The following is a 72,089-nucleotide window of genomic DNA, read 5'->3' as shown; positions in this document are numbered from 1 at the left end:
TTCCCCACCCCAGGGTCTGTCATCCTAGAAAGAGCCCTTGGGCTTGGGAATACCAGAGGAGCTCTCTGTCAGGGGGAGGCCCTCTGCCTGCTGACCTGCTATTAAATAGCTCACTGAAATAGGCTCCTGTTTGAAGTTTTACATTGACTTGTGTTTGTAGCTGAAACAGCCTTGGAAAGTCAGGTGCCTGATGCTTCTGTTCCTGCTGACCCTTCCTGGCTCACTGTACGGTCATGGGATTGAGGTCTGTGTTGGGCAGGAGATACTGACCAATCATGGAGCACCCAATTCTGCTCTCCCTATCCTGTCCCACCCCTATCCTGTCACAAAGGTGTGTGGGAGGCAGGCATGGAGACAGGGAACTTGAAATGCAAGGCCAAATGCCACAATCACAGAGAAGAATGACTTGTAGATAGAGTTGGGGGAGAGATGCCTGGCAAGTGGGGGCTGCAGCCCAGGCTTGTAGAAGGGGCAGCAAGACTGAAGTTCTGCGTGAGGCCTCAGCTTCCTTCCTGAGCAGTGAGATTAACAACCTTAAATAACAAGGCTAGGTGCTTGGGTTTCTTTCTACCTGGGCAGTCCCTTGGGGACTTTATTCAGGCTGAGGCATGGTCTGAGCTCTTAATGCATCAAAGAAGGCAGACAAGTGGCCTTAACCTTCACTGACAACCTTATTAAAAATGCTGCTTCCTCCTTACTTCTCAGCTTGGTATGGGGGCTTTTCTTGAAGATTTATTTATTTAGTTACTGGAAAGGCAGTTCTACAGAGAGGAGGAGATACAGAGAGAAAGATCTTCCTTCTGTTGGACTCGTGACTGCCAGGGCCTGAGCTAAGCTGATCTGAATCCAGGAGCCAGGAACTTCTTCCAGTTCTCCCTGTGGGTGCAGAATCTCAAAGCTTTTGGTCATCTTCCACTGCTTTCTGAGGCCACAAACTGGGTGCTGGATGGGGCGTGGAGCTGCCAGGACATGAACTGGATCCCATATGGGATCCCGGTGGATGCAAGGGAGGATTTAGCCACTAGAGTATTGCACCAGGCCCTGGTATGGGTGTTTGTTATTGTTGTTTTTATGTGCAAAAACACCTTCTTTATTACAGATCTGGTTAGGAGAAGTTGAGTGGCGTGTCTGAGACAGAGCTGGCATTATGACTCCTGGCCAATATAGATCTCATGCTTTTGAAGATTTTATATGGGCTTTGATAACAGTAAATGCCCTTGGAAGCGGCATAGTGCACTCCTGTGAGCTGCAGTTCTGTGTCTTTGATATAATGTGGCTGCATATTTGTAGCTCTGTTTGGTCGCCCTGTTTCGTCTCAGAGGTTGATTTGTGGTGGTGGATGAAGCAAGCCACAGCGCATCACTCAGTCTGATCATTGGTGGATGTGATGCACTACTGAGTTAATTTAAGCACAGATACACTGAGAACCTGCCATGTTCCAGGCACTGGGTCAAGTACTGATAGGATGCTGAGCAAGTCAGATTGCACTTCTTATTACCTGGACCTTAAACTGAATTAGGAGTTGGGCAGTGTTGCGAAAGTGCCCTGATATGGGAAATATCAAGTACTGGGTGTGTGGGAAGTATAGAAGAGCAGGGGATTAGAATGTATGAGCATCTAGTCCTGTTTAAGAATCATGGATCATTCCTGGAGAATGGAGGGGATATCTAAAACTTCACAAGGAGTTATTTACTCAAAAGAGTTTTAGGCATGATAGTTTTGTAATTTTGGGCAACATATCATACCTGAATGATAGAACTCCAGAGCTGCCAGGCCCATGAGAACTGCTCAGCCTAGACTTTCATGAAAGTTATTGGTTGGGCAGTGCCAGGAATATTCAAGAAGGAAAAGCAGAAGGTGTATGAGACCATTTCACCTGATCGGAACACCGAGGCATACTAAGAACAGGTGATTCTAGCTGAGGTCCCTGGACTGTACCATCATCATCGTAGATTCCTTCTCTTGCTGCTTCTCCATCTCTACCTGCACGGACATTTCCTGGGCAGACGAGACAGTGCCCTTCCTGGGAGCCTGCTGGTCAGGATGAGTGGTTGGGATGTAGATGTGAAGAAGAAACAGTCACATACAGGAGTTTTCCTGTGATGCAGGACTGCTGACTTCAGAACATGTGTAACTATAGTGTTAGGGTGTGAGTGTGCACATGGCTACATATAGTGCAATTCCCTGCGCCTGCACTCACCCTGCTAGGCGGAGTCCTAGAGAACGAGGCCTGGGATTCTGGCTTAGTGCACACCTCCTGGAGTGATGCTTCTGGCTCTTGTAGTTTCTGCACGATGCAAGTATGGAAGAAAAGATTCTGCATAGATGTTTGACCCTGAGGGATTGGGAGTTTGGATAGGACAGGAGAGAGGAAAAGGATGCCATTGTGCCAAAAAGTGGGAAGGGTAGGAGTGAAGACACAGGTGTGTTCCCAACACAGTGTGTTTCGCAGGCAGCCCGCTGTCCTGGGGAGGAGCTGTCTGACTGCCCTGCGCCCTGACTTGTGGCCTTTGTTCCGACAGGGACAGTTCCCTTTCCTTGTCACATTGCTGACCAAATGCCTGAGCATACTCCAACCACTCCTTCACAGTTAAAACAGCTGTGACTGGAGTGGTCCCCTGGAGGGGCCTGCAGTGCTGCACCAGGTCTGGGGGAGGTCGGGCACACCTTGGCGTGTCTTGGGCTCATACCAGCTCAGTCTTCTTGCTGCCAGGAAGTGTTGAGGGTGGAAGGCTTGCCCACCTTCTCTTTGCCAGCCTGTTTGTTTTCCAGTGCTCATTTGTAAAGAAATAAGGGAAATTAGAAGCAGCTCTCACACAGATTGGATTTCTGCTTCAAACTTTCGCTTTTCTGGGGGTAGTCTAAATGAGGCGCAGAAAGGGGCTCAGTGTGAGCTTCTGGTGGCTTTAGGTTCCTGTATACCAGGTGATGGTCTGTCCAACTCACTTCTAGACTTGAGGGTATATTTCCTCATATTTTTTTTACACTTTAAAACACCTGACACGTTTTATTGTGATTATGTTTAATTTTTCCTCTCATGATTCTTGATCTGCTTGTGTGACTCCATTGTGTCACCTCAGGTACTAGCTAGGTCAGGAGGTAGTGGTTGTGAGGATAAATGAAGCCCACCTCACTCTTGGCGCTGCTGGTTCTGCTGAGAGTCGCCAGATGTTGCCACTCATGTTCACATATTGTGAAGGAGTCACACTCTGCCAAGGGATGAGCCACAGGTCTGGGTTCCCTCTAGCATACAGACAAGTAGAAAGTGATGCCTGGGAGGAGGGGCTTGATTCAGGGACAGGGTCACAAGATCAGAAACTGGGGTCTTGTCAGTTACTAGCTGTGTGACTCAGTCACTTTTTTAGTCTTAATATATAAAATGAGGGGCAGTAAATTGTTGCCATACCTTACTGGGTTATTGAGTTGGAAAAGATAACACATGGGTTTTGCAATGTAAAGGTAACCTTGTAAGTGTCCATACACTTCATGTAGGGATATGAATACACACAGAGATGCAGAAATGTTTGTGTAAAGAACAAACCAACATTGGGCAACTACAATAGCTTATGAAATACCCGACTTCACAGCTTGATGGGGTGCCACTCTTGCATGCAACTGATCCCTTGGAACAGGGTACAGCAGAGTCTGTTCCATCATGCTGACTGCAGCATTCCTCCCCAGGTTGGTTTGGGGCAAAGTTTACTCAACTTCTGCAGACTTTGTGAGCAAAGGCTGGTCTACCTTGTTCTGTGGCTTCTCAGCTGACATTTTACTTAGCAGATCCCTCTGGAAAAGAATTCATCCTTTGTCTTTCTCCTACACAGAAATCGAAGCACCTTTATTTTTCTGTGTCCTGGACCAGTGACCCCCTTTCCTTGCTGTGGAGGGAAACATTCTGGCTCTGTGGTGTGGTCTGAGTTCAGATGAAGAGAGTTCTGCCCGAAAGATTTTTCCTGGGCTGCAAGCATAGCTGTGCTCTGTGCTGGTCCCTGTGATGAGATGAGGAGGCCATGTCTGATTTTGTAAAGCTTTGAAAGAGCTTGTCTTTTAGCACACATATTCAGACATTAAGACTGGGTCAGAATTAGCAAGAGCAAACATTTAGAGAAAGCTTTTCTTGTATGATGAAGTATATTTTGTGACTGTTTCACACACAAGTTCCATGGTTAATCTCCAGTATCCCATAAAATCTATCCTCTGATTTCATCCCAGGGACTCCCTTTCCTCCTTAAGCAAAGCATATCAGCTGCAATGAAATCCAGTTTTTTATTAAGATGAGAATTAAAAGCAAGTCAGTCCAGAAACCTGCTGCCCATTGGCTCTGGCTAAAAATTCCAGGACTATATTAGATAGCAGTGCTGAGAGGGGCCATTCTTCTCTGGTTCTGGGTCTTTTTTTTTAGATTTATTTATTTGTTTATTTTATTGGAAAGGCAGATATACAGAGAGGATACACATGGAGGAAGATCTTCCGTCTGATGATTCACTCCCCAAGCGTCCGCAGCGGCTGGAGCTGAGCCAATCTGAAGTCAGGAGCTCTTCCGGGTCTCCCACATGAGTGCAGAGTCCCAAGGCTTTGGGCCGTCCTCAACTGCTTTCCCAGGCCACAAGCAGGGAGCAGGATGGGAAGTGGGATTGCTGGGATTAGAACCGGTGCCCATATGGTATCCTGGCGCATGCAAGGCGAGGACTTTAACCACTATGCTATTGCACCGGGCCTGGTTCTGGGTCTTACTGAAAATCCTTCCTAGGATATGGGTTGGTCATATGTTGCCCTGGTTGTGTTGGATTTTACTTTTATGCCCAATGTGCTTAATGTTTTTTGAATGAATATTGGATTTTGTCAACTGTTTCCTCTCTATCTATTGAGATGATCATGTGTTTTTTCTTCAATTTATTAACGTAATGTATCACATTTGATTTGCGTATATTGAACCATATCTGCATAACAGGGGCAAATCCCATTGTTATGTGGTACAGCATATAAAAGTCACTAAACCAGTTTAGAATTTGGGGAGTCCTCATTTGCCAACTGGTGGCTGCCCCACTCAGAGCAGGGCTGAGGAGACAGCCCTGCAGTGAGCTTTTAAAGGAAAAAACTAACTAACTAAAATAGACCTATCATGGTGACCTTTATGCTGGCAGAAAAGCAGGCAAGCAAGAGTACGGAAGCTACAGTAAGAAGGTTAAAGCCAAGATGAGCAGTTATCTTGTTACAGTTTAACCTTTTGGGGATTGGTTCTGCTTTGGTGGGGCTCTGTTCCCAGGCCTCTGGTGCCTTGGTCAGGGAGGAGGGGTGGTCTAACCCCGATGGTGACCTTTGGTCAGTCACTCTATAGTTTTTCACCCTGTTGTATCACTTGACCTAGTGTATGAAGTTTCTGATGTGTGCATCTATATTCATTAGGGATATTGGTCTACATTTCTTTCCCATTTTAGAGTCAATTTTTTTTTTTCTAGATCTGAGAAGAATGTCCTTGATGTTTTGTTTGTGGTCACAATGGATATGTACGTTGATTTAGTTAATAGAGACAATTATATTACTTCTAATTCATGAACATGAAAGATTTTTCCATTGTTTTCTGTCCTTTTTTTCCCTTAATGTTTTGTAATTTCATTGTAGAGAGCTTTCATATCTTTGGTTGCATTTACTCCAAGGCATTTACATTTTTTGTTACTATTGAGGATAGAAGTATATTGCTGGTGCTTCCTCAGCCTTAGCGTTGCTAATGACTTACTGGCAATGCTGTATGAGAAGTATGCTGTTTTATACGACGTACCTACCAATTTATTACCTTACCTGAACATGTCTGTTATTAGGAATGATAACATTCAGACACTGCATAATATTCTGTTATATATGGAAGTATTTTCTTATGCAAAAGGAGAAAGGGAGGAATATGATTTGAGTAAAGGAAATCATTTTTCTGCTTTACATTATCATGCAAACTCAAAGCAACTGTAGTGTATCCTAGAAGTAAATATTTACGTATCATAAGGAAAGCCCACACCTGCTTTCTTTGTATAATGGAGGTGTATTGTTGGATAACATGGAAAAAAAAAACTTTAGGATTAAAATAAAATAGGAAGTGAATATCTACTTTTCTTTCCCCAGTGCCTTTCTGCTGGACTTCCAGCACCCAGAGTGATTAAAGAAGGAAGCCAGGATTAGTGCACTTGTTCTGGGGTGTTCTTAGAATGCCATGGGACTCAATAGAGTGCCTTACTATGGAGCAACTCCTTCCTGTATGTTGGATACAAGTGCTTCAAGGGATGGGATGATTAGAAAGTTCTGAAAGAAAATAGATTCTCCTGTGATTGTCACGCATAGGAAATATGATGTGAGTCATTTCATGGTTAATAACCCTGCCTGTTACCTGAAACTCAGTTTGGAAGCTAAAGAAAATGAGACTTTATCTGGATTTGGGACAGCCATTTGATTTCCTGTCAGTAGGTTGTGAACTGTTATGTATTTACAAGCGTGCCTTTTTGAAGAGATTTGCTTAACTTGATAGAGAGAGAATGAATGAGTGAATGAATGTATCTTCCATCTGCTGGTTCACTAACCAAATGCCTGCAATGGCCAGAGCTGAGCTGATTTGAAGCCAGATGCTAGGAACTTCTTCTGGGTCTCACGCATGGGTGCAGGCGCTCAAGGTCTTGGGCCATTTGCTGCTGCTTTCCTAGGTGCTTAGGAGCAGCTGGGTTCAAAATGGAGCTGCCCGGACACAAATTGCAGCCCATGTGGGATGCCTGTGTTACAGGTAAAGGATTCCAGGGGTTACAAAGAACATGACTGAGTAAATACTATTAATATTAATACTGTTGCCATTATTAATACCAATGATTATATTGATCATTTTATATGACATTACATTACATCTTTGAGTCTTTCAATAGGTTCATGGAAAATGGGAGAATAAACCATTTTTGTTCAAAAGTTGATTGAAATCCATGCATAATTTTTAAAACTAGTATGCATTTCCATGAAGCTTTTGAAGATGTGTTTGAAAGCCAGAGTGAGAGAGACCAAAAAAAGAGGAAAAGATCATCACTTTGCTGATTTACTCCTCAAATAAGGAATGCCAGCATCTCAGGCAGTGGCTTAACTCAGTACATCAAGGCCAACTCCAGTAGCTGTGTTGTAATAGCTATAAATAATAGACCTCCCAGGTAGGCAATGAGGACCCCCAGAGCAAACTCCCAGGGCTCTCGGAGCCTCTTGGAATGGGGACAAAGTTAGAATTTCTAAGAATGGAATGAGGAGTAGACAGGACACGGATTGGCGAGGGGCAGCACTGCTTTAACCCGGTGAATGCTGCCATGGTGAATGCTGCCCAGACCCATTTCAGCATCTGGGAGGTGCTGCTGAGAGCCACAGCCCACTCCTACACTCCTCCCTGACTTTCACTAATACCTGCTTGAATCACATTTAGCTAATAAAAAAAAAGAGAAGTCAGCTTCCAAAATAGTTTTAATTTTGAGCTTGTATGTTTCCTGAGGGGGAGGAGGCATCTCTCTCTACTGCTTGCTGGCCACTTCTGGGTTCTCTGCCACATCCCCAAGACAAGCAGACTCATCCATACCGAGTTGGAAGCAGAGTGTTCACAGGCAGAAGCGACTTCATGTACTCCATTGTTCAGGAGACAATGGTATTTCCGAAATGACAGGAAGGACTGTTAGGCCAGGGGTCAGAGCGCTGGTGTGATTTTGTAAACTCATGTGCATTTTCTGTAGCGAGTTTCCATCTGAGAAGTTGTTTGTGATATGTTTTAGACTCATACCAGAGTGATGCTGGAGTGATCCAATAAGAGGAGTATGTTGAAGAAGTTGGAATGAGTGTTCTCATTTTACTGTTTTTTTTTTTTTATTTGAAACATAATATTTGATTTTAAATGTGATACCCTCCTAAAATAAACTCAAGTAAAATGTCTGAAGCATCCTTTGAAAATTACATTTTGAGGCACCCCAGAGTCAACCATAATGAATAATAAAGAGTATCTCATGCATGCATGCATGTATTCCTTATTTGTTTACCCAAATTGGTTTGTAGAAGTCTGTATAAAATAGGAATACTTCAAACCATTCATGGAAAGTGACACTGTTTGTTTCAGTTAAAAATGCTGAGATTCCTGTGTTGTTTCTTTCACAGCCTGCTTTGTCCATGAATGTTTAGAGGCTCCTGGTAAGAAGCCACAGAGAAGCCCTGTCCTGTAGTCCATACTTCATTCCATATTCAAGCTGCTTAGTCACTTGGTTCTAGGCCTTGTTAACCTTATTTACTCCTTGCTCCAGAAAATGCTACCAGAGGTTGCATAAAATTTTGCAGCTGATTTGTGAACAGTTTCGATATGTGTGGTAAGACATACCCAAGCCATGTCTCTCCGAGTATAGCCTACCTTAGACTGACCTGGGAGGTTTGTTGAAACACGGGGTTCTGGCTGTGACTTTTGCTCCCCATCACTGGCTTAGCGATGTTTCTTTCCATGTAAGGGCCTTGGCAGATCTTTTCGTGAGAGAGTGGTGTGGTGTGGTGTGGTGTGGTTTTGTGGTGACTCCTACTAACCATGAGCGTCTGGTTTCCCTTTTTGCTTACAAAAATTCATATTTAAATTTGTGTTCTAGCTTTAATAAAATATAAAGTTTCTGTTTCAACTTTGCCAAGCCTTGCTTTCCTATTCCAACTTTTGCGTGTTTATCTATTACAAGTTAATATATAGCTATTCCTAAAACCCAACTTTTTTGTGCAATACTATATATCTGTAGATACATACACACACACACTACAGTTCATGTTCTTTTCTTAGGAATTTTGCCTTAAATTTAACTAAAGAAAAAAAAAGTGCATATTTTGAATTTTTGAAATACCCCATCTGTGGGTTTATTTGTCCAGAACCCTTTGATTGGTAATTCTAACTAAAAGATGGAAAAAAAAATTGGAGAAATATAAGGAAGTCCTCAGTAAAAAAAAGTCATGATTATTTTACTTAACCAACACAGAGGCAGTAGGATTTACAAGCAGAAATACTTTTGTATGTGTATATGTGGGCAAATATTTACAGGCTGAGCATCTAAACTTTGAACATAAAAATTAGAAATGTCTAAATCTTTTGACAACTGACATGATACTCACAGTGAGAAATTGTGTGCCTGACCTGTTATTTAAAACACAAGTGTACTGAAGCTGTTTTGAAAGATATCTTTACATTTGTACAAGGTTATATGAAATGTAAATACATTTCTGGTTTAGACTTAGGTCCCATTCTAAAGATTTGTTGTTATGTCTCTGCAAATGTTACAAACTGAGAAAATCTGAAGTCATAACACTTGTCATCCAGGTACCTTTCATTAAGAGTGCTTGACTTGTATAAATTTTAAAGTTGAGTATTCCAGTGTATATATTTAAAGCAGATACTCTTTGATTATTGAACGAAAAGAAAAGGAATGTGTGGTGCTGCACTGGCTGTCAAATGCTGGTGGGTTTCAAAGCTTTTTCTTTTAAAGATTTATTTATTTTTTATTTGAATGGCAAATTTACGCAGAGAATTAAAATACGATGGAGACCTATCTTCTGTCCTCAGATTCACTCCCTAAGCAGCCGCAGTGGCCGAAGCTGAGCCAATCCCAAGCCAGGAGCCTAGAGCCTGTTCCAGGTCTCCCACAGGGTTGCAGGTTCCCAGGCGTTGGGCCATTCTCCATTGCTATCCCAGGCCACGAGTAGAGAGCTGAATGGGAAGTGGAGCAGCTGGGATATAAATCAGCTATTATGGGATCCTGGCTCATGCAAGGTGAAGATTTAGGCACTAGGCTGTTGCACTGGGCCATTAAGCTTAAAATCTACCTAACCTAGTACTGTATATAACGCCTAACCACATTTCAAAAGTATAGGCCAGGACTTTAGAACTAATTTCTAAACAATTTTTAAGAATAACACTGTGTCAGTTATCAATTACATAGTCATCAATTACATTGATTGATAATGTTGACCACAATAACTGAATGATGGTATAATCAGACTAGATTTTGTCCAACAGGTAATCAGATAGGACTACTCAAATGTTAGGTATTCAAAATCCAAGTTTCAGTTATTTCTTTTCCATGTGATTTTACCATCTTCTAAATGGGAAATATGAAACTCAATGTCAACCCAGCTGTTATTCAGATGGTTACGTATCCGTAATTTTGGGAGACATTTAGTCTGGTGTTCCAAGTGCCTGAACCTGACATCTTCAGGTTCTGACTTTGTTTCCTGCCGACTCAGGCCTCAGGCAACAGCAATGATGGCCTGTGTTGTTGAGGGCTGGCCTCCCATGGGGAAACCTTGATTGTGTTCCTGGTTCCCAGCTTCAGTATTGGCTCAGTCCTGGCCAGTCCAGATATTTGGCAAGACAATCAGAAAATGTGTTCTCTCCCTGAGGGAGAGGAATTAAAAATGTCAGGGAACCTTCAGTTACTGAGAGGGACACTGGTTGATTGGAAACAAGTGAGATGAGCTTAGCTGGCTAAGAATTTATCAAAACGTTCCATTGTGCTCCATGCAATCTTTTGTGAAGTGAAAGTTGTTGCAAGTAAACACATAGTTTCTTCTCAGCCCTAAATTTAACTCTCCTATCTTTCCTGTAAGTGCTGCATGGCCTCCCTCCTAGTGCATCTAACTGTGGATCAGTTGAGTTTGCTGAGGAAGCATTGCCTCCTCATTGCACCGAGAGCTCCTCTCTCTTTGCTGTTTTCCTTTGTCACACTCAGGTAAACACACTGTGACTCTCTCGTGGTTAATGAGAATATTTTCTCCCCAGTGCCATGGGATAGAAGAAAACAGCATTTTTTCTGCAAGAACATCTTTAATGGAGAAAAAAGTTAATATTGATACAGGGAAGAATACACTTACTTGATTATTCCCTGCCATGATGTAAATAAACTTTTTTTTTAAATTTTGTTTTTGATAATGTTTACATAATTGAGAAGGATTGAAGCCCATGTGGACTGTTGGTTAGGGTGAAAAGGGTCAAGGAATAGGTGAATAAATGAGACCACTGGTTCCAGTTTTCTTTTTCTTCTTTGTGTATCTTGGGGAAGAGCTGGGAGAAAGAGAGAAACTGCACCCAGCATCTTAACCACCTTAGTACTCAGGGATGGGGGGCAGCCACAGTGTCATCCCAGGGCCCCGGTGCGGCGCATGCTCCAGGGGTGCTGCTCAAGTGGTTTCAGTAGTTCTGAGGTGTTGTTGATTTCGTTGTGGCTATGTTGAGGAAATCCTTCCAAGATCCATTGACTGACACAGTCCAGCTTAGATTCTTTACTTGCCCAGATAACTTGCTTCAACACTTGGCTGGGAGAGTTGTCAAATTTATTCTGCCCTCCATCCTCTACCATGGTACTAGCCATCCTCTGCAGGCCCCAGTGAATTGCCATATCCTGCATGTGCATCTGGGCATGCTGTCCTTTGCCCAGGCTTCAGCCCCTGAGGAGACCCAGTTCTGACACATGCGGTCCACGATCAATTCACAGATCCTGCGGTTCTCCCTATGGTTAGAGTTCTGAGTCTAGAAGTTCATTTGGGACGGTCCCCTAAAAAACATCATCTCTGGTGGTCCCACACTTGACTCTCGTGTATGTCAGTCAGTACGGGGTCTGGCTCAGTCTGTCATCCGTATCAGGGTACACCTACACTGGTGGCTGCAGTCGCTGGGTCAGTTCTGTCTCAAGCCCCATCTCTTGCACAAACCAAAAGATACTGTAGTCCATCCTAACCCTACCCACCACACACTTGTAGGAACTGCAGCCCAGTTAAAGAAACCCCTGTTAGCTTCCAGCAGACCTGCCCCCAGCCTTGGTTCCTGGGTATGATGGTGAATACAGCAGATTGGTCTATTCTGTCCACATCCCATTTGGCTTTTGTGTACATCAATGAGTGCTGCAGTCTTGCTCAGCCCAACCAACCCCACCATCAAGCCCACGTTTAATCTGGTGGGTGCTACCATCTGTTCAGCCAGTTCCACCTCCAGTCCTAGTTCTCATCCTCACTGGTGGGAGCTGCTGCCCATCAGAAGGGTGCCCTCAGTTTCCCTACTAGGCTTACTCCCAGCCCCAGATCCTGCACTTTCCAAATGGCTCTGTAGTCTAGCTTGAGAGGACTTGTGCTCATTCCCAGCACTTGCCAGCTGCTGGTGCGGCAAAGCCCAGTCCCAACTCTTGGCTGGTGGGTGCTGCAGCCTAGCCTGCCCCGATTTACCCCCCGTCTTTATGCAAATGAGTACTTGTGATAGTCTAACCCAGCATGGCCCACATGGCATCCTGGCTCCTGCTTGTGCCAGTGTGCTAAGGTTTGGCCCAGCCTCCCCTCCCATGCCCCCTGCCGCAAGAAGCAATCCATAATCTTGCCGACAGATGCAACAGCCTTAACCTGTTTGACTAATACCCATTCCTGATTTTCACACTCACCAATGAGAACTACGGTCCCCTAGGGAATCTGCTGCCACTAGGCCCACTCCCAGGCCCAGATCTCACATGCACCAGGTGGATAGGTCCTTATCCAACATAGTCTGCCCCCTCTGTCTCCATTTCTGTGTGTGCTGGTAGATGTTGCTACCCAGCTCACCACATACCGTATTCCTGGATGTAACTAAGTGCGCAGCCTGGAGCAGCCCAACCTGCTCCCAGCCCTAATACCCATGAGTGTCAAGGGTTGTCAGGGTCATTTCTTTTTTTTTTTTTTTTTAAGATTTATTATTATTGGAAAGCCAGATATACAGAGAGGAGGAAAGACAGAGAGGAAGATCTTCCATCTGATGATTCACCCCCCAAGTGAGCTGCAACGGCCGATGCGCGCGGATCCGAAGCTGGGAACCTGGGACCTCTTCCGGGTTTCCCACATGGTTGCAGGGTCCCAAATCCTTGGGTTGTCCTCAACTGCTTTCCCAGGCCACAAGCAGGGAGGTGGATGGGAAGTGGAGCTGCCGGGATTAGAACCGGCGCCCATATGGGATCCCGGGGCTTTCAAGGCGAGGACTTTAGCTGCTAGGCTACGCTGCCGGGCTCATCAGGGTCATTTCTAACTCAGCCTGTCACCCCCTTACCTCTTGAGCAAACCAGTTGTATGGTAGTCACACAGGGTGAGTCTACAAATCCACCACAGACTTTACTCCCAGATCTGATTCTTTTGCTTGCTGGTTAGTGTAATGGCCAGCCTAATGTGAGCCATACCCTGTTCTGACACTCGCTGGTGGGTACTGTGAGCTAGTTTTGCCAGGTAGGCCCCCAGCTGTAGCTTTAGTATGTACCAGAGGGTGGTGATTGGCTGTGGTCAATGATAACCCACCTGGGGTGTCCCACAAGGTCAGGCACATCAGTCTGACCCAGAAAGGCTCTTTAGCTTCCCTGCAAGCCATGCAGCCTCAGCCTCCTTGCTTACCTCCAGGTATAGTTGTCTTGTTGGCAAAAGCCTCCCAGAAATCATTCATCAGTTGTGAAGTATTCCCTCAGGGATCCCCACTCTCCAACATTCTATACCAGCTTTGCTGATCAATCCATAGCCCCTCCACCTGCAAGTGCATGGGTTCCCCAGCCTCGTCTTGCATGGTGTGGTAGCATGATGGCCTGAAGACCTGCCTGCCCACCCGGGACACAAGATTCAGTCCTCCAACAGACAAGACGGCCATGGATGCTACGCCTCACTCAGCTGAGACTCAGGCATGTGAATGAGTCCCCAATCCCAGTCCATTAGAACACCATAACAGGATGCCAGCATGGGCCCTAGTATTCTTTCCCTCCCTTCCTGCTCTGGAGTCAAACACACATAGGAGTACCCAGGCCTGCTGTGTTCCATTGGGCCCCAGAGTGAGCCTCCAAAACCCCGGAGGCCTCCAAGGCACTTGCTGGACTCGAGGTGCCTAGGCAACCCAATGCTGTATTTCCACCAGTGTCCTAGTGAAATAAAGTAGGAACTTAACATTTCCTGAGTGCAGTTAGAAGCTCCAGGCTAAAATACGAAAACTGTACCTTTCCCTGCCCTGACAGTGAGGTATTCATTTATATTACTCAACTCTTAAGTTCATTTTCATGAATTTGGTGGACACTTGTCTTTTCGTATCCGCAAACAATAGACAAATCTGGAAAGAGAGAAAGGGGTTGTGGGACTGCAGCCTTCCCAGCATTTCTGCACGTCCTTCCTACAAGTTCAAACATTCACCTGGAGCTGATCTTCCATGAGCAGAACTTTCATGTACTTGCTTAGTTACCTAAGACCCAAAATGGGTGGTCCTTACTCTCTCAGATTCAGGTAGAAGAGGCCTTGGATACCACATCTCACAAGAAAATATTAATATTCTCCTTTGTTTTTGTGATAAAAATATGTAAGATTCAGTTTACTGTCTTACACATCCTAAATATACAGTTCACTAAGGACACATTAAACAAATGTCTACAACTTTTTCATCTATCTGTATTACTTAAAGAACAAAGCCCTATTGGATCAGTTAGCCATTTCTGCTTGCTGTTTCTGGGAGTCGGACTACCTTAAATATTTCGTGTGAATGAAAACTTACAGGATTTTTGCTTAGATAATTTGCTCAGCATAGTATTTCCAAATCTTTTTAACAGTGTTTTTTATGGCTTTGTAAGATACCACTGTGTGTATAGATCATATTTTCTTTAAAAAAAAAAAAAGCATCTGGGCCTGGCACAGTAGTCTAGTAGCTGAAGTCTTCGCCTTGCATGCACCAGGATCCCATATGGGCACCGATTCCAATCCCAATGACCCCACTTCCCATCCAGCTTCCTGCTTGTGGCCTGGGAAAGCAGTTGAGGATGCCCCAAGGCCTAGAAACCCTGTACCCTCGTGGAGGACATGGAGAAACTCCAGGCTCCTGGCTTCAGACTGGCTCAGCTCCATCCATTGTAGCTGCTTGGGGAATGAATCCGTGGATGGAAGATCTACCTTCTCTGCCTCTCCTCCTCTCTTTATATCTGACAGTCCAACAAAAAATTAAAAAATTATCTGTAGAGTTACATTTTTCCTCCAACTCTTGGCCATAGTGAGTTATGTTGTGGTAAATGTTTTGGCTATATAATCAGAAGTGGAATTATAGAATATGGACATCACCAGAACACTTATGCTTGCTTAATTTTCCATTGACATGTTTGCTACATTGTAATTCTGGTGTCTTTGAGCTCACTAAACACCAGACAGACTGAAGAAAGTCAGATCCTTGTGTTTCTTGGGAACAGTAGATTCCAGTTTGGAGAAGGAGCATATCCATTTCACATATCGAGTTCACAGTTAACATTTTATCTAAAACAGATCTCTAGCTCTGGGGATTCAATAACACAAACTGAGTTACAACCCGTGTTCCTTCTCGTCCTCATTCTGGGACACTTCAAACATTGAGCAAGCAGAGGTGAGCAGTGAGTAGAGCTTGAGGTCCAGTTTTGTCCATAGTTCCCGGGCAGACCAAGAATGAATCCCCTCAGAAGTACTTCTGCCCAACCTACATGAACAGGCGCAGTGCTGCAGGAAACAGAGGAGAACCCTCTCCTCCCACTGTCAAAAATCAGAAGCTATTGGGCATGACTGCTTATAGGATACCTCCATATCTCCGTGCAAGAAAGTGCAATTTAATGTTTCATGTGAATTTTTCTTCAGTGTTCAGTAGTGTTCAATATTCTCTACCTCTCTGCAGACTGAGTGTTTCTTGGCTTGGTGCCCAGGCTTTACTCCCTCCATCATGCATCCCATAACGCTCCATTCCAGATTCTTCACCCTGATCTGCTTTCAGATCATGAGGACAAATGACTTTAGCTCTCCTGAGTTTTTCACAGGGCTGATTCAGGTGACATTGACTTCTCAGCTGTGATCACTGTCTCTCTCCCTACCACAGTGTGTTTAGAGTTATGCCTAGGAAACTGTAGAGTTTATTTCATGATAGGGTTAACCATGTTGGAAAATTCATAGCTTACCATCAGTCAAATCTAACTCTAAATTCTCTTTAAATAGAAGGGCAGATGTACCCAGACCCTAAGACTAGATTTGCATTGTATGACCCATGAAACGCAGCAAAGAATACACAAGAAGTCTTGGAAATTTAGTTGGTTCCATCTGTCATCTAATAAACTATAGGACAGCTGGAATGTGGTCCTATAATCATTATGAACATCAGTTATCTTGCAATTGATATTCATCTGTGCGAAGCACAAACTAAAGTTCTACGTAAATCCAGAACTGCTACATTAAATATACTGCATAGCTAGGTGATAGTTATGCGACATAATAAGCAAGACAATTAACAGCCCTTTGATACTGAAGTATCCAAAAGAAAAATGATAACTGGGGCTATGTTGGAGTTTTACATATTTTTGCTTATTTAGTTCTTAAAGTTAGCCTGCTACTTAAGAACTAATGACCTAATTCCAGATAAGAACTGTGTTTCGGCAAAATGGGACACAAATTAGATTTTATGTCTGCCTCTTTGCAGCAGTCATGTTAAATTTTAGGGGTACAGTCACACACGAACTTTATATATAATCACTACCAACCTTATACACACAGCTATTCTACATGCCTTATCACAGAGAACCCTTCCCTACTTTGGATCCACATTCTGTTGCAACCTCTGATTTTTCTGCCTAATTCACCTTGTGTTCTACATATTTGTTAAGGTTGCATGTTCTTACTCAGCACATCTGCTGGTTAGAAGCCTGAGCCTGTGTATCCAAATGTCTGCCTACTCCATAGCTGGATAAAAGAGTATTGTCAATCCTGCATTAAGTAGATTCATCATTTTATAAATAGCTTTGTTTTAAAAAGATGTTTTTCTGTAATTTGTTTTGGCTTTGTTTGATATCCCAAGCCACATTTTTTTTTTTATTTTGGTAAAGGTTTGTTTATTTGGGATGCAGTTTTGTAGAGAAAGAGGGAGTTGATTGTGAGATCGATTTTGATGGGCTGCTTCACTCCCCAAGTGGCACCAGCCAGGAATGGACCAGGTTAAAACAGGAGCCTCATCCAGGTCTCTGTGGGTGAGATGCTTTGTAGGTTTATAGCAGAATAAATGATGGCATGTACATGAAAGTCACATTTTCCCCATTCCTCTCACCTGGTTCTGGGCTACTTCTCATACAGAATTACAAAGTCCTGGGATTCTGTAGTCTGTCACACTATATGTTTGTACCTTCATGAATCTTGGGATTTTTTTTTTTAATTAAACAACTCAATGTTCAAAAACATTGTCTCAGAATGTAACTTGTACACATGAAATCTCTCAATATTGGGTGTTTTTATTTTATTATTAAATTTTTGATAATCTTTTCATAGTTACTTAGGGTAAAAAGATACAAGGGCTATTGGAAAGTGGGTAAGACTATTATTTCCATATTGTTTCCTCCATATATCTGAGGTAAAGGGAATATTGAGGGAGAAGCCCCACCCAGTTTCCCACCCACCCCAGGTCCCAGATGTGGGGCATGCTCTGAGATACTTGCTCAAGTGGTTTTGATAGTTCACCAGTTATGAATCGCTGCCAATCTTGCCACTCCCAGCTTGGTGAGGTAGTTGAAGAATCCACTGATTGATATAGTCCATCATAGAGTCTCCATTTGCCCAGTATTTCGGTGCCAACATATAGCTGAGGTGGTTGATTGACTTTTGCTGTCTTCCGTCTTTTCTTGGTTAGGGTTATGAGTCCCCCATTTCGATTGGGGAGATCCCCAAAGAAACTTTGAGGTGTTCCCAGACCAGATTCTTGTATGTACTAGCAAGTATAGGGCCTGCCACAGTCCATTGCCACGATCAGCTGGTGGTTGCAATTGCTGGGTTGGTTCTGTTTTCAGACCCGACTTCCACTGGAACCAATGGGTGTTGCAGTCCAGCCTGGTTCTGCCCAGCACATACAAAGCCCTCACATCAACCAGTGGGAGCTGCAGTCCAGTCAGTGTGACCCACAGTAACCCCCACCATGCCTGCCCTTATCCTGGTTTGCTAGTATGTGTAGCAGATTAGTCCAGTCTACCCCATATCCCATTTGGCCCTCGTACATGTCAATGGGTATTAAAGCTTAGTTCCATCTAATCAGCTCAACTATCCAGCCCTCACGGATGTTGTTGAATGCCTCTGTCTAGCTACCCCAGCCCGTCCTAGTTTTTTGTGCCCTCCCGTGGGAGTGGTAACCCAAGAGGGAGGAGCCCACTATTTCCCTCCCAGGTCTCTCCCACTCCCAGATTATGCACTCTCCAGATGGTTCTGTGGTTAGACTTGACAGAACTAGCCCCCAGTGCCAGCTTCTGCCAGCTGATGCTGTGGCTAAGCCCCAAAAACCCTCACCCACTCTAATTTTGTTTGCACCAGTAGGAATAATCTGCCCATCCTGGCTTTTCCCTGACCTAGGCCACATGAGACACACAGGTGTAGTAGCCCTGCTTAGTCTGGTCTACCCCCATTCCAGCTCATGCTCTCCAGTGGGTTTAGCTGTCCAGCCAGGGAACCACTCCTTATTCCCCTACAGGTTCTGCCCCCTCCCTTCCTGGATCTCACGCGTACTGGATGGGCACTGTAGTCACATCCAGTACAGGTAATCTCACCCTGGCATTCCGCATTGTGCACTGGTTTTTGTTGCAACCTAACCTGGCCCAAGCCACACTCTGTTCCAGTGCTCAGATTTGCCAATGGATGACATGGACTGATTCAGCCTGGTCTTCTCCCAACCCATGCCAAATGTATGCCAGTGGGAAACTTTCCATGGCCTATTCTGGGCTGTTTCCTATCATGCTTCTTGTGCTTACATTGGGTGTATTTATAAAGTAAGTGTTGCTGATGCACCCTGTGAAGATGTAATAATATTGCATCTATATGAATGTGCCGGAGAGTGGAACCTTTTTCACCACCTAAGAAAAACATTTAGGAGAAGCCGTGAGTAGTCCCTTGGCCAGCAGACGTGGCCCCAAGTCTCCTCGACGCCACAGAGGCAGCTCGCTGCAGCAAGGCTCTGGTCCTTAGAGTGCAGTAGCCGTCCCACCGCTCTGGGCAGCAGACAGGGCCCCAGGTCTCCTCGATGCCACAGAGGCAGCTCGCTGCAGCAAGGCTCTGGTCCTTAGGGTGCAGTAGCAGGCACAGTTCTGAGCAAGCCTCACACCCAACTGAGACTGCCTGCTCACGACTCAGGAGGTTGAAAAGACTGGTTCCAAACCAAGTTATTTTCATTCAGCCTTCGGCTAATGCATCTAGGAAGGCAGTGGATGATGTCTCAAGTAATTTTTTAAAATATTTATTTATTTTTGTTTGAAATGCAGATTTATACAACAGCCAGAACTGAGCTGATCTGAAGCAGGAAGCTTCTGGATCTCCCACATGAGTATAGGATTTCAAGGCCTTCAGCTGTCCTCCACTGCTTTCCCAGATTATCAGCAGAGTGGAAGTGGAGCAGCCAGGGCACAAACCAGCACCAGTTTGAATGCTGATGTTTCAGGCCTGGAATCAGCCTGTTAGGCCTCTGTCCTGGTGCTGATGGCTCAAATGTTTAATCCCCTGTGATTCCTGGTTTTGACCTGGCCCAGTTCTGGCTATTTTAGCTACTTTAAGAATGTACCAGATAATGTAAGATCTCTTTATGGCAGAAAGACACAGGAATAACTGATAACCAACTTTATTCTGCTATTTTTATTTCTATTTTTATTCTTCAGTATTGTGAATATGAAAGTAATGAGGGTTATGAAAGTCATGTTCATTTTCATACCTAAGTGTATATGCACAACTTAACTACGCAACTACCATGTCTGCTGACAATTTGTTACTTTACAAAGCACATTCTAATGGAAATTTACATTCAAAATTCCATGGTTTAACTTTTACACAGTTTTGCCACACAGTGGTAGATTCATAGTGAAACAGTTTGTGCATATTACTAGGTTTTTATTTTTGATAATCGGAAAGAAGACAGCACCTGCCCTTAAACTGAAACTGAATTTCACAGTTGCTGCTGTTACGTAGTTCTGAAGGAGATGATAATTGCAAACCAGATGCAAATCTTTAGTCCACTTAGAGAAAACTGGCAAAGGTTACAGAAGAGGTGAGTGTTCTATGCCAAGTGCCTGCAATGCAGGCAGCAGTAGGCAGAAAGAGTGGACTAGCACTCCCTGTGCCGGCATACGACACAGCACTACAAAAGGATCTGGTTAAGTAACAGGCATGTTACACTCTGCATTAAATCATTAAAGTTTAGATATTTCATTGTCATTTTTAAAATTAAAAGAATCCTCATGATGAACATCAATAAAGTAATAGACTAAGTAAAAATGTCCATATGCAAAGTAATCTATTGCAAAACTAGCAATGATCAGTTGAAACTTGAAATTAAAACAATGTGGGATACATAAAATGGAAAGACGAAAGGTTGGGAGAAGAAGCAAAAGACTGAAGTGTGTATCAAAAAGATCTATATACTTGTGTGTGAAGCAAATGATGACATGCTATCTAAAGGAATCCCAACTCTAAGTACATATGTGTTTTTTATCTTTACAAAAGGTATGCATTATTTTATTATAAAAATTAATGCAAAATGAAAACAGCATTTGTTGATTGCACAGTGATAGGCATTTTGATCCATACGATCTCATTCATCTTCACTATAATCCTGATAGGAGAGATAGGAGAGTATTATTTTTTCTTTTTTTTCCTGATTTCTTTTTTTTATTATTTATTATTTTTAATTCATTAATTACATTGTATTATGTGACACAGTTTCATAGGTACTTGGGTTCTCCCCACCCCTCCCCAAACCCTCCCACCATGGTGGATTCCTCCACCTTGTTGCATAACCACAGCTCAAGTTCAGTTGAGATTATATGTGTTTTTTTTTTAATGAGTGAAAAGCACAAAACTATGCAGACATCAGGTTTCCAGGCTGGACCAATAGAGTCAATACAGTCCCAATAAAATCTCAGCAAAGTATGCTGCACACGCATATTGGGTTAAGCTCAAATGGGGAGGGCCCGGCGGCGTGGCCTAGCGGCTAAAGTCCTCGCCTTGAAAGCCCCGGGATCCCATATGGGCGCCGGTTCTAGTCCCGGCAGCTCCACTTCCCATCCAGCTCCCTGCTTGTGGCCTGGGAAAGCAGGAGAGGACGGCCCAATGCATTGGGACCCTGCACCCGTGTGGGGACCTGGAAGAGGTTCCTGGTCCCGGCATCGGATCGGCGCGTACCGGCCTGTTGCGGCTCACTTGGGGAGTGAAACATCGGATGGAAGATCTTCCTCTGTCTCTCCTCCTCTGTGTATATCCGGCTTTCCAATAATAATAAAATGTTTAAAAAAAAAGATCAAATGGGGAATTTATTTCATGTGTTATTATAAAGCTGTAATAATTAAGCTAATTAAGAATAGATATGGAGGTAAATGGAATGGCATGAATAGGTATAGGTAATTATTTAGCTGTTTTTTTTTTTTTTTTCTGCAACAGGTAATTCCTCACAGAATGTACAGTTTTCCCAACAAATGGTGATGGTACAAATTGATAAATATATTTTAAAAAAAGGCTCTCTTTATCTGACATACAGTCTTTCTTAAAATACTGATTGGACATCTATGTAAATTTTAATAAGTATCAATTCTAGTAGAATGCATAGGAGAAAAGTTCTAAAAATTTGATTGCTTTTACGTAATGTATGACTGATAAAATGTATAATGTGGACTTTGATAAAAATGCCCTATGTTCAAAACACATTGTTCAAACAATAGAAGATACATCCTTTACTCAAAGATATTATATACAAAACATGTATCTACAGAAATTAAATACAGAATTTCTCAATAATTTGTAAGACTCAACATAAGGTGATAAGTTCCCTAACGTAAAACTGAATAACTTAAATGCAGAATAATTTTTACATGAGTATAAAGCACATTAGAAATAAGCTTACAAATATGGCAAACATTGGGAATTATGAGATGAATGAATTGTACACTAATGAAATGTAGATTAAAGCAGCAATGATATAGATGCACAATGCATTTATGATTATTGTAAGTCTCATTGTTTTCTCAGAATGTTTAGTGGCATTTTACAAAGCATCTGAATAGATTATTATAAAGCCTACAATAATTTCATTCTGCAAGAGTCTTTATGTATTTATCTAACTGGCATGAAATCACATATGCACATAAATCCTGTATTAAAGTATACACAATGTATTTATGCATTTCTGGCTAAAACCTGTGTGAACCCAAGGTGTCCTTTAGTAGGTGACTGGATAGCTACTGTCACACTGGCAGGGAACCTTGAGGCAGGACAGATGAGGACACGGAGGCCCTTGAAGTGCAGAAATTGGACACAGGGAAACAAGAAAAAAAGGCATGGTGTAGAGTCAGGGATTCCAGAGGAAAAGAGATGTTGGCTACAGGTAAACAGCACAGAAGCAGCTAAGGGAATCCATGGCTTTAGGCAAAGGGCATCGTGGTGACCAAATGCTGTGCTGAGCTTAAAACTCGCAGAACAAAGCCAACCTAGATTGTGGGCAAAGTCACTGTAGAGAGAAGAGATGGTAACCTGGGATTAGCATGGGATGCAGGCAGAGGGGAAGGAGTTACTGAAGGTGAAATGTGCTGTAAATTGAATGAATGGAGACTCATCTGCTGGCACAGGAATAGCTTTGAAGAGTGGCTATGGATGGATCACGGAAGCTTTTTTTAACATAAGTATGAGGATAAACATGGGTCATATGAGATGGTAAAATCAGAGGTGATGCTTGGATTGCCAGCACAAGTAACATTTGAGAGAGACAAGATCTGTCCCAGCCTGGCCAGGGGGCTGGACACACTGAAAGCAGATAGGGTGTGAGGGTAACAGGATTTTCTGAAGGGAAAGAATGCAGCCAGTGCTTAGCAAAAACATAGTCTCAGTGGATATTTTAGAAGACTGAAATGCAGTCGATTTTGCCTTACTCTTAGGAACTAAAATGAATTATAAAATAGAATCGGCAATAAAATATGCAGGTAAAATAATGGCAGGTGGGCCCAGTGCAATAGACTAGTGCCTAAAGTCCTCACATTGCATGATCCCATGTGCTGTCCCTGTTGCTCTAGATCCCAGGCAGATCCGCTCTTGTGGCCTGGGAGGGCAGTAGAGGATGGCCAAAGCCTTGGGGATCTGCGCTCACGTGGGAAACCTAGAGCAGGTTCTTGGATCCTGGCTTTGGATCGGCTCTGTTCTGGCTGTTGTGACCACTTGAGTGAATCTGCGGACAGATGTTTTTCCTTGTGTCTCCTTCTGTCTGTAGATCCGCCTTAGCAATTAAATAGATTAAAAAAAAATAATAATAGATACCAATGAAATAACTCAGAACTATACAAAAGAAGAAAACAAGGAAAAAAAATTTTTGCAATTATAACAATTAATAGAATCCAGTAAGATTCATTAAAGAAAAAAAAGTTATGTAATAGATTCAGAAATCTAACCAATTTTTTACAAAGCTTGTAAATTTTGATGAAATATGAACAGAAATCTCCAAGATATTTTAGGAATGAAATGGAAACGGTTAAAAGATAGAACAAAAGCACACAATTATGCAAATCAACTTGTCAAAACACAAATATATGGTAACTTATGAAACCTAATGTAAAGTATTAGTAAATTGAACTAATATTTTAAAAATCAAAAAAGTCAATGGACAAATAAATTCCACGTAAAAAAGTTCAGGTCCAAACATGCATCCCAAATTTTAAAGAAAATAAAAAAAAAAACCCTAAAAAATTTCCCAGACTCAAGAGTGTCAATAAACAAATAATATGTTTGAATTTCTTTCTTAAAAAAGATTTATTTATTTTCATTGGGAAGGCAGATCAAGTTTATAGAAAGAAGGACATACAGAAAGATCTGCCATCCGCTGGCTCACTCCGCAAATGGCTCCAGTGGCCAGAGCTGAAACAGGAGCCATAGCCTAGGGCCCAAGGATTTGGGCCATCTTTTGCTGCTTTTCCCAGGCCATCAACAGGGAGCTGAATAGGAAGTGGAGCAGCTGGGACAGGAGCCAGTGCCCATATGGGATCTCAGTGAATTCATCGTAAGGATTTATCCCATTGAGCCATCATGCTGGGCACTTGAATTTCTTTTCTTCGTCCAACATTATATTTTTTAAAAAGATTTATTCATTTTATTTCAGCCAGATATACAGAGAGGAGGAGAGACAAAGAGGAAGATCTTCTGTCTGATGATTCACTCCCCAAGTGAGCCGCAACGGGCCGATGTGCTCTGATCCGAAGCCGGGAACCTGGAACTTCTTCCGGGTCTCCCACGCGGGTGCAGTGTCCCAATGCATTGGGCTGTCCTCAACTGCTTTCCCAGGCCACAAGCAGGGGAGCCGGATGGGAAGTGGAGCTGCCGGGATCAGAACTGGTGCCCATATGGGATGCCGGGGCTCCCAAGGTGAGGACTTCAGCCGCTAGGCCACGCCGCTGGGCCCAGTCCAACATTATATTGATGATACCAGACCACGATATGAAATAAACAGAGATGCAAGGAACAACTCTTTTATTAATGAGAAATGAAATATTTTAAGCAAAATATTGGTAATCCAAGTATAAAAACACTGTAGATACAATGAGTATAGCATGATGTCGTTAATATTCCAGGAAAAATTATGTACATCATTCATGTGGATTTCAATACTAGAAAATTAAATTGTTTAGGTGTTTTAAAGCATTTAATAAAAATGAGATCATAAGTGATAAACAGTAGAATACAAACGAACAATTACTTTATTATACTTTAGCCTGTTTGCAACAAATGGTATAATTAGCGCAGAGTATTCAAAGTTTGTTTTCCTGGGAACAGGCCTGCTGAATGGTACCTCCTGTTACCATGTATCTTCAACATTGTTCTGGAGTTGTATCCACAGAAATTGAACAACAGACAGTAAATATTGGTAGAAGAATAAACTTTGATGCAGCAAAATTCAATAAATGGGAAGGAATTTAGCACACTCAGTGATAATTTAACAATCCCAAATCAAAAGCTGTTGAGAGAATTAAGCAAGATGTGCAAATACAAGAGCAAATAATACCATCAAGAGGTTGCTCTATCAGCAAAAACAAAAAGTTTTAAAGAATAAAATGCAGACTAGTAAATGCATACCTGTAATAAATATTAAGCTATGTGGTGTCTTCAAATCTAAGAAGTCAAGTGACATAAACAGAAAAGTAACTGAGGAATATGGAGATAAGTCTCAAAATCCATTAGCATTTGGTAAATTTAAGGAAGATAATTGCAAGTTCCACCTGATAGGATCCTAGCTGAAACAGACATCCTGGGAAGAAGACATCAAGCAGGCAACAGCACCCCCTGCTGTCAGAAGAGTCAAACCCCAAGAAAATGAGGCAGCCTCAGACCTGAGCCTACATTTTTGACCCTTATTTTCTCAACGTGTCGCAACCCCACGTTACCATCCCCATGCTAGTGTTGATTCTTGTTTGCATGTTCTCTGGTGTCATATGCTTATGGGCTGTGCAAAGTGTCATAAGCCAACAAGGACCATCCATTCAGAGGAAGCATGTGGGATCTTTGCTGTTACCAGGCCTGTTTCTCTTCTAAGGGAGCCTTGTGGTTCAGCAGGAGTTTTCTTCAACACAGGAGCCCTCAGATGCATGCAGACATTTGTGGAAGCTGGAAGGTGTTGAGTGTGTGGGGCCAGTCATCATCGACACCCTACAGGATGAGAGCTGGGTCAGGAGTGGTAATTCTGGATTTCTTACCTCATTTTTCTATTTAGTGATTTTGATTCAGCCCTGGGACCTCAGATCTCACCAAATCTGTGGCAGAGACTAAACAGGGCTCAGGGAGAATCATCCATATGGCTTTGATGAGCAAAGAAGCTCTGACCTGTTGGGCGCCAGTGACTCAATAGCTCTGGGTTCCCCTCAGTTGTGAAGCATGGACTCATGCCCATTTCCCAGACCTCATCATCGTTCTTCTGTTTCTAATAACGCAGTATCATAGACTGAGTGAACAACAATAATAATAATAAAAAAAGACATCATGGCCAAGGACTTGGATGAGGGATAGCACTAGTGATGGCCTTACTGTTTGCTAAAGTTTATGGTAACACAGGGAGAACTCACAATGATTTTGGAAGTTTCCTCTAAGTTTGTGACATAGTTTGAAAAGGATTGGTGTTGATTGTTTTCGAAACTTTAGTAGGATTTAGTCATTTAGACATCTGCTGTTGACCTTTTGTTCGGAAGCTTTTGATTCCTTCTTGAAGTGGGAAAATCACACTAGTGATACTTGCCTGTTCTTAAATCATTTCTCTGTTTCTTCGAAATACATTCATATAATTATTAGAGATCATGATTTTGAACACTGACTCAGTGATGGAAGATCTAGTAATTGAACTGCAACAAATAAAGGAACAAACGGTAGGGATTTGTAGAAGTAAATCATCCATGTGTTCATATGAAGGGAGAGGCTCCAGAGAATAGGACTGACGAAGACTCGCAGGATTACTCGGTGAGGTTAGTCTTTTTAGGGACTTGTTTGAAAGACCAGGCACCAAAGAGGGTTTATGTGTCTGCTGGTGCATTTCGGAAATAGCTGCAGGAACTAGGAACCGGTTAACTCCACTTGGGTTTCCAGGCGATGGAAGTGTTATGCTTGTGTACAAATACCTTAAGACCTGTGTCTAGTACATATATAATTTCAATGTATGCATTAGAAAATTGTTTTCTGTCATGGAATGTGATCCATGAATGTATTACCAATTGTTTTGAGCAAGCAGTTTTTTAAAGGGTCAGGGGGAGATGAACCTCTATAGTGTATCATGGAAAACAGTAAATTTTTAAAAAAGGTTTGGACCTCAGTTGCCATAAATATATTGCTTTCAAGCTTAAGTGTTTTAAAGAAAAATAATAATTGCTCTTTCCTTTAAGTAAACGTGTATATAACTACATTGTAATGATCCAAACTGAAATTGAAAATAAATTACTTAAAATTTTTGTAAAATTCTCTATCCACATTTCAAGTTCTCCAGTATCAGAATATTTATTTAAAAGTGTGGATTTGTCAAGCTCAGATTTATCATCAGAATTCTACATAGTTTGCCCATGGGTACAGAGCAAGTCTAATGTATCACACTAATGTATCACATCCAGGTAATGCAGCTAGAATACACAATCCCCATGTCATTCTGATTTCCTGTTTGAAGTGTATAACATCTTGTGGAAATGGTGTGTCTTCCTCCCCTGATATCGTCACACATAATCAGGGGAAGGGCCTTTTCTGAGCATGTGCCTTCCCTCTTTTCCCCCAAAATTCCCAAGTGTGGCGCTCTCCTGGTGCTATCCAATGGACTTCAAACAGATTCTGTAATCTTGAAGCCTGGATCCAGAGGTAAAGCAGCATATTACAGGCCTGGGGAGCGCTGGGCTTTGCTAGGACTTCTCTCCCCCTTCCCACGTATAAAGCTCTATTCCTGCACAGGTTGTCCAGCTAATCTGTTATTTGGTATTCATTTCCACTGTGTTCTTACCGCAGAAGAATATAGGTGCAAACTAGATTATTTTCTCACTACTCCTGTTCATCTTTTCTTCCAGACTTAATTCTAGAGAACCTTACACCTTTGCAAGAACAAAAAAAATGAGTACATCTCTCGTAAGTTGCTTATTTATTTCTCACCTTGTTTTATATTGTTTTTAGGGGCTTTGTGAGAGTTTGTCAGTTAAAATTAAAAAGTGTAATTCAGCATCAAAGAATATATATAGATGAAGTAAAATTGTGACAATTACATGACATGATAACTACCTGAGGTTGCTGAAAATTAGTCTCTGGTCTGTCTTATGCTGTAACAAGAAAGATATATTTGTTCCATAATTCAAACTGAATCTAAGAGGATACTGTGCTGAATTCCTGTGGGTTATGAAGTTCAAAACAGTTTGTTATTGATCATGTGGATGACGTAATAGACAATGGCTAACACCAATTTGTAAGTAAACTTAACATTCAACAGTGATGGAATTTACCTAGTGCTAAAGTACAGAGTTAGTTACTATGAATTTTATTTGGAGTTGCTTAAATAGTGTGGCCCTCAATATCTTTGGGGAGCTATATTGTATTCATGGATTGGACAAGAAGTATATGGAATTTTCTCCAGGTTTTTAAACAGCCTTACGTCTCCAGCTCAATGTATATTTGTAGACTCAAATAATTCCATTCATCATTTGAACCTTAACTTACTTAAAGTTGTCTTAATTCACTTCCTTAAGCATTTAGCAATAACATCTATAGTCAAAAACAAGTTTTGTTTTCTAATATTTACCTTACCAGAATCTTTTGCCATAAAATATGTATTTATGTGAAAGAGAGAAACATAGTGAGAAACACATACTTAGATTCGGAGATGAAGAGAAAGCCCTTATCCACCGACTCACTCCCCACATAACCACAGCATCCAGGACTGGATCACAGCTGAGGAACAAGGATGCAGTTCTGATCTTCCACATGGCCGACAGAAGCCTGGTTGCTTCAGTCATCACTGTTGCCTTGTGGGGTCTGCGTTAGTAAGACGCTGGACTCAACAGCCGGAGTTGAAAATCCAGCCCTTGCACCTTGAAGTTGGGTTAAGGAATCATAAATGATGTCAAAATCACAAAGTTAAATGTCTTTCCCTACTTTTCAGCTTCTCTTATGTGTTTGAAAGTAGTATTTTGAGCTTCTGAAAATTGATTCTATCCTGACCTCACTGAAGGTTTCCGGTCCTTAATATCAGACGTTCAAGTATTCTATGTGCTTTCTCATTCATCCTTCCCTTCTGTTATCCTTGGCAGACCTGACCACCAGTGGGCTGACACTCGGATTTTGTTCTAGTTACGGTCTCCTCCACAGTCTGCAGACCACACTTCTACTCCCTGTTGAATATTTTTGGTAGCTGTCCAAATCTCATCTAAAACTTAAGAAATTTTTTTAAAGATTTATTTATTTTTATTGGAAACTCAGATATATAGAGAGGAGGAGAGACAGAGAGAAAGATCTTTCGTCCAATGATTCACTCCTCAAGTGACCACAATGGCCCATGCTGTGCTGATTCAAAGCCCAGAGCCAGGAACTTCCGCCAGGTCTCCCACACAGGTGCAGGGTTCCAAGGCTTTGGACCTTCCTCAACTGCTTTCCCAGGCCACAAGCAGGGAACTGGATGGGAAGTGGAGCTGCTAGGATTAGAACTGGCACCCATATGGGATCTGCCACATTCAAGGTGAAGACTTTAGCCACTAGGCCACCATACTGGGCCCAAACTTAAGAATTTTAAAATGGGGTTCAGAGTAATGGCTCAATAGGCTTCTCTTTGATCACACCCATGTGATCACTGGTTCCTGTCCTAGCTTCTCCACTTCCAATCTTGCTGTCTGCTTATGGCCTGGGAAAACAGTGGAGCATGGCCCAAGTCCTTGAGACCCTGCAACTAAGTTGGAGACCCAGAGGAGGTTGCTGGTTCCCAGCTTTAGAACAGCTCAGCTGTGGCCAATTGGGAAGTGAATCAGTAGGTAGAAAACCTTCTCTCTCTCTCTCACTCTCATTTTACCTCACCTACATCTGATATTGGTTTTTATGGAATTGAGTCTTAACTGTGCTCTTAATTGCAGCCTCCTGTTGATGCAGACACCAGGAAGCAGCAGATAAGGATGGAAACATTCTGTGTTTGTTAGATGTGAGGCTTTCAGAAGCAGGGAAGCATGGGGTCATTAGGATGGCTCCTCAGGGTTCATTAAATACTACTGACTTTAAAAGATAAGACTGACCAGGAGTGTTTGGAGGCTCTTTGTTTCTTGTTGTGTGCTTCCCCGTGCTGCCTGAGGGTCTGTCATCAGGTATAGACCCTCAGCACTCTTCGATATTTATTCTGTCATTTCACATTCATATCAGCATGTGTTAGAGTTGGGTAAGTTTATTAAAAAGGAGATCACAGATATGTATGGGATATGTTCGGGAGTGGAGTAGGTCGGGGCAGGGGGAGGTGGTAGAAGGGGAAATGTCTTCCATCCTGTGTGCATGGGAAGAGAAATATCACCCCTGCCAACTGCCCATCTTTATGTGATCTTGGGAAGGATAGTTTTTATAATGCTATCCCAGGTCTCTGGTGGGGGAAGGATGTCATGCGGGAGGGATCATTTGATTGATAATTTGACTCGTGGGATTTACAAGGAGGGGGGCGATTGTGGCTTCCAACTTGTGACCCTAGGCTCTCTACCTGCCTGTCCCATTCATTTCCCCCTCAGAAATTTCTGACTTTTAATTTAAGGGTTGCTAAAGGTTGCGGATTCATCATATCCTCTGTAATTACTTCCCACAGATTAAGGGTTTAGAGCTTGCTTATCTCAGGTTTGGAGATCTTAGTCTCATCCAATGGATCCTTCTCAGGGGGATTTCTGTTCAGTGCTAATGGCTAAGACCTCTGCATCTTCATCATTACTCTGAGATGTTGTTGCCTTCTTTGCAAAGGAGTCAGCAATGTAGGTAGTCTAATGATGTAGCGTATGAACAGAGGCTAGTTCTGGTGTCTGAATCAGAGATTCCAAGCTTTCTAACCATCCTGAGATGAAAGGATATGCTGCTTGCCAATGCGAAAAGACATGGGTGGGCCTCCACCAAAGCAGGTGTTGTGGCCTGGCCCAGAGATCACCAGCATGCAGACTCTTTGGGCGCCTTGCCTAGCCCTCCCTTGGTGGGCGAGGCAGCCTGACCCTGGAGGTTCTCCAAGCACCCCTGCCTGGCCCACCCCCCAGCTGTGACTCTCCTATATGCAGGTGGAGCAGCCTAGCCCAGAGAGGCCTCTGGCCACAGCCCTACCCACATCAAAAGCCCTCCTTGAGCTCCCAGCCCAGCCCAAATACCCTGGATTATAGGCAGTAATGGTACTCTAACCCTCTCCCCCGCCACAGATGTAATGTTAGCAGAGTGGGAACTGTGCTGGCATGCTGAGTTAGCATGAACTAGGCCCATTATTCCAGCCAGCTGTTTTCTCCCAGCAGTAATACTTAACTAGGTATAAGGCAAAGTTGTTGCTCACAGCTGTGGTTATTGTCTTCTGTAATATACATGGCAATGTTTGTAAAGTGGTATCACATTGTGATTGTCATTTGTCATTTGCATTTGCCCAAATATAAATAATGCTGAATATTTTTTCATGTGCTAATCAGCCATTTGTACATCTTTTTCACAGAATACTTTTAAGTTTTATTTTTAATATTTACATAGTTGAGGGATCCATGCCCATGTGGATTTCTGATTAGGCTGGGGAGGGTCAAGGTGTGGAGGTAGATGGGGCAAATATCTCAATTTTTTTTTCCTCTTATATCCCCAGTTGAGGAAAGGATAGAGGCCACTCCTATGCTGTCAAATTATATCAGCACCCTGGGATAGAGGATGGTTCTTTGATTATGCCTTAAAGACTCTGATGTGGGGAAGAGTGTTCTGTTCCAAGGGTGTTATTTGAGTGCTTTTGATTGTTCTGAGATGTCATCCACTTCATTGCATCAGGGTTGAGAAAATATTCCACCAAAGGTCTGGTGGCTGACTAGGTCTACCTTAGGTGTGTTCCCAGGCCCAGGAACATGGTGCAAAGCGTGGCCAGGAAAATGGTCTGACATGTTCTGCTTTCCATCCTTTGTTGCAGTGGTTATCATCCTCTGCTGCCCTAGATGATCTGTCATGTCCCCTGTGCTTCTGGGCATGCTTTCCAGTGCAGATACATCATCTACCAAGGAAGCCCCATCCTGATACTTGCTCTTTAAGATGTGTCACACACCCTATGGTTTTCCCTGTGATGGGATTTCAGTCTAGTGGTCTAGTTGGGGAGTCTCCCAAGAAACCTCACCTGGAGAATTCTTAGATTTTACTCTATGTGCACCAGCTACCGCAGGGTCAGGTTCCATCTGTCACATGCGCCAGCCAAAGCACATAGCAGTGGTTGCAACTGACTGGTCAGTTTCACCTCAGTGCAATCTCTCATTATACCTGCAGCTTAATGCAGCTCGCCTCTGGCCCAGTTTTCACAAGTCATAAATGCTGCAGTTTAGCTCAGCCTGAACTGTTCCCACATTCTGCCAGAAGGTATGCTGAGTGCTGCTGCATTTTCCAGCTTGGCCCACCCCCAGCCCTGGCTCTCATTATCACCACTGGAAATTGCAGCCCAATAGGGAGATGCCCACATTTCCTCTACCAGGTGAAGTCCCAGACCCAGATCTTGCACCTGCCAGGGGTACTGTGGTCTAACTTGACATGATCACACCCAGTCCTGGCACTTGCTAGCAGGTGTTGTGGGCTAGACCAGCTGACCCACACTCATTCTGGCTCATACAAATGCCAACAGGTGCAGCAATGTACCCCTGACATCTCCCTCAATCCCAGCTCTCATGCTCACCCATGAAAGCAGCAGCCACGTAAGGAAATGCATGAAGTTCTTTTACCAGGCTCATTCCCATGCCAGGTCTTGCAGGTGCCAGTAGGTGTGTGGCCCATTCTGAAATGGCCTACCTCCAGTCTAGTTATTCACCAGCAAATATAACAACCTGGCTCAACCCAGCCTCTACCAGCTCCAACTATCACCAGCAGGAACAGCAGCCTATCCCAGCCTGGTCCTTCCCCAACCCTCATATGAATGAACTGTCGGATGTTGTGGTACAACCCAGCCTGGCCTGCGCCCCATCCTGGCTCTTGGTCATGCCAATATGTGCTGTGGACTGGCCCAGTCCAGCTCGCCCCTAGACCTAGCTCACACATACACCAGTGGGTGCTGCAGCCCAACCTGATCTGGTCTGCCTCAGCACCAGATCTTGTGCTTACTGGAGGGAGCTGCAGCCTAGCAGGGGAGTTCCACAAGTTCCCTTACCAGGTCCCCTCCAACCCAGATCTGATTTGTGCCTGCTGATGCTGCATCTCAGAATGAGATGGCCTGCCCCCAGTCCTAGCACTCTGGTGGGTACTACAGCCAAGCGCAACTGGCTTATACCCTTCCTGGCTCTCTCATTGATGGGTGCTATAGCCTAGCCCAGCCTGGCCAACCCCCAAACCTGGCTGTCACCTGGGTACTGTGACCTAGCCTGACCATCCATACTCCCTTGGCTTTCATGAGTACCAACAGGTGCTGGGGCCTACCCTAGTTTGGTCCTTTCCCAAACCCACCCTACACATGTCATTGGGTGCAACAACCTTGGCCAACCTACTTTCCACCAGCTCTGGCTGTGTCACTCACTAGTGGGAGCTGCAGCCTAGCAATGGAGTTCCCAGCTTCTCTCTACCAGTCCTGTTCCCAACCCCACATCTTAGGTGTGCTAGTTGGTGCTTCAACCCAGTCTGGCATGGCTCACCTACAGTCTCAACTCTTGCTAGTTTTGCAGCCCAGCCCAGCCAGGCACAGCCCAACTCTGTCCTGAATCTTTCACATACCAGCAGGTTATGCAACCTAGAACATCCCAGTCTGTCCCCAGACCCGGCCCACCCAGATGCTGACGAGTGCCAAATCCCTGCCTGGCCTGGCCAGCCTCCAGCCCCAGCTTGTGTGCTCAGAAGCAGACTAAGTAAAACTTGAACTGTCACTCGAGTGTGGGTTGTCAGCATCCAAATCACAGATTAAACCACTGTGCCACCACGCCAGCCTATGTGGAAAAGTGTTTCATTCATTGCTTTTTTTTAAATCTATTTTTATTACTTTTGAGTTCCAAGATTTCGTTACATGCCATATATTTCCAATATTAATCTCAACCTAGTATTACTATTTTTGTCCTAAGTACAATAGTTAACCAGTTCATGTGCATTAGATTCCATCTCTAAGATAGAAAAAGGAGGCAATTTAATTCTTAGAATAATTTTTCCATTTTCTAATTTACCTTGAGATTTTTTTCTTTGACTCATTATTCAGAAATATATTACTTCTAAATATTGGAGATTTGGGATTTTTTTATTGATTTCTAATTTAATTCCATCTGGTCAGAAGAAAAAATAATCTTACAATTTTAGTCGTATCTTGATTTATGCTCAGCACATCTTCTGTGTTGGTGAATGTTCTGCAGAATGATCTAAAATATGAATTAGGTCACTATACTATTCATGTTTATATTTAACATTCATTTCATCAGTGACTTTAAAAGGAGTATTATTGGTCTAACATTATTTGTGATTAGCAAAGAAATGTGTTGTGGTTTTCTATCATTTTTCTTTTATTGATAAAATCATATGCTTTTATTTGTTATTCGGTGCTATAAAAATTACGAAGTGAATAATTTATCATAATGTACATGGAGCTACATGTTGTATTGCTCATATATAGGGACTTTCACGTTGGGTAGTTCCATTTTTGACCCCTGTGTATTGTATTGTTTATCCCTCTTATACATATGGAATCAGCATATAACTATTGCATACCGTGTGCTATTTTTTCAAATCTATCCTCTTTTAAAGAAGTTAATTAGAAAAAATGTGTAGTCTTTCAAATTTGACCATAGGCAAGGTTTGTTTTTAGTGGTTCTGATTCCTTACTTTGCATACAAATAATGCTCCTGCATAATTTAATCCACCGTGGAGAGCTTCTTTTAACATTCTGTAGTGGAGATCCCATGTCATTAATTATGTGTCAGGATTAATCGAACAGACAAGAAGAAGCTTAACGGAGAAAGGATTCTATTACTCTACACTGCAGCCATCATCAACACTTTCAGGATGATGCAATTTATTTGAGAGTAAAGACTTTTATACCCCAAAAGAACGTAGATGTCACACAAGGGCTTTCATTAATTCTTATCTTATGTGAAGTTAGCAATTCTTAGACTAATTATTCTTACGTTAGTAAAACTAAAAAAAGCAAGAGAGAAGACATTAACACAGCATCTTGGTATGCTTTGGTCTGTTATTTACAACTCAAAGAAGGCATCAGAAGAGATAGTATTGAGGCCAGGGATGCTCTCTTCTGTTATTTTTAACCAGAGGGAGGCACCAAGGAGAGGTAGCACTGTGGAGGTAGCACTGCCACTTAGTGTTCCAAGCCAGAACACCTGGGCTTGTGAATAGCTCCCTTGTCCACTGATGCTCTCAGCTCCTTCAATTATGTTAGTTATTTTTTCAGAAAATCCTTTACTTATCTCAAGTAGACTACTGCCTATTAAATGTTACATGTCCCTTAAGCTTTGGAAGGCAGCTATGCTCACCACTATACTACCAACGCTTATGTCCTTTAAGCTTTTTTTTATTCATTTTATTATTATTATTATTATTATTATTATATAGTACAGTTTCATATTCCCTTATCCCCTCCCCAGTCCCCCCCCAGTTCCTCTATATCATTACTAACATATAGTTCTTCATATTCAGTCATATGTCCATCATTGCGGGCCTGGACAATGGCAGAGAGTCCAGAATCATATTGTCAAGACATAGTAAGCAGTTTCATTGTAAGTCCATCTTTGTCTGGAAGCAGAAATGCATACCACACTGCATCCTCACATCTGGATGTTAGTCCCCATTTTACAGCTACTGTACACCCCCTTAAATGAAAAGTCATGTTTCAAAATCAACAATAGAAAGAAAAATAGAAATTTACAATGCCATGAATTTAAATGACATTTTACTAGATATGATAGTCTCCATTACACAACTACTGTACATCCGCTTAAATGAAAAGTCATGATACAAAATCAACAAATAGAAATTTATAATGCCTGAAGTTAAATGACATGTTACTAGATATGACAGTCTCCATTACACAACTACTTTACATCCCCTTAAATGAAGAGCCACAAAACAAAATCAACAACAGGAAGAAAAAAGAAATTTACAACACTAAGAAGTTAAATAACATGCTATTAAATGACTAATGTGTAGCTGAAGAAATGAAAATCAAGAACCTTCTTGAAGAAAATGATGCTACTGTATGATATACGAGTCATTGAATGATTTAATCAGAAGGAAGTGTTTTGAAGAGATGAAACTAACAGAATAAAACCCATGTGATACAGTTTCCGCTAATCTTTGTTGAAGTGTGTCTCCTCCAGACAATAAGCAGATGGGTTTTGTTTTATAATCCAGTCTACTACTCTATGATGTTTGATTGAGCTTAAGCCATTTACATTCAGAGTTTAATATACATGGGTGTGACGTTGGTCCTTTCATTTTAGGAATGGGTTGTTCATTGGTTTAGTCTTCTGTTGTCATTTTCCTGGGATGTTCTTCCCGTTTGCCTTTGGTTTTGGTAGGTGCTATTCCTCTTCTCTGCCAAGAGAACATCTTGAAGTATCATTTGTAGGGCAGGTTTGGAAGAGGCAAATTCTTTTAGCTTTTCTTTACTGTGGAAGAATTTTATTTCATTTTCAAAGACGAAAGAAAGCTTTGCTGGATATGTTATCCTGGGCCGAAATTTTTTTTTTTAGAATCTGGAATATGTCACTCCATTCTCTTCTTGCCTGTAGAGTTTTTTGTGAGAGATCTCCTGTGAGCTTAATTGGCATTCCTTTATATGTCAATTGATTTTTTTCACGTGCACATTTAAGGATCTTTTCCTTATGTTCAATTGAAGAGAGCTTGATGATCATATGTCGTGGTGAAGATCGCTTTTGGTCAAGCCTGTTGGGAATTCTGTACCCCTCCTGGAACTTGTTTCCCAATTCTTTCTCTAGATTAGGGAAATTTTCCTTTATTATTTCATTAAATACATTTGCAAACTCAGCTTCTCTTTCTGCACCTTCTGGGACTCCCATAACTCTTAGATTTGGCCTCTTAATAGTGTCTTTCAATTCTTGAATACTTTTTTTGGCCTGATCCAGCTCTGCTTCCAGCTTTTTGTTTGCTTCCTGTTGATGACAGGAAATACCTTCCAATTCTGAGATTCTTCTGCTTTCTTCATTCTATTTTGGAGACTCTCCAATGTACTCTTAATTTGCTCTACTGTGTTCTTAATTTCTGATATACCAGCCTTGATTTGCTTTATTGCTTCCTTAAATTCTTTGAACTCTTGCATGCGCTTCTCATTGTTGATCAGAATCTTTAAAATGAGTCTTATGGATTCTGTGTGCCCCATTTTCTCGGTGTCTTCCTCAGTTAACTCTGAGATTGGCATAGGGTTTTGCTCCCATGCAGGAGAGTTTTCGGCAATATTCACTGTGCCTCTGTCTCTTCTTTTGCTCTTGATCATTGTACTTCTGGTTAGCAGAGTCTTCTCCTTTTGGCAGGTTTCTAAGCTGTGTTACCCACAGGTCTACAATGCGATTTTACTTATTGCGGTTGGTACACAACTTTTCTTGCAGCCACTTGTGCCACAACCTCCAGCAAGTTCCAGGTCTGGGTTCTTATGTCAGATTTCCACTGTGGTCTCCACAGCCCCAGCTCTTGGCTTACCACTCACCACCTCCTGTGATACCGTGGTGAAGCTGAACTGTTGTTTCTGCAACCTTTCTCCCACTTTCAGTTGGAGCAGGTCCCAGGATTAGAGAGACACCAGGTGTCCTATATAATTAGGTTGTTGGTGGCGCTGATCTTGCTGGAACCTGTTGGACACTAGATCTGGGTGCCACACGGACCTATTTTGACCCATACGATGACACAGTCAGTATTATTTTCCTGCGGGACCAGTGCAATCTTGGACCTCAATAAGTTCTCGCAAGATCAGCACATGCGCAGTTCGCTATTGTCCCCTGCAGTCCCAAAGCTATTGCCACAGTGCCCAAAATGGCGCCTGCCTTACAACCACTAAGGTTCTTGATTTGCTGGCCGTCAGATCCGAGGGCTATCCCAGACCTGCCCTGAGTGGAACCCATAGAATGCCACGTTGTTGCAGTTCACCCAGACAGAAATGAGCTCACTCCCAGCTCAGTGTATGCTCAGTCCTCTCCCTCGCCCTTTCCTCCTTATGCAAAATGGCGCCCAATTCAGCTCTAAGGGGCTGACTGGACTATGAAATCCACTCTGTTCTCGCACTGCCCGTCTGAGATCTGCTGCTCTGTCTCTGCTCCTGGTCAAATCAAACAGACCAGCAGAACAGACATTTCTTTGTCTGGGTTCACCACCCAAGCTCTCCGTGAAAATCCCTTCCAACCTGGTTGCTGGTGGAGTTCCGGCTGCTGTGGAGTTCCGATTGCCGTGCTGGAATATCAGTCTCTGCAATACCACACCGTTGTGTCCGCTGATTTCCTGTTTCTATCAGTCTCCAGGTACCCCTCTGCTGTTGTTCTGTCCTTTCCTATTTCCTGAAATATGTCCTCTCTGCTTCATCCTGGTTAAATGTTTTTCCGTCTGTATAAACGTGTCCTTACCCTATTCCGCCATCTTGATTCTCCGTCCTTTAAGCTTTAAAAGCACATTCTCTGTTATCCCATTCCAATATTATTCCCTTCCTTTCCTCTGTGAGTGGATGTCAGGTTTTCCTCAGAATCTGTGCTGCTCCATTTTCTGCATGATGCCTCCTCACTGCTCTTAAAGTCTGGCATTCACTGTGATGGCCTCAGGCATCACTGGAATGGTGCCACTTGCCAAATACTCATTTAAGGTTTGGCACTTTCTGCTGAGTTATTTATCAGATAGCCGTTGGCATTTGGAGATCCGCATACATTTGCAGAAATGTCAAACAAAGCCAGTGTCTTTCCTGCCACATTCGTTGTCTTTTATCCCATTTTTAGCATGCATTGCCAGTATTTACCCCATAGCTCATGTACAGTGGCAAGGAGCCAAGCTCTGCATTTTCACTCTCTATTCAAAAAATTATAGTGAATTCTTTGTTTGCTCTTCCTTTGTTTTTATTTACAGTGAGTTCTTCTGTCTCCTTACTTCCCTGCGTTCTGATAAGTTACAATGTCTCCTTCTATGTTTTCCTCTCTATGCAATTATTTCTTAGCCATCTGTCTCACAATGAATCACATTGAAAGTGAAAACCTTTCAAGTTACTACAGCTGTATTTCATTGGTTTCCTGTTATCTATACTGTGTGTTTTAAGAAATGGGCATCTATTTTTATGTGAAAATAGCAATTATTTTTGTTGGTGAAGGAAATATAAATGTTTATGAAACTACTTATCAGATACTTCCCAGATACATTCACAAAAAGAGTAAGCATATAAAATTGTTATTGCTATAATTATTTCAGGAATGCGAGTCAAACAAACCTTAATTATCAGCATTGAACGTGATTACTAGCCACTCATTTAGAGGTGTTACAGTTTGTAGCCCCCATTACCTGGCCTGTGTTTTTAAATGTTTTTATCGCCTAATTTGTGTTGTATCGTGTTCATGAAAACATATCTAAGCAGATGTAAATATTCTAAGTGTTTTAGTTAACTGCAGCCTGATACTATAGAAAAGATTATTTTTAAATATTTCTGTTTTGGTCTCATATTGAAAAAAATGTATCTTGCGTTGTTTATCCAGTATTTCCATTCAGTCATATGCTTCTATCTAGATTACAGTGCGAACTCCTCTCAGGATTGTGAGGAGGAAGTTTACTTCTAAAAGATGAAAACTCTTTGCAGTAATGTTGAAGCTTTAAGTTAACATAGAGCTAGTATCTTATTATGATTTTGGTTGCTGTTACCACGTAATTTATAAACTTACCTGGACCTTTTAGCAAGTAAGATACACACAAAAAGATGCACTCCAGTCTTTCTGTTCTGTAACAGTGATGATATGTTGAGCAGCAATATGCTGTTACAGGTGTTGTCATTTGAAGACCTGGCTGTGGACTTCACCAGCGAGGAGTGGCAGATTCTGAATAATGATCAGAGGGCCCTGTACAGGGATGTGATGCTGGAGACGTACAGCAGCCTGCTATCTGTGGGTGAGTGATTTTCCTCATACTTTCCAAATGAGAACATTTTCTTCTTACATACAAACCAGTGAACAAGTCACGTGGTTTAATGCTGGATGGGTTTGTAATTTGTGTGCATAAAAAAATCTGAGTATCTGTTCTGGTACAAGATTCACATGGGCACATTTCATTGCTTAGCTCCTGCATCAAATTCTTATCTGAAAAAAAAAAAAGCTTAATTAGTGATTTGATAATGTTGCATTATTTCCCATGAACAGGGCACTGTATTCCCAAACCTGGCTTGATCTCCAAACTGGAACAAGGAGCAGATCCATGGATTTTGCAAGAATGCCTAAACCAGGGTTTCCCAGGTCAGTCGGCACATGGTGGCAGGGGGACTGGGAAGGAACGGGTGCAGCAGACACTGACTGGAGCTCTTCTCACTTCCGTATTCCCACATCCCAGACCTGAGGGCAGCTCTTTCCACAGGCAGGGCTAGTAGGTGCAGAACTACCAGCCTATAGTAAACTCATGTGTACACCAACCTACTTCTTGTTCTGCTCTTGGTGAATATTTTGTTTAAAAAAAATCCAGTCCTGGGTCCAGCTTTGTGATACAGTGTGTTAAATGTGCGTGTATGCTTCTGGCATGAAATGTAGAACCACTTCATGTGCTGGCTGCTCTACTTCTTGTGCAGCTCCCTTCTGATGTACCTGAGAAAGAGAGAATGATGGCATGACTGCTCAGGGCTCTGTCCCCATGTGAGAGATCCAGATAAAGCTCCTGCCTAACGCTTGACTCAGTCAACACCTGTTGTGACCATTTGCGTAGACTGATGAATATAAGCAATGTCTCTCTAATTCCGCCTTTTGTATAAATAAACAGGTTTTTTTTTAATAGAAATATTCAGTCCCTTTCTAGCTCTAGTAAGACATTTTACTGGGTTACATACACTGCATAAAATCTCACTTGTTTTTCTGTCACACTTTATGTATTTATATAAAGGGAATGGATTTCATGTGTTTCATATATACAGTTATAAGAACGTAATGACAGTAACTGTCCTTTGTTCTTTTGTTTCCCTACTCCCATACTGCCATGACCTGTGCAGCATGAACCAGACAATGACAACTAGATATAAAAAGGAGACAAAGTATAGATTTGTAAAAATGAGAGACCATAGGTTTCTTCTCTGCACAAGGGAAAGCAACTCCATTCTTCCCTACAGTTTCGGTTTACTTAATCAGGGTACCAGATTTTTCTCGGCGGATGTGGCAATAGGCTAAGGTTATGTCCCCATTGCCATTGCTAGCTAGCTCCTGAGATGGCCTGGGAGCATCCTGCGCCGGAGGAAAAAGAACAGGATTCCTTGCGGAGCACACAAGCTCCTCCTGCATCCGGGGTTCCACCGGCTGCTTGCTGCTTTGCATGCAAAAACCACTCAGTTCAGAACCGTCTCATTCCTTCTCGGATAATGTCTACCCTGAACAGTCTCCAAGACTGTACTTCCTCCTCCTCGCTTAATTTTCTTTGGAGTTTTGCATGGCAAACGTTGAAATAATACACTGACTCCTACAATAAATGAAAAATTCAGTGAGTTATAAAAACAACTGTTCTCTAGCAGTATACACGAGGACTATGAACAAGCAAATCTTGAAATGTCGATTATACTCATATGCATTATATTTTCTGTGCTCAATATCTTACTACAAATCAGAAAATAGTTTTTTAAGGGAAAATATGCTATTTCACTCTGTATAATGGCCTCTAGTTGCATCCATTTTCTTGTGACAAATAGGCTTTCATTCTTTTCTATGTCTGAGTAATATCTCATAGTGTGTATGTATTGTATTCCCCTTATCCAGTCATCAGCTTATGGCTATCTGTGTTGATGCTGCATCTTTAACTACTGTAATTTGAGCTGCTATAAACATAGGGATGCAGATAATTCTCTTGTAAGCTGATTTCATTTACTTTGGGTAAATTCCCAGAAGTGGGATGACAGGGTCATACAGTAGCTCCGTTTTCAGATTTCTGAGAAATCTCTGTGTTGTCTCCCATAATGATTGTACTAGTTCACATTGCCACTAACAGTGTGTTAGGGTGTCTTTGTATCCATTTCTTGACTTTGTAATGCTAACTGGGGTGGGGGAGGAAGTCTGATTGTCATTTTATTTGCATTTCCCTGATACCTAGTGATCCTGAGAATTTTTTCATATGTTTGGGTTTCATCTGTTGAAAACTGCCTGTTCATGTCCTTTACCCATTACTTAACTGGATTTTTTGTGGCTGTTGTAAGCTTTATATATTCTGCACAGTAATACTTTATCAGATATATTTGGAAATATTTTCTCCCATTGGTTTTCTCTTCATTTTTTTTTTTTTTGGTTTCCTTTACTGTGCAACAGCTTCTTAACTTGATATAATTCTATTTGTTTACTTTGTTTTGCTGCCTTTGCTTCTAGTGTCTTATCCAAGAAATTCTTTTGAATGACAATATTTGGTAATGCTTTGCCAGTCTTTTCTCCTGGTCATTTGATGGTTTCAGGTCTTGTTAGATCCTTGATCCACTGTCATTTGATTTGTATGTAAGATGTAAGCGAGGGTTCTTGTTTGACGCTTCTGCATTTAGAGACACAGTTTTCACAAGATCATTTGGTGAAAGTTTTCTGTTCCAGGAAGTGATTTTAGCTCATTTTACAAAAACTATTTGGTTGTAGATATGTGGATTTATTGCTGCGGTTTTTGATCTGTTGCATTGATCCAAGTGTCTGTTTTTGTCCCAGTGCCAACCTTTTGATTATAAATGCCTTGCAATAAGTCTTGGAATATAATATTGTTATGTTTCTAGCCTTACTTTTATTTAAAATTGCTGAGAATATTGGATCCTTGTGTTGCTGTTAGAATTTTCTGGTTGCTTTCTTTAATACTGAGAACAAGTACCCTTGATATTTTGATTGTATCTCTAAATTGCTCTGGTTATTATGGACATTTTAATAATTCCAGTCCATGAGCATCAAAGATTGTTTAATTGTTTCTGTCTTCTGTTGCATTCTTTAATGACTCGTAATTTTCCTTACTGAGATCTTTCATATACTTAAATTTATTCCAAGATATTTAAATTTATTTGTATGGGTTTTTTTTTTTTTTTTTTTTTGGTTTCCTGATTATATATCCTGCAACTTCACCAAGCTGTCTTATGAGGTTAGTAGTCTTAACGGAGTCTTTCCATTGCCTCTGTGGATAAAATTGTATCTGAAAACTGCAAAATTTTGATTTTTGTCTCTCTCTCTCTTTTGTATCCTTTTGATTTTTTTTCTTGTCTGATTTGTCTGGCTATATTGAATATCACTATCTGACTATATTGAATATTAATGGTGAAAGTCCATATCTTTGGTCTTGGACCTAAATTGACATATTTTATACTTTTTCCCATTTAATAATATGCTGGCTGTGGGCTTGTCATATCTTACTTTCTTGTGTTGATATGTGTCTCTATACCCAATGTGCTTAATTGTATATCAAAAAAGGATATTGTGTTTTATCAAATATATTTTCTCTGCATGTATTGATAAGAATCACTAGATTTTACTCTTCAGTTTTTTTAATCTGATATAGTCACTTTTTTTATTAATTATTTTGCATTATGTGACAGTTTCATAGGCTCTGGGATTTCCCCCCCACCCCTCCCCATGCCCCTCCCCCATGGTGGACCCCCATCCCATTGCAGCACTACAGTTCAAATTCAATCAAGATTCTTCCCTTGCAAACAGATGCCAAGCACATAGTGCAGCTGCTCATTGTCCAGATGGATTGAACAGCTTCTTGGGGAGACTATTTAGCTGCGATCAACCCCTAATGGTTTTAATATTTCTCTAGTTATGAATCACTGCCAGTCTCGCCACTCCCAGCTCGATGAGGTCGTTGCAGAGTTCACTGATTGACACTGTCCATCGTAGAGTCTTCATTCGCCCAGTTTTCGCTGCCAACATATATCTGAGATGGTCGATTGACCCGTTCTGTCCTCTGTCTTTTCTTGGCTAGGGTTCTGAGTCCAGCTGGTCATTGCCACAATCAGCTTGTAGGTGCAATTCCTGGGCTGGTTTGTTTTCGGACTGGAGTTGCTCTGGAACCAGTAGGTGTTGAAGACTAGGTTGGTTCTGCCTAGCACATACTCGGCACTTGCGTCAACCAGTGGGGGCTGCAGCCTAGTCGGGGCGACCCACAATAACCCCCACTAGGCCCGCCCCCTATCCTGGTTTGCCTGTGTGTATAGCAGACTAGTCCAGTCTGTCCCACATCCCATTTAGCTCTTGTATTTGTCCCTGGGTTTAAAAGCTTAGTTCTAACTAACCAGCTCAGCCATCCAGCCCCCACAGATGTTGTTGAGTTCCTCTCTGTCTAGCCACCCCAGCTCCCTTCCAAGTTATCATGTCCTCCCACGGGAGCAGTGACCCAGGAGGGGGGAACCCATTGTTTCCCTCCTGGGTTGCTCAGTGTCCTGGTTTATGCACTTTTAGGGTGGTTCCGCGATTTGACTTAACAGAATTAGTCCCCAGAGCCAGCTTCTGCCAGCTGGTGTTGTGGCTAAGTCCTTACACCCCTCATCCATTCTAATTTATGCTTGCCCCAGTAGGGGATAATTTGCTCAGCCTGGCTTTTCCCTGGTCTAGTTCCCATGCAGCGCACAGGTGTTGTAGCCCTGCTTAGTGTCATCTGTCCCCAAACCAGCCCACGCTCTCCAGTGGGAGTAGCTGTCCGGTGAGGGGACCAGCCCCTAAATTCCCATGCCGGCTCTGCCCCTCCTGGTTCTCACGTGTGTTGGTTGGGCGCTACAGTCAAATCTAGTACCGGTAACCATGCCCTGACATTCCACATTGTACACTGGTTTTGTCGCAACCAAACCCGGCCCAACCCACACTCTGTTCTGGTGTTTGGATTTGCCAGTGGACAACATGCACTGATTCAGCCTGGTCTGCCCCTGTCCCGTGCAAAATGTATGCCCATGGGAGATTTTCCATGGCCTATTCTGGGCTGTTTCCTATCGTGCTTCTTGCGCTAATCTGGAGGGTCTGTATCTTGCCAGAGGAGTTGCCCAGGCACCTCCCTCTGAGCCTCTCCCTTTGCCAAGTTATGCGCATACCAGGGGGTTTTTGAGCCAGCTCTTCTCAGTTCACCTCCTGTCCAAGCCGGAACAGTGGCTTAACCTGGCTGGCTTTCACCCCATTCTGGTTCTTGTTATAGGATGTTTCAGCCCAGCTGTGGCTCGTCTATACCCACGTACAGTTCACAAGTGGCTCAGTGGGGAGTCGAGACCTAGCCTAGCCAGTCTCATGTTTACCCTGGTTATCCAGGACACCAGACGGTGTTGGGGTCTGGCACAGTCCAGTGCATCCAATCCCAGCGCACACTAGTGCCTTGGGAGACTACAACTATTTCTAGGTTAGGACACAGCCCCCATTCCTGCACACGTTCCCCTTGGAGGGAGCCTCAACCCAGTTAGGGTATCCTCTTGGCTCCCAGACTGGGCCTGTTACTAGCCGTAGATCATATGCCTGCCAGTGGTTGCTCTGACTCAGCTTGTTTCTGTCCCTCATTTTTCCTAGCCTCAGCTTTAGACATTGTGGCTTCGCATCCTTAATTCAAGCAGAGTGGCAGGTAAAATGGCCCAACTTGGCTTGACCTGTGTTCTGTCCTGGCAGGCCCCGGCACAGTTCGCCTTGGGCACCTGGTGGCTGGAGTCAGGGTCTGAGCAAGACTCCCCATCCTGCAGCCCCCCGGCAACTTCCCAGTTGCTGGAGGTTTGAACCCCCGAGCCCTAGATCGCACCACTTTCCAATCCCTTTCACCATCCAATGAGGGCGGTGGGTGTTTTGTCCTAGAGATTCAAGCCTCTGTTCCTGGACACTGCAAGGAATCCTGTCTCCCCTATACCAAAGCTGGGCCTATTGATGAGTGTCCCTAAATAGCTTTCCAGATCGTAAAAATCTCTGAGCTAGCTGCCGGGTGGAGAGCAGGCAGAGCTTGGCACCACTTGGTGCACTGTCCGCCCAGAACAGAGGACTCGCCCTCAGCCTCCCTGATGTGGGTTTGGCGAATGGAACTCACCCAAGTTGCCCGCTCCCAACTAACAGGAGCAGGGCGGAGCTCGGACTTTAGTCCAGCTCTGAGGTGGCCCCCATGGCTGCTAACATGGAGGCTCCGTTGCTCCCCTTGGGTCTGGGGGGAACCGAGAACGTGCCTGCGGGGTTTGGCGCCATTCTGCAGCCTAGTTTCATGGAATAGAGGCACCCCCAGCAGCCCGCCACCTTGCCAAAGTTTCAATCTGCCCCCACCCTAAGAATGGAACTCACCCAAGTTGCCCACTCCCAACTAATGGGAGCAGGGTGGAGCTCGAACTTTAGTCCATCTCTGAGGTGGCCCCCATGGCTGCTAACCTGGGGGCTCCGTTGCCCCCCTGGGTCTGGGGGGATCTGAGAACGTGCCCGCAGGGTTTGGCGCCATTCTGCAGCCTAGTTTCATGGAATAGAGGCACCCCCGGCAGCCCGTCACCTTGCCAAAGTTTCAATCTGCCCCACCCTAAGAATGAAACTCACCCAAGTTGCCCGCTCCCAACTGATGGGAGCAGGGCGGAGCTCGGACTTTAGTCCAGCTCTGAGGTGGCCCCCATGGCTGCTAACCTGGGGGCTCCATTAGTCACATTTGTTTTTACATGTAGTGACCGTCTTTGCCATCATGGGACATCTCATTTGGTCAAAGTGAATGATCTTTCTGATTTGTTGTTGGATTTGATTAGCTTATGAGAAATATTGGCCCATATTTCTCTTTTGTAGTTTTTGGTTGTTTTGGAATTAAGTTGATACTGGCATTATAGAAGGAGTTTCAGAGGATTTCTTACCTTTCAATTAATTTGAATAGTTTCAGAGTTGGAATTGCTTCTTGAAAAGCTTGGTAAGTAGTGAAGCCATCAGCTCCAGGCTTTCTCTTCGTTGGATGGTCATTAATGTTGATTCAATCTGCTACATTTTTACTGGTCTGTTTAGGTTTTTGTATCTTCATGAGGCAGTTTTGGTAAATCAGTTGCGTCCAGAGTTCTGTGCATTTCTTCCAGATTTTCCAGTTTGGGGGTACATACATATCAATACTAACTTCTGATCATTCTGTTTCTGTGCTTTTTCATCTGTTTTTTATAAATTATTGTTATTTTTTCATTTGTTAGTTTGGACAGTTTTACTTTTTTATTTGAAAACACCGACTTTTTCACGAATTTTTAAAAAGTGATATAATGAGAACATGGTAATTTTTCTTTTTGTGATTGGCTTATTCATTGAGCATAATGGTCTCCATTTGGGACCGCTTTTTGCAAATGCTAGGATATAGTTTTATTTTGTTTTCCTTTTTTTTTCCTACACCATTTTCATCCCCTCAGGATTACCACCTTCCCAGTCAGCGCCTACACACACACTATTATGTCCTATATTACTGCTAGATTCCTATAACAATAATCACTACTGCATCATTCTTTTTTTTACATTTGAATAACATTTATTTAAAAATAAGTTGTAACTTCCAGTAGTCATAGAATTTGAATAAATGACATAGGATTTGTTCTGGTTTGATCATTGTAGCACTCACTAATTACCAGATTATAGTTGAATATATTTATATAATGCTATGCCCCAAGTTCAAACTAAACATGTAATCCCCAGTGCAACAATGTTCACAGCTGGAACCCAATAAAAGGTAATAGGGTAAGGAGTGCACAAACTGCAGGAGTGTGTTTGGATGCTTAGTTTTGGCCTGGGGTAGTGATTCCTAGAGGAAATTGCAATAAATGTGAGCCTGGTCATTCATACCATCTTCCAAAGCATGTGCTTTCTGTTCGCCACATTGTTGCACAGGACAGAGACCCTCACCAGATACAGCACTGCTCTTGGACTAGGCAGCCTCCAGCATCATGGACCAAGTAGATCAGTTGTGTAGCGGAATTACCCAGTCTCTGCTATCGGGCACACTAACACCTATAGACTACTACTGTTTCTGCTTGCTTCCTAAGTACAGACCTTTAAGATTAATATTTTTTAAAGATTAATTTATTTTTATTAGAAAGGCAAATTTACAGAGAAAAAGAGACAGAAGGAAACATGTTCCATCTGCTTGTTCACTCCCCAAGTGGCTGCAACTGTCAGAGCTGAGCCAATCTGAAAGCAGGAGCCAGGAGCTTCTTTTGGGTCTCCCACATGGGTGCAGGGTCTGAAGGCTTTAGGCTATCCTCGACTGCTTTCCCACGTCACAAGCAAGGAGCTGGATGGGAAGCAGGACTGCCGGAATTAGAACTGGTGCCCATAGGGGATCCCATTGCATTCAAGGTGAGGACTTTAGTACTCTCCATGCTGAATCTGTATTAGCTGCACCAGCCTACTACAAATTCCCATGAACAGCAGAGTAGGGTACCTTTCTCCCCACATCCATGCCAGCAGGTGTCCTTGCTAGAGTTCTGAATGTAGGACAATCTCCCTGGAGTAAGGTAGAATCTCAATGTGTTTTTTCATTAGTATTTTTCTTGATAACTACGGGACCTGAGCATTTTTTCAAATGCCTGTTAGCCATTTGTATTTGTTCTTTTTATAAATGTCTGCTCATTTCCTTCACCCATTTCTTTGCAGGGTTGTTTTCCTGTCATTGCATTTCTTTTTTTTTTTTTTTTTTTTTTTTTTTAAAGATTTATTCATTTTATTACAGCCAGATATACACAGAGGAGGAGAGACAGAGAGGAAGATCTTCCGTCCGATGATTCACTCCCCAAGTGAGCTGCAACGGGCCGGTACACGCCGATCCGAAGCCAGGAACCTGGAAACTCTTCCAGGTCTCCCACACGGGTGCAGGGTCCCAAAGCTTTGGGCCGTCCTCAACTGCTTTCCCAGGCCACAAGCAGGGAGCTGGATGGGAAGTGGAGCTGCCGGGATTAGAACCGGTGCCCATATGGGATCCCGGGGCTTTCAAGGCGAGGACTTTAGCCGCTAGACCACGCCGCCGGGCCCCTGTCATTGCATTTCTGAAGCTCAGTATAAATCCTGCGTGATGGTCCCCTGTCAGTTTTGTGATGTGCAGTTTCTCCCATTGTATTGGTTTGCTTCTTCACTTTGTTGATTGTTTCCTTTGCTGTAATAAAGCTTTTTAGTTTGATGTAGTCCCAACTGTCTATTTTGTCTTTTGTTGCCTGTGCTTTTGGTGACCTTTTCAAAAACTTTTCTCAAAGAACCTCCACTTTCTCTGCTACTTTCCCACATCCATGGATTTCCAGTGTCATTCTCGCTGTCCTCTCCTGCTTCACAGGATTGCACCCTCTCTGCTTTTTCTTGGCTAATCCTTTTGTTTTAGCATGTCCTCAACCTATTCTGCCATATTGCTCTCTCCTCACTTTTTGTAACACTTTTTAAAATTCAACTTTTAAATTATATTTTTTCTCTTAATTTTGCCTTTGCTTTTCCTGATTTTTCTAGTTCTATGAGATGCATTGTTAGATCATTTATTTGATGTTCTTACTGTTTCTTGATGAAGGTGTTAAATGCCATAAGCATTGCTCTTAACAGTGCTTTTACTGTATCCCAAAATTTTTGATATATTGTGTTGTTCATCTTCATTCATTTCTGAGGTGTTATTTGGCTGCTGATACTTTTCTGTGAGGCATGATTCATTCAGGAGAATGCTCTTTAATCTCTTTTTGTCTCATCCCCATGTAATTCCATCTCCATTTATTGATTACTCATAATTTTGTCCTACCACTTCCTGTAAATATTGCTCCTCTTTGAATTTTCTTTGAAATTTTATTAGGAGATTTTCCGCATTCACATTGATTCATGGTATTGATAATATTTCTGTGTGTATCATGAAGTACCAAGTATAAGGCTGGCTGAATGTTAGAGTCTTCCTATTTGGTTTCGTTTAGAAGGTCTTTAATTTTCATGTGTAAGTGAGATCTTTGCTGCAAATTGATTGGCTAAGATTTGTTAGGGAGTGGAGTTTGCTGATTGAAGTTTTTCAGTATCATTTAGTATCATTGAAAAACAATAAAAATAGGAGACTGTTTCTCTAGAAGTATGAAACGACTCTTGTATCTCAGAAATCAACAACCTATAGAAATTTAAGTTGTCAAACAGAAGTGTGTATAACAAAAGCTGAGTGGAGAAAACTATGAAAGGTGATCTCAGAGGGAGCTAGCAAACACTTTTTAAATTATTTTTTTATGCATATAAAGAGAACAAAGTTTAAACATTTCATAGGTATAGTTCCAAAAACAAACATTTCCTCTCCTAATTTGTTCTCATAACTTCTTTTTCCTCTCTTCAACAGGTTTTAGCAGATATTTGTGAAAGAAAGTAAACACACTATAGGTGGACAATCATATGTTGTCCTGTTAATTACAGATCATCTTCTTTTTTTTTTTTTTAAGATTTTATTCATTTTATTACAGCCAGATATACACAGAGGAGGAGAGACAGAGAGGAAGATCTGCCGTCCGATGATCCACTCCCCAAGTGAGCTGCAACGGGCCGATGCATGCCGATCCGAAGCCGGGAACTTGGAACCTCTTCCGGGTCTCCCACGAGGGTGCAGTGTCCCAATGCATTGGGCCGTCCTCAACTGCTTTCCCAGGCCACAAGCAGGGAGCTGGATGGGAAGTGGAGCTGCCGGGATTAGAACCGGTGCCCATATGGGATCGCGGGGCGTTCAAGGCGAGGACTTTAGCCGCTAGACCACGCCGCTGGGCCCCAGATCATCTTCTTTAGACACATTTCCTTCTACATCAATGTCAATGATTCAATAAAACAATCCTTCTTTAATAATGAAATCAGCAGGAAAGAGTTTTTGGCAAGAAACACCGAGAGTACAAGGGCAGGGAACACAAATGGCTAGTAGAAAGTACAGCATTTTACCCATCAGTGTGTAAATATATTTACTGAATATTTTTAGATTATTTCTCACCTTACTCATTTTAATCTTCTTGATAGATGTAATGAAACAAAGGGACATATAGAGATATTCTCTTTACTGGTTCACTCCCTCAGAAGCCTGAAACAACCAAAGGGCTGGATTCTGTCGTGGAGTCTCAAATGTGTTAGGGATTCTAAAACACTAAGATGGTCATGTCCTGCCTTACAAAATATACTAGCAATGGCTACATTGGAAACAGATTATCCAGGACTCAAACTCTTGAATTTTTCTGTGTTATAGGTATCTCATCTATAGCTTAATGCACTTTACCAGCTAACCCATTCTGACATAATTAAATAATATTTAAAGTTTAAGAATCATGATTTAATATTGGAAAATCTGCTCTTAAAATTAACACTCCTAGGGCCCAGCGGCGTGGCCTAGCAGCTAAGTCCTTGCCTTGAACACTCCGGGATCCCACATGGGTGCCGGTTCTAGTCCTGGCAGCTCCACTTCCCATCCAGCTCCCTGCTTGTGGCCTGGGAAAGCAGTTGAGGACGGCCCAATGCATTGGGACCCTGCACCCGTGTGGGAGACCTGGAAGAGTTTCCAGGTTCCCGGCTTCGGTTTGGCACAGCACCGGCCATTGTGGCTCACTTGGGGAGTGAATCATTGGACGGAAGATCTTCCTCTCTCTCTCCTCCTCTCTGACTTTGTAATAAAAATAAATCTTTAAAAAAAGTTAACACTCCTAAAAAGGAGGAAAAATATGTAATTCTTAGATATCTTATTAGTATGTTTAAAAATTTATAAGAATTAAGATAGCTTATAACTTCATTGTCTTTACATGAGCATCTCAAGAGACGCTTTTAGATGTTATTCAATGATTTTTTTTTCATTTCAGTTCCACAGGAAAAGCATGACTTAAGTGAGACCAACCAGGAAAGTGAAGACATTAATATGAGACAAGATACAGTGACAAACAACATGCCACATCACGAAGTTGATTTAAGAAAAGTACTTAATTTCTGCCCAAGCCGTATTCCAAAACTGATTATCAAAAGGATAAATTTTTCAGAAATGAAACCAGATGCATGGAATGTATTTCACAATGTGCATTTCTCTAATGGGTCTGATAAAATTCAAGCTGGAGAGAAATCCCGTACCTGTAATGTGCCTGAGAACTCTCCCCAATGCTCTGAGTCTCTTAGACAGCAGCAGGAGATTCAGACTGTGCAGCATGATTCTGAGAAGAGTGGAAAAGGGAAAGCCCTCAAAAGAAAGAAGAAATGCATTGCATTTGAGAGGGTTCATATAGGAGAGACCTGTAAAAATAAATCAGCTTCCACTGTCAGACATGCAGCCAAGATAGGAAAGGAAAGTTTTCAGAGAAGTCCTCGTCTTAGTAAACAACAGGTACACACAAGGAAAAAATCATTTGAATCTACTGACTGTGAGGACACTCTGATTAGCAAATCAAATATTACAGTGAGTCAGAGAATACATATGCGTAATAACCCTTACGTGTGTAAACCTTGTGGAAAATCTTTCAATTGTAAATCCTGCCATACCTTTCATGAAATGACTCACAAGAGGGAGAAGATGCACAGGTGCAATGAATGTGGAAAAACTACCTACTGGAAGTTAGAGTTTATTAGAAATCAGAGAATTCAGAAAGCTAAGAAGCCTTATGAGTGTAATGAATGTGGAAAAGCCTTTTCTCATAAATCACTCCTGAAAACACATCAGAAAATTCACACAGAGAAACCACACAAATGTAATGTTTGTGGAAAATCCTTTTTCCAGAAATCGCTGCTTTTAATCCATAAGAGAATTCACACTGGTAAGAAAACTTATGAATGTAAAGACTGTAGAAAAGCCTTTTGGTTGAAGTCAGACCTCATCAAACATCGTAGAATTCACACAGGAAAAGCTTATAAGTGTAATGAGTGTGGAAAAGTCTTTTGCCGAAAGTCATACCTCACTACACATCAAAGAATTCATACAGGGGAAAAACCTTATGAATGTGAAGAGTGTGGAAAAGCCTTTTGCTGGAAGTCTCACCTCACAACACATCAGATAATGCACACAGGGGAGAAGCCATTTGAGTGTAATGAGTGTGGAAAAGCTTTTTACTGGAAGTCAGACCTCATTAGACATCATAGAATTCACACAGGAGAGAAACCTTATGAGTGCAAAGAGTGTGGAAAAGCCTTTTGCCAGAAATCAATCCTCATTACTCATCAGAAAATTCACACAGGGGAGAAACGTTATGAATGTACACAATGTGGAAAAGCATTTTGCCAGAAATCACACCTCCTAAGGCATCAGACAGTTCACACAGGAATAAAACCTTATGAATGTAAAGAGTGTGAGAAAGCTTTTTGGCAGAAGTTTTCCCTCATTAATCATCAGAGAATTCATACAGTGAAAGAGGTATTGTCAGAGTAATGAATATGGAAAACCTTTTGCCAGAAGTAATACCTTATAATTGTGTGAATGTGTTTCCTGGGAGGTATAAGTTTGTTATGAATCAGGAAATGCATAATTCATGGTTAATTTAGTGACTTTAGAAAGTCTTTTGCAGAAAAAGTCAATCTGGCTTATGTGGGATGAATTGTTCTTGATACTTGCCTGATTTTGAAGAAATTCCGTATGGACAAGTACTTAAAGCAAAATGAGATAGAAATCAAGAGATCTCCAGCTGCAGCAGTCCATGAGTACAGTTATAAAAGCTTTCTAGTGGTGGCTTTTTTATATACCAAGTGGAACTCTCTTTGCTTTTCTGATAATTACACGTGTGTAAAGATTAAGATTAAATTAGCTAAGAAGATTAAATTAATTGGAAGGCAGAGTTACAATCCTGTCTAACTTTGATGAAAATAAAAGCAGCTAACTGACCTAACTGTCTTTGCACTGATGTAATGTGTTGTGTAATGCTTCCTCTCACATTTCCTCTCAGAAGTATGGGGATAGCTTTTTATAGAGGAATGGGGCAGTGATGTCTCTAGCTGCATAATGCTGTAATGGGATTTTGTTGAAGGACAGCATCACAGCATTCTCCTGGGGCCCAATCTAAGTGCCTCTAGTAGAATGCAGATATCCTGGCGATTTTATCTGAAGTGTGACCTGAAGTTGGATGGCTTCTGTTTCTTAATCTGAAATGCATGTGAGTGTATCATGTTGGTATGTGTGCCCTTAACAGAAGTGTAAAAGATAATATTGATCCTGAGATATCCAACTTCATTTTTAAAGAACATTCCTATTTTCAAAGAAATTTCCCATTGGCGTATTATTATATTCTTGTAGTTTATCAGTTTCTCTTTGAATTTTGGCATTCTGTTGGTTAAATTAAAAATACCCTCCCAACTATTGTAAATATCTTCACTTGTTTATTTAGTATCAAATGATGTAATTTTGGAAGACTACCAGTTGAATTTATTCAGTTCATCATTAGTTTGTTAAAGTGGTCATTTGGCATTAGCTATTTTTTCCAGTATACAAGCTAATGTGTTTCCTTATGTGTCTGTGCATTTAGTCTGAATGTATCATGAAAATACCACCAATACATCAGTTAATGTAAGTAGTAATAAAAATCAATACACTTTGTGGATAATGGTCTTCTGGTGATCATATGGAATGTGTGCAAGCTGACACAGAAGAGGCAAAATGCTTCATTTGCTACCCAAATGAAGGAGCATGTCAGTATAATTTAGGAATTGTGAAGCGAGAAATATTACCACAAATAAGACCCCTGGCATAATTAGAACACCTGGGTAGTTTCCATGGATTGTAGAAGCATAATTATGTTTTGCAGTTAAATTGAAACAAACACAATTATCATGTATAGTAATTAGTAATGTCATGTAATTTGGTGATGGATCTTTATCAGCAGTGTGGAATGATTATCTGGAGATGGGATCTTCTTAAGTAACTGCCTGAGTCCCTTCCCTCAGTAACTTCACATGAATAGCTTTCCTTGCTCATGTCAGATCTGAGGTTATCTTTTAGAATCCTATTTACTGGAACATAGGGATTCTGACTTACTATGATATAAATCTATGCATAATGGTCTGGGACTTTTATTGCAAGGGGGATGGGCAGTGGCACTGAAAAGGCCTTACCAGGATTCAGAAATAATGACAGAGAGAAGCTTTTAGTAGCAGTAACTCTGTATGATCAAATTAGTAATTCTCAAATCCGTATTAGTTTTTCAGGTAATTGTATCAGAACATGTTGAGATGTATCTAATTAGATCCTGGTGGAGGCAGCTCAGGCGAGTCCAAAGCTGGAGGCATAGGTGCTTGACTTTCTCAGCCACGTGGCAGCTGCTGGGAGGATCATGGCCAGGAGGCCTGCACACCAACAGTACCTGGGTGAAGCCTGCAGGCTTCCAGGCAATGAGCTCTGGAATCTTAGGCTCTGGAGCTTACAGGGAGTCTGAGAGATGGCACAGATGGGGATCAGCAAGAAATTTATGGTTCAGGTCCAGGTGAGGAATGACTTCTCTGGAAGTTCCATTGACAAGGCCACTCTCCTTGAAGGGTTACAACAGGTAACCCAACAGAAAGTGTCAAAAAAGGGAAGAAGTTATGTGAGACTGGACCATGAAGTCAACAAATATGTGGGTGAATGAGGCTTGGGGCTAGAATTTGCAGGGCAGTATGTGGGCTCACCCCTGAGGAACAGCAATATTATTTAGCACATGCAAGTACTGTGGCTAGAAATAGTCCTAGTTTGGGAGCTAAGAGGACACCCCAGCTGGGCTGGAATTCCCTTCGGTGACTAAGAATGCCAGAATTGGCACATTGTCTTGCGTCGAACATGGCTTCAATCTCCCTCAACATTGATGTGGTCTGTTGGGTCTGGGGTGGGCCGGGTTAGAATATACTCCAAAACCCACTGGTTCTTGTGAGAGTCAGGGTGGATGTAGAGTGGTCTGAGCAAGGTCTCAGCTTCTGCTGAACCATGTGAGAGCTGTGTTTTGGTACAGACCAGGTATGAATGGGCTGCAGCAACCAATGGTAAGAACCAGAAAGGGTATGGATCAATGGGGCAAGAACACTGTCCTTGCCAGGAAAACAGGTGGACAAACCCTGGGCCAGGGACCCACCAGTAAGCAAAAGATCTGCCACTAGGAGGAGACCAGATAGAGGAATTTGATGAACTCTTTTGTCAGGTTGCAGTCCCTTTAGGTAAGTGCAAGAATCAAGGCAAACAGCAGCCCAGCCCAGACCAGGTTACACTACCGACTGGCATACATGTGGATCAAGTCAGGGGGTGGGCCAGGCCGAGCTAACTCATAACATCCACTAGCAGATCCAAGAACCCAGATGGGGTGCAGGAGGGGCTAAGCTGGGCCACATCACCAGCCATTCCACATTCAAGCTAGGACTTGGGCTTACTGCAGCTGAAATACCCACTGGTGGGTGCCGAGAAACGATCAGCTGTGTCTGTCTGGAGGTGGTGGGAGCCAGGTCTGTGAGCCCCATTGATCGGGGGCCGGGGCGGGGAGGAACCAGAAGTCTCTGAATCTCCTGGACCAAGTTCTAGGGCCCATTTATCTACTGGGTTTTGGGTCCATGAGTGCAAGGGTTATGGGCTCAAAGGGGCCTGGATTTCCTGGTCAGGTCACCAAGTCTGCCTGATGGGAGCCAGATTCATGTTCCCCTGGGGTAGAGGGTGCAGCAGGGCCTGATTCTCCTGGCCCAGGTCCTTGAGCCTGCCTGTGCAGTGGGTGCTAGATCTGTGAGCCCCAGGGGCAGGAAGCCCAGAGGAGACTGGGACTCCTGGCCCAGGTCACCAAGCCCCCCTAAGTGGTGGGGGCCAGGTCCATGAGTCCTGGTATTGGCAGATTTGGCAGGTCCTGGGTCGCATGGCCTTGGGTATTGGGACCACCTACACAGTGGGTGCTGAACCCAAGAGCTTTAGGGGATGGTAGTCCAGAGGGTTCTTGGCCTCCTTGCCTAAGTCCTAGGATGCAGCTACATAATGGGTTTCAGGTCCATATGCCCCCAGCAGTGTGGGTCCATTGGGGCCTGTTTCTCCTAGCCCAAGTCTTGGACCTGCTTTGCAGTGGATGCTAGATCCATGAGCCACAGGGCTGGGGCCCAGAGGGTCCTGGGTCTCCTAGTCTAGGTCACAAAGCCCACCGGCATGGTAGGGACCAGTTCAGTGAGCCGCAGGCATGTGGAGCCCAGCAGGTCTTGTGTTGCATGGCCCAGGGCCGTGGAGCCACCTGTGATGTGCTTGCTGGATCTGTGAGTCCCAGAGGGCAGAGGGATGTCTGGCATGGCCCTGATCACCTGGCTCAAGTCCATGAGCCCACCTCAGAGAACTGGTTCTCCTCAGTGTTGAGGATAGAGTGCTGGATAGCAGACCATGGCATGCATGGAGGACATAGTAGCTCATTTGGGTTTGCATAGGATATCTGCACAATAGCAGAGAATGGAGAACAGAACATATGACAGCAAGTATCAGGGCAATGGGAGGCTATAAGGTCGATGGTGTCAACCAATGGACATTGGAAGGGATTCTTCATCCATAGATCAGTAAGATCAACAGCATTTCAGAACTATCACATCCACCTTCAGAATATGTGCTATTGTGAACCTGGGTTGATATCAAGTGGTGCTTCCCTTTCTTGGGTACTGGGATGGTTGGGAGGCTGGGTATGGCCTATCTCCCTATTTCTGCTCTCCCCCGAGAAATGAGGAGAAGAAATTGAAAGAAACAATGATCACACCCACTTCTAACTAACCTTAAATCCTTCCCACCCTGATCAACTATGTAAACATCAACTAAATTTTAAAGAAATACAGCTTATTCAATTAAAAGTTTGATGCAGTTATTGATTCATTTGGGTCTGTGGGTCTCTACCTAGTAAAATTTTTGAGCTTTTTGCTATTACTAAGAAGGAATGAGTGAATGTCCTGACCAGCAGAGTCAGTAATGTGGACAGGGAGAGGGTCTGGGGATGAAGTACCAACAGGAGACCAGTGATGGTATAAGTCTCTGGGATGTCTCTCTTTATTGCTCTTTACCTCTCCTTATATACTCTTCCCCTCCCATCCTAATTTGTTGGGGTCCGTGCAGTGGATGTGGAATGTGTGAAGAGTATTGTTCCCTTGCAGGCAGGGCCGCAAGCAATTCCCTGCTGTATGGCAGGGCCTGGCAGATGTCTCTACAACCACCTGAACACAGCTCCACCTTCCCTTGCATGGACACCAGACCACCTGCAGAAGAATTCTAATCCTTTCAGGCATTGTTTGCTACTGTGGAGTTGGCTTTTTTTACTCAATGTGAGCTGAGACGCTAATGCCAATAATAACTTTTTGCAAAAGGGCATTTTATTATTCATATTGTCTTGGCTGTCCCCATTGACCGTATGATAATCAAGGAACCTGTATTTAGTGTTTCATTCTTTCCTCGATCTTTAGGTTCTCCTTTTCTTTGTGATACAAAATTGAGTTGTAGAACAAGAATTGTAGTGGGAACTTCTATTGTTTTTAGGTAAAACAAATGACAGAATTATCCTTAGAGACACTGACTTGACCATGACGTAAAAGGTCTGAGCCAGAATTTGACTGTTTCTGTATAAATAAAGTGGACAGCTTTCCCGCATTGTCCATTATGATCATGAAATCGCAGTGGTCCATTTCTTTCCTCCTTACGCCTAATCCATGCACCATTCTCGAGTTCCAAACTCGGCTGGAGCTGGACTCTGGCACTAATTTAGTCAGGATATTGGATACAGATGAGTTCAATTAGTCTAGGTGCTTTTAGCCACAACCCCAATTCCTATTCCTGCCCAGTCCCAGGAGCATTAATCTGCTCTTTAGCCCACAACAATTAGACAACTGCAGATCCAACTTATAGGATCGGTAAAATATCTAGCCAGTGGGTGGGGAGGGTTCATGTGATTTTTTTTATTTTGTTTTATATGAGAGGAGAAGGCTTAAGATAGAGTGCAGGACAGCTTGCTGTGGTATCCAGAAGGAACCTTGTAAGTTTTCCTTTACTTTAAAAAATACATAAGATTTCTAGATGCTCATTTGATTTTTCTTCACAGCCTTTAAGGTGGATCCTGGGCTTCCTTTAATGCAGGGGGTTTATTATAGACACCTGACAAGGGTTCTCAGCCATTGAGGCAGCCTTCCAGTGCTCTCTACAAATGAGACATAATCCTGGAGTTTATTTTGACAACATTTGATGAGCCGACCATTCATTGTCTGTAGTGACAGCACTTGTAATGTGATGTTTCAGTTGTCACCGGGAGCATACTTCCCCTGTTTTTTTGCTCCCACTGTTGGGTTCTCATCTGTTATTTAAGACTCGTGGCCACCTTGAAGAGATTATACAGAACATCTTCATGTCCCACCATGAATTTTTTAAATGTGCTCCTGATGTGTTGAGACTAATTCAGAAATCTTCAGAATCAGCTCACTTTCTGCAGAATTTGGATCTGATGAGATCTGTTTCTCAAGTGTTCAACAGAAGTAGAGAGTTTTTTTTTCTATGATCCTTGATCAATCTTGAGATATTTGAGGGATTTTGTTCTAATTTCCTTTAGGACCTCAAAAACATTAAAAAAAAATCCATCGTCTATAAATTCCATGTTGTTATGTCCTTGTTGACATTGTTGTATGGAGCGACTGGTTGGTTGAGCAGTGGTAATGGTGATGTTCTTCATAGATTGCAATTTCAGGGTCTTGTCTGTGGGATACCCACATTGTGGGATATCCCACAATGGGTCTTGTCTGTGGGATACCCCAAGTTCCTTTACCACTTCTACGTCTTCAAGCTTTTGTGATATTTTTATACTTAATGCTGCCAAGGAGCAGTATTCCATGTTGATGTTTTTGAAAGGCTGCTCTGTGGTATCTTATGAGTAATCTGATGCTAACCACATATATCTAATGTGCCTATGGTCTTACAAAGAAAAAAAGGTGTTTGAACCTTTTGCTGAAAAGATGATAAGCTGATATGATACTCTGAGGGAGATCAATATTTGAGGTGCAGAGGGAAAATAGAAATACATTGATTATAGCGAGAGCATTGTGGTTCTGAAGGGCATTACGGACACCACAGTCGTTGAGTCAGTTCAACAAGCTTTATAAAATTTTGCCTTTTGAAATGAATACCTGAACATAAAGGACTTCAATCCACTTCTTTGCCCCAAATGAAATCTATTTGTAGAATGGTATTGTAGGAGAGAATCAAAGTGGAGGAATGGGGTAAGGACATGTTTAGACAGAAAATCATTTGGGTGAAGCAGAGAGGGCACATTGCAGGAGACAGGAGAGGACAAGTCAATGACAGAGGAGAACCTGAAGACCAACACACAGAAAAACAGTGTGTGCATGTGTGTGTCAATGGTGGGGTTCTGCAGTAATCAGATACCCCAGTGGAATTCAGCGAGTGGTGAACTGAGCTTCAGTGGCAGCTGGAGCACCATCAGCAGCCAGGTGGGAAGGGGAGCTCACCAGGAGTTCAGCAGGTGAATCCAAAGAACTACTGCAGATTTCTCTGATTCAGCCACAAGCAGAGACAGAGCAGCAGATCCCAAATAGGCAGTCCAAGAACAGGGCAGATCTCCCAGTCCAGAGCTAAATCAGAAGCCATTTTGTGTAGGGAGGCAGAGTCTGTGGAACAGGACTATGCATACAATAGGATGGGAGCAAATTCGCTTCAGACTCAGTGAATTGCAGCGACGTAGCTTCCTTAACGTTCCACCCAAAATTGGTCAAGTAGCCCACAGACCTAATGGACAGCAGATCAAAAACTCTACCTATGGCACGTCATCAGCATTTTGTACAGTGTGGCAAACGCTTTCAGACTGGAGACACAACATTGAAGTGTGTATGCACTCAGCTGGGAGTTAAATCACTTCCAACTCAGGGCATTGTAATGGTCCCGCAGTGAAAATAATATAGACTGTGTCATCATGTGGCTCAAAATAAGTTTAGGTGGCCCTCAGACATAACAGCCAATAGGTTCCAACAAGATAAGCACCAATGGTAACCTAACTATTTAGGACATGTGGTGTCTCCCTAATGCTGGAAATTCCCTGAACTGAAGTGGGAGAAATTCTACAAACAACAGTGCACCCACAGCATGGGGTCACAAAAAGGTGGACAGTGGTGCACTAGGAGCTGGGGCTTTGCAGGTTGTGGTGGAAGCCTAACACAAGAGCCCAGATCTGAAACTCGCTGGAGAGAGTGGGACAAGTGACTACAAGCAGAGCCTTGTACCAACCACAAAAAGTAACATCACATTGTAGACCTGTGGGTGACACAGCTTGGAAACCTGCCCTAAGCAGAAGACTCTGCTTACCAGAAGTAAAATGACCAAGAGCAAAAGAAGAGACAAAGGCAAAATAAATATTACTGAATTCTCCCCACAACTGCGCAAAACCTTTGCCAACCTCAGAGTGAATTGAGGAATACATGGAAGAAATGGAAAACAAAGAATTCAGAAAACTTATTATAATGCTTATTAACATTGAGAAACATATGCAAGAGTTCAAGGAATGTAAGGAGTATCTCACACAGGAAATAGCGTAAAACAGAATCAATCAGAATTATTGGCAATGAAGGTTACAACAGAGCAAATTAAAAATTCAACGGAAAGTCTCAGAATGGAGTAGGCTAAAGAAAATTCCTCAAAACTTGAAGATACTTCTTGTCCCACGGGGGAAACAATTAAAAAGCTGGAAGCAGAATTGGGTCAAGCTAAAAAAAAAATATTCAAGATCAAGGAGACAGTATTAAAAGGCCAAATATGAGAGTTATGGGAGTTCCATAAGGTGCAAAAAGAAAGCTGGGTTTAAAAATATACTTGATGAAAAAATAAGGGAAAATTTCCCGAATCTAGACAAGGAATTGGGAAACAACATCCAGGAGGGACATAGAGCTCAGGATTGACAGAAAACAATCTTCACTATGACCCAATAATCAAGTTCTGTTCAATCAAACATAAGGAAAAGATCTTTAAATGTGCCTGTGTAAAAAAATCAATTGACATATAGAGAAATGGCAGTGAGACTCACAGCTCAGCTCTCACAGGAAACTATATGCCAAAAGAGAAAATCCCAAATTCTAAAAGCAAAAATTGTCATCCCAGAATAATGTACTCAATAAAGCTTTGCTTTGTCTTTGAAAATGAAATAAAAGCTTCTACAGTAAAGTTAAAATAATGCACCTCTTCCAGACCTGCCTTAACATGTTCTCTTGACAGAGAAAAGAAATAGCACCCACCAAAACCAAAGGCAAATTTTTCCCAGTAAAATAACAGCAGAATACTACGTCAAACAATGAACGCATATTGCTGAAATGACAGGCCCAAATTACCACCTACTGATATTAATCCTGAATGTGTAAATGGATTAAACCCACCAAACATCATAGATTATACTCTGGGTTTAAAAAAAACAAAATCCATCTATATATTGTCTACAGGAGACACATCTTACCAAAAAAAAAGTCAGCGTAAACTACATCATGGATTTTGATGTTTTTATTTTCATTTCTTCAAAAAAATTTTGCATTAAATTCTTCAATGTTTCAGATCATACAGTAGCACCATTTTCTTCAAGAAGGTTGTTATTTTTCGTTTCTTCAGTGACAGTTATTCAGTAGCATGTTAGCATGTTATTTAACTTCATGGCATTGTAAATTTTAATTTTTCTTCCTGTTGTAGATTTTGTTTTGTGGATTTTCATTTAAATGGATTGTAGTAACCGTATAATGGAGACTATCATATCATATGTGAAGATACGATGCAGTATGCTTCTCTACTTCCAGATCATAGATAGACTCCCAAGGATTCTGTTAACTATATCTTGACAAGAGGATCCTGGACTCTCTGCCATTGCCCATTCCTGCAATGATAAACTTATTTCTGTTTAAGAAGAACTGTTCTATTGTGATAATATAGAGGAAACCTGTGTGTGCGTTTGCGTGTGTGTGGTGGGGAAGCAGGAGTTTGCGGAGGGAGTAAGGAAATCCTAAAGCCTATGGAACTGCATCATAAAGTAATAATGAGAAATGGAAAAATGGTATTGCAGTTAACACTTCCTCCTGGAAGCCAGCTTTCTATATTTTTCCAGATTGCAACCAGGCTAGGTAGTACTGCATTAAAAAGACAAAAGTTTTTAAGCTCTGCTGATCACTGAAACTTCAATACCTGGGGATACACGTAATGGAAATACCTGTTATATACTGTTTCCTACCATCTGGAGTCAGAGGAAAAAGCAGAAACATCCCTCAGCATTTATTTCTCCATAATATGAGTTACCAAACTCCTGTTGCCTGTCAAATTTGCACATGCTGACACCCATAGGAAAAGGAGGAAAATGCAGATGGGATCAGGACCTGTCATCCATACTTCTTCAACCTTACATGCCTGCAACCTTTGTTGAGTATTCTCAGGACAGCACATTCAGGGAGTGATTATTTGCTATTACTGGCAAGGTGCAGGAACATAATCTGCCCAATCTGATATATGCCATCATTTTATCCCGTTACATGGAAACCATTTGTCATATGACTTTTAACCTTGAGTCACATCTTGTGAATCTGAATTTGAAAATGAGCTTTCATGAAAACAGTCTTAATAAATGTGTTTTGAGGTAGAATTATGGCGGGAGGACAACAGTTTGGGTTGCCATTGAAGTTGGTGATTGAGCAGTTGAAGGAACGAAGGGGCATGACATAGTAATAAAAATTCTCCCTGGTGTGTTAGTGCTGCGATTTTGGCTATATGGGAAGGAACTGATTGAAGTAGTCCTAAAGGAAGGATAGACCTGAAACCAAAGAAGGAAGACAGCAAAGGACCAGTCTCCATTAATCCAGGTAACAAGAACATCTGTACTTAATGAGGTAACTAGCTAGAAGATGCTGCCTGTGTCTAAGAAATACCTAAATTCTGAATCAAAACCTAGCAGATGCTTAGGGAGATACTGATCATTGGACCAAGAATTCGAATTCATAAGGAACAAAAACACGCAGGATGAAAAAAGGCATCAAGTGTCTGCAGTGTCATAACACAAGCAGGAAAGATACTGTCAGAATCTGAGGTGCATTGGTGTATTGGCTCAGGAAGCCCACAATATCACTTCAAACCACATCCACTGTCAATGTCAGTTTGATCTCTATGGGAATAATAAAATGCTATTCTCAGCATGACAGGTTAGTTGGCTATTGGAGCCAAATGTTCAGTCAAGGAGCCTTTGAAAAATAGCATTGCCATAACTTGAATTTTGCAATTACGCTTACATCTTTAATCATTCTCACATAACGAAAGGAAACTGAATGGAGCAGGACGCCATTCTCAAGACAGACAAGAAGATGGGTGGGTGGAGCCTTTGATGTTACAGCTTGTGAAAATTCTGAAAAGGGCACTTGAGTCTGAGGTAAATGACAGGGTTATTTCTTAGAGGAAGAATTGATATAGAAAAGAGTGAGGCTTTACAAAAAAACGACAAAAATAGGCAGAAGCAATTTGCTTGTTCAATCATCCAGCAAGTTGATCCAGTGTGGATCTGAGTTAGATTCCAGGAAATTTCCCATGATACCATGCTGTTGTAGGAGGATCAGTGTGATCTTGTCACATATCCAAAAGTTTATACATAAACAGAGAAGCAATATTTGTTGCACTAAGAGATTGTGTGTTATAGCATTCAGGAGGGGTGCTCCAAGGGAGGAGCTTTAAAAAAGAAATTTGTTGGGCCTGGCGGCGTGGCCTAGCGGCTAAAGTCCTCGCCTTGAACACCCCAGGATCCCATATGGGCACCGGTTCTAGTCCCGGCAGCTCCACTTCCCATCCACCTCCCTGCTTGTGGCCTGGGAAATCAGTCGAGGACGGCCCAAGGCCTTGGGACCCTGCACCCACGTGGGAGACCCAGAAGAGGCTCCTGGTTCCGGGCTTCGGATCGGCATGCACCGGCCGTTGCAGCTCACTTGGGGAGTGAATCATCAGATGGAAGATCTTCCTCTCTATCTCTCCTCCTCTCTGTATATCTGACTTTGTATTAAAATAAAAATAAATCTTATTTTTAAAAAAAGAGATTTGTCAGTGCTGCTCTTTTATAGACAAAATGGTTCTCTTACCCCTTTCAGATAACTAATTCTAGCTTTAACAAAGCAGCAAGGAGAAGAATATTAGCAAATGAAAAAGTGGGAATTACAATTCTTTATTGACTGGATTAAAAAAATGATATGGTTAACCTGCCTTCCATCTTAGCTGCCTAGTAAGCTGTGTAACTCCTTACATTCCAGCTGATCTATTGGCCCATTTAACTTCAGAATCACAGAACTCATTCATGTGAGAAATCTTATGAATATAATTGTTGTGAAAATTCTCCCCTGAGGCCAACTCATTATATGTGAGAGAACTCCTGCAATGGGAAACTTGAAGAAATAAGTACAATGAAAGTAAAAAATATTTTACCAGAAATCAGTCTTCAGCATACATCATAGACTCAGTGATGAGAAATAATGTGTGTGTAGGAAAATGTAGATACTGTCAGAAAGCTCACAAAGAACTAGTAATATAATGGAGGTAGAAAAAACAGATTTCAACAAATATCAAGAAAATTACAGACCCAAAACACTACAAAGTGTAATGTTTATGGAAAAACTTCCTTGGAATCACACCCTGGCACAGGTTAGAGAATTCAAGTGACAGCATACTTCTGTGTGAGAGATTAGCTATTCTTAAAAACTTGTATTTATTTCTGCAACTTGCATTTTTTGTTCCCCCTACTGGTGTAGTATCATGTACATGAATTGTGCTTTTATATAAATTTTTAAAAATGATCAGTCTGTAATTTGTTTTAAATACAATATTCATCAACTACACTTATTTTGTGTGGCAGTTTTGTCTTCTCATCTTCCCCCCACATTATTCCTCTACATACCAGTGGTGTGACTACAGACAAGCCAGCTTACTCTTGTGCTTTACCCCAAGCACTAGATGAATCATTTTATCCTGGGTATGGGATGAATCGCTGATAATCTATACTTATTAAAATCCTGAAATTATCTGGCTGAATCTGGGCTTCACTACAACACCATCAAAATCTGTTTCTTGTGTAATTAAGTTGTGATTTGAGGGGCCAGCTTGATAACTCCACTAGCAATTCTCCACAATCAAGTGCTGCCATCCAGTATGGGCACCAGTTTGACTCCTGGCTGCTCCGCATTCAATCCAGCTCTCTCCTATGGCCTGGGAAAGAAGTAGAAGACGTCCAAAGTTTTTGGAACCCTACATCCACTTCAGAGACCCACAAGAAACTCTTGTGGATCAGATCAGCCTTGGATCAGATCAGCTTGGTCCATTGCAGCCATTTGGGTAGTGAACCAGCAGATGGAGGGTATAAATTTCTCCACATTGTAAATCTGCATTTATAGTGAAGATAATTACATCCTTTTAAAAATTTCACATTTGAGGCAAGAGGTCAGAGCCCAAGACTTGCACAGCACACCACATTGGCACAAAATTTGTGCGCTTGATGATATGGGAGCTGAAGGCTTCTAAGGAAGTGTTGGAACATGAGGAGGGAGGACTGTTGAAAGAGAACATTCCCCATGAGGAATTATGTCTGGGAGACTTCCACTGACCAGGCCACTGCACATGCAGGTAAATGAGGAAGCTGAGACTGGATGGTTTGGAGGAGGGCAACATTTCTATATCAGACCAATGTGCCTGGCCCACATGTGAGACTTGAACTGGGCAGGTTGGTATTGACTACCACCCGCTGGTGCACATGAAATTTGGGGCTTGGGGCCTAACTGGCCAGGTTATGCCATAGTATGTGCTGGTGTGTTGGGACTGGGGTGGGTCATGTTAAAATATGACATGACACTAACCAGCACCAATAGAACCAGATGTGAGAAATTGTACAGGAGAATTTTGGGGCTCACCCCTGTAGGACTGCAATATCCATGGGTTCAAGGGATGGACGTGATGACAGGCTGAGTTACCCAAGAAAACGGAATGCATGGATGCTTATAGGAGTTGGGGCTGAGAATAGGCTGAGCTCATCCAGGCAGCAGCACCCACAGGTGAACCCAAGAATTGGGTGTAGAGTGGGCTAGCCCACAATATCCACTAGGACACATGAAACGGCAAGACTAGGGGAACAGACTATGGTAGGGACCTAGCCCTTACTCTCACACATGAAATCCAGGTCTGAGAGTGGGCCTGCTGGGGGAACATAGGGAACTCCAATAGTGGGCTATATTTCCCAATGGTGAGCATGAGAGTCAGGTCTGGGTGTGGGCAAGGCTGCTCCAGTTGTTGGTGTTGCTCCAGTTGCTCCAGGTGTGGGGTTGGTTTGTCAGACAGATAAGGGCAAAATTGAGCCAAACAATACGCTGGCATATGAAAGAACCAAGACAAGGTGCAGTCCATGTTGGACTAGGCTATCAAACACACCAGCTATATTATAGACTTGGTTTGATTGCAGACTTCACTGTTGGGGATAGAATTCTGGTACAGTTGTTCCAATTGTAAAATTTGAGGGAAATTATTAATTTGTAAAATTTAAAATTATAGGGAAAATTACAAAATTTTATCAATGTAAAATTATAGGGAAAATTGGCCCATGAAGCAGTGTTTTTTGCTTTTTAATTTTTTCTGCAGTGAACTTTGGACAAATTTTGGGAAATCCCATCCCTCTGAAAGCATAGGCAGAAAAATCAGTCAGCATATAGCTCCTAGCACTGTAGATATGCACTAGTTGAATGGCCAGCACATCAAATATAATGAAGAAATAAATGATTAGAAAGACTAACTCCAAGAGTCCAACAGACTCCCAGTTCTAGAGCTCCTACTCTGCACAGGGAACGTCCGTCACTTTTCACAAGTAGACTTTTCCTCTTACACTCTCTCTCAGACTTTTCTCTTCATTTTTATATTGAACAACAAGTCTGTATACCAAGGAAAGCAACTCCACTTTCAAAACTTGATAAAATGGCATCTCATATTACAATGCTGGATTGAGTCACAGATATTATGCTTGTCTTCTGGGTTGCTGTAAACATGCCTGGAAAGGCATCAAAATGTTACCCAAATATTTGGACCCCCTTACACCCGTGAAGAGAGCTGAATGGAATTGCTGGCCCTTGGCTTTGACATGACTTAGACTTGATACTGTGAACATTTGGCAACTCAACCAGAGGGTGAAAGATGTACCTCTTTTTATTCTTTTTTTTCCCTTTTGTTTTCTCTTCCTCTTCCTCTAATTCTCCCCTTCTCTGTCACTTTTTTCCAAATAAATTATAAATCATTTTTAGCACTGTTCAAAAGACATTTTAATAATGTTGACAAGCTCTACCCTGAGAGATAACATTTCAAGGAGTGTAAATCCTCACATTTAGAGCCCAAAAAATATTTGAAGAATTAATTTTATGGATTTATCAACATATATATATATGTATATATATATATATATTAGAAATAGGCATATAAAATATGCTGAACATTAGGGTGTTATAAAAATGGACGAGTTGTGCTTTGAGTAAGTGTAAATTAAAACAGCAATGAGACAAAATGACCACACATTTCTAAGGATAGTTGTAATTAAAAAAAGTTAGCAAACATGACAAGGATACATAATATCTGTAGCCTACAGATTTAGTAAGAATTCATTGTGTTTAAGATTTTATTTTTATTGTAAAGGCAGATTTATGGAGAGGAGAAATAGAAAGAAAGGTCTCCCATCTGCTGGTTCTATTCCCCCAAATAGTAGCAAGGGCCAGAGCGGAGCCAATCTGAAGTTAGGAGCCAGTAAACTCATCCAAGTCTCACAGATGATGCAAATTCCCAAGACCATGGGCCATCCTCCATTGCTTTCATAGGTCAGGAGCTGCGGGCTGAACAAGAATTGGAGCAACTAGGATGTGAATTGGCATCCATATAGGATGCTGGTAGGCAGATTGACCAACTGAATCATTGGTCTAGCCTCAAATATTCTTTTTTTTAAATTTTACTTCTTTTTATTATTATCATTTTTATGATACAGTTCCATAGGCCCTAGGATTTCCCTTATCCCCTCCCCAATTTCCTCCTTCCTCGCTGAGTTCCCATATATCATTAATATAGTATAGTTCTTCATACACAATCATTTATCCATTATTGCGGGCATGAACAATGTTAGAGTCCAGCATCTTATTGTCAAGATAAAATAAACAGCTTCATTGGGAGCCCATCTTTGGCTGGAACTAGAGATGCATACTGTAGTGTATCTTCACATCTTGATATGATAGTCTCCATTACACAGTTTCTGCACATTCACTTAAATTAAAAGCCACAAGACAAAATCAACAATAGGAAGAAAAAAAAAGAAAATTACCAACACCATGAAGTTAAATAACAGGCTATTGAATGATTCATGTATCGCCGAAGAAATGAAAAAGAAAATCAAGAACGTTTTTGAAGAAAATGATACTACTATATGATCAATGAGTCATTGAAGAATTTAATCAGAAGAAAGTGTGTTGAACAGATGAAACTAAGAAAAAATTCAAAATCCATGAGACATAGTTTCTGCTGATCTTTGTAGGTGAAATGTATATCCTGTAAGCAACAGATAGAGGTTTTTTTTTTAATCCATTCTACTCATCTATGACATTTAAACCATTTATATTCAAGGTTAGTCACAATGGGTAGTAGTTCTGTGATTTTAGCAATGTGTTATTCCTCTGTTACTATTTTACTGGGATATTCTTTGCATTCGCCTTTAGTTTTGGTGGGTGCTAATCCTTTTCTCTGTCAGGACAAAATCTTTAAATATCATTTGTAGGCCAGGTTTGGAAAAGGCATATTCTGTTTTTTAAAGATTTATTTATTTTTTTTATTACAAAGTCAGATATACAGAGAGGAGGAGAGACAGAGAGGAAGATCTTCCATCCGGTGATTCACTTCCCAAGTGACCGCAACCACCGGTGCTGCGCCGATCTGAAGCCAGAAACCAGGAACCTCTTTTGGGTCTCCCATGTGGGTTGCAGGGTCCCAAAGCATTGGGCCGTCCTTGACTGCTTTCCCAGGCCACAAGCAGGAAGCTGGACGGGAAGTGGAGCTGCTGGTATTAGAACCGGCGCCCATATGGGATCCTGGTGCTTTCAAGGCGAGGACTTTAGCCGCTAGGCCACGCTGCTGGGCCCTAGAGGCATGTTCTTTTAACTTTTCTTTACTGTGGAAAAATTTTATTTCATTTTCAAAGACAAACAAAAGTTTTGCTGTGTATGATTTGCTGGGCCGACAATATTTTTGTTTTAGAATCTGAAGTATGTCGCCCCATGGTCTTCTGACCTGTAGAGTTTCCTTTGAGAGATCTCCTGTGACTTCAATTGGCATTCCACTATAGCTCAACTGGTTTTTCAACGTGCACATTTGTGGATCTTTTCCTTATGTTCAGTTGAAGTGAGCTTATCATGTGTCTTGCTGAAGATGACTTTTGGTCAAACCTGTTGGGAGTTCTGTACCCCTCCTGGATCTTGTTTCCTGATTCTTTCTCTAGATTTGGGAACATTTCCCTTATTTCCTGGAATACACATTTAATCCCAGGCTCTCTTACTGCACCTTCTGGGGCTCCCATAACTTTTTTTTTTACTACATTCCACTTTATGACACAGTTTCATCGGCTCTTGAATTCCCCCAACCCCTCCCCGTACCCACCACCCATGGTAGATTCCTCCACCTTGTTGCAGTATTACAGTTCTCCCATAGCTTTTGTATTTGGCCTTTTAATAGTGTCTCTCAATTCTTGAATACACTTTTTTTTTTTTTTTTTTAGTTTGACCAAGCTCTGCTTCCAGCTTTTGTTTGTTTGCCCCTGGTGACAGAAAATATCTTCTAATTTTGAGATTCTTTCTTCTGCCTCCTTCATTCTCTTTTAGAGACTCTCTGCTCTACTTTTAATTTGCTCCACTTCATTTATGATATAGCAGGTTTCATTTGATTCATTTCCTGTGTGGGGACATATTCCTTAAATTTCTTGAATGCCTGTTTTACGTACTTCTCATTATTATTCTGTCTACTAGTTTGCATAAGCCAGGGATGGAAGCAGACTCAGCAAGGCCAGTTCCAGCACCCGCCAGCAAGAGTTAGGACTGGGTCAGGCTGGGTCAGGCCAGGCTACAGCATCCAAAGCAAAGGCCATGAAGGAGGGGCTATATCAAGCTGAGTCAGAGCAACCACTGGCATGCACAAATGCTGTGGCTGGGATCAGGCCTGGTTGGGAAGCAAAGGGAACACCATGGCTGTTTTGTGAATCCTTAAACTCCTGCCATATCTTTCATTTTCTACAACATATTGATATTATATCCAAGCTCTGTTAGCACTGGAGCAATGGCATAGGAAAGCATTAGTTCTGAACACTATACATCGATGGGTCATTAACTTGTTTCTCTTCAGGTGTCTCTAATGTGAACACTATTACTCCACAATTAAAATTTGAGTATCTAAACATCAATCCTTGAAAATGATTAACAAGAAAAACTTAACAGAATAAGAAATAATAACTAGTGAGTTACCAAAGAAGCAAGCTTTCTATGGGGAAGCAGCACAAGCAGGAAAGGAAGGCTTTCTGCTATCAGACACCTTAAACAATTATAACTAGGCTTCAAATGTCAAATTAAGGATTTATAAAGATTTCCAAAAAGAATAAAACCACCATCATAGTTATCAAATGAAATCAGATTGCATAATCTTCCTTCCTAAATCAGAGAGCCCACCGAGGGATACAGAGGAGTATGAGAGCAGATACGACAGGACTAAACGGAAAAGTATTCTGGAGAAGACAACAGCAGAGAGACAAATTGAGAAAAAAGCTATCCAATGTATGAGCAATTAATGAAAAGAGTAGCATGTGCCGGCCATTGTTCTATGACCTGGTACAAAACCCTAAGACATATGGCCTTGATCGAACACAGCTTAAACGTTAATGGTGGGTGACAGACAATAAACAAATTTAAAAATACTTAGGTAAAAGGAATCACTATAATGAAAAATATTGAAGTTGATGTAAGGCAGAGACATTGGGGGCTATTTTAGACTAGAATACAGGAATCTAAAGTGACATTGAAACAGACTTCAGTGAGGAAAGGTGTCTATCATAGAAATTGACATGATTCTTTATTGCAGTGAAAAGAAATGGCTACATCATAGAAATCCAAAGACAGAAATCCAAAGACAGAAATGGGTATGAGAACAATGCCAGGGTTCCAGGCTAGAGAAACACTGTGCCCTAACATTTCACAGGGAGTGTTTTTATTTATTGGAATCTGTGTTTACTGTTAACGTTCTAATTCATAGTAACCAAAATACATCTTGCATGAGAGATGAAAAAAAAAAAAGATGTTCATTATACAAAGCTAGTGCCCAAAACAAAAGAGTAAATGGAAGGT

General features: G+C 42.1%; 1 protein-coding gene across 1 annotated transcript; it reads left to right on the top strand.

Annotated features, from left to right (window-relative positions):
* The first annotated feature begins 27,549 nt into the window (after positions 1-27,549).
* LOC131481492 (zinc finger protein 84-like) lies at positions 27,550-53,201 on the top strand. The gene is made up of 4 exons (XM_058670488.1): positions 27,550-27,621; positions 39,648-39,771; positions 40,020-40,112; positions 51,581-53,201. Exons 1-4 carry the CDS (start codon positions 27,607-27,609, stop codon positions 53,125-53,127), a joined length of 1,779 nt encoding a protein of 592 aa, XP_058526471.1. The 5' UTR covers positions 27,550-27,606; the 3' UTR covers positions 53,128-53,201.
* The last annotated feature ends 18,888 nt before the right edge of the window (positions 53,202-72,089 follow it).

Source organism: Ochotona princeps, chromosome 11 (assembly GCF_030435755.1).
Source record: "Ochotona princeps isolate mOchPri1 chromosome 11, mOchPri1.hap1, whole genome shotgun sequence".
In the NCBI taxonomy this organism is placed as follows: Eukaryota; Metazoa; Chordata; class Mammalia; order Lagomorpha; family Ochotonidae; genus Ochotona; species Ochotona princeps.
The sequence above is the reverse complement of the archived record's forward strand: the minus strand, read 5'-3'. Positions and strand labels throughout refer to the sequence as shown.

Bases quoted from the DNA above. Each gene is read 5' to 3' on its own strand.
- LOC131481492 (XM_058670488.1), top strand. The intron at 39,772-40,019 runs GTGAGTGATTTT...TCCCATGAACAG, and splicing joins CAGCAGCCTGCTATCTGTGG to GGCACTGTATTCCCAAACCT. The intron at 40,113-51,580 runs GTCAGTCGGCAC...TTTTCATTTCAG, and splicing joins CCTAAACCAGGGTTTCCCAG to TTCCACAGGAAAAGCATGAC.